Source organism: Chanodichthys erythropterus, chromosome 12 (genome assembly GCF_024489055.1).
Source record: "Chanodichthys erythropterus isolate Z2021 chromosome 12, ASM2448905v1, whole genome shotgun sequence".
NCBI lineage: Eukaryota > Metazoa > Chordata > Actinopteri > Cypriniformes > Xenocyprididae > Chanodichthys > Chanodichthys erythropterus.
The window spans coordinates 40489040-40556348 of record NC_090232.1 but is presented as its reverse complement, the minus strand read 5'-3'; the positions used below and the strand labels follow the sequence as shown (position 1 = coordinate 40556348).

At 37.8% G+C, this 67309-nt stretch overlaps 3 protein-coding genes across 4 annotated transcripts in view; 1 reads left to right on the top strand and 2 right to left on the bottom strand.

Moving 5' to 3' along the window:
* Positions 1 to 25107: 25107 nt before the first annotated feature.
* On the bottom strand, positions 25108 to 46968 carry papss1 (3'-phosphoadenosine 5'-phosphosulfate synthase 1). The gene is made up of 12 exons (XM_067404976.1): positions 46780 to 46968; positions 44953 to 45067; positions 44620 to 44855; positions 43742 to 43880; positions 41907 to 42025; positions 40346 to 40459; positions 40049 to 40160; positions 38103 to 38308; positions 32626 to 32761; positions 32086 to 32354; positions 30120 to 30349; positions 25108 to 26994 (listed from the first exon to the last, which is right to left on the bottom strand). Exons 1-12 carry the CDS (start codon positions 46837 to 46839, stop codon positions 26856 to 26858), a joined length of 1875 nt encoding a protein of 624 aa, XP_067261077.1. The 5' UTR covers positions 46840 to 46968; the 3' UTR covers positions 25108 to 26855.
* Positions 46969 to 52357: 5389 nt separating this feature from the next.
* pkd2 (polycystic kidney disease 2) lies at positions 52358 to 64623 on the top strand. Of its 2 annotated transcripts, none has more exons than XM_067402825.1 (14): positions 52358 to 53174; positions 54321 to 54434; positions 56571 to 56704; positions 56799 to 57049; positions 57138 to 57362; positions 58261 to 58489; positions 58585 to 58755; positions 58843 to 59024; positions 59684 to 59804; positions 60430 to 60650; positions 60748 to 60865; positions 61124 to 61284; positions 61380 to 61527; positions 62738 to 64623. In XM_067402825.1, the coding sequence occupies exons 1-14, from the start codon at positions 52760 to 52762 to the stop codon at positions 62963 to 62965; spliced, it is 2718 nt and encodes a 905-aa protein (XP_067258926.1). In that variant the 5' UTR covers positions 52358 to 52759; the 3' UTR covers positions 62966 to 64623. The 2 variants fall into 2 exon arrangements, with proteins under 2 accessions (XP_067258926.1, XP_067258925.1); XM_067402824.1 differs by having other exon boundaries at positions 61121 to 61284; positions 62738 to 64622.
* A 2145-nt stretch (positions 64624 to 66768) lies between these two features.
* The window catches only part of abcg2d (ATP binding cassette subfamily G member 2 (JR blood group)), a 13555-nt gene continuing 13014 nt past the window's right edge, over positions 66769 to 67309 (bottom strand). The window contains exon 15 of the mRNA XM_067403695.1: positions 66769 to 67289. Coding sequence (XP_067259796.1) covers positions 67142 to 67289 — 148 coding nt within the window. The 3' untranslated portion in view covers positions 66769 to 67141. The remainder of the gene's footprint in view (positions 67290 to 67309) is intronic.

Sequence of the window (67309 nt, the reverse complement as noted above, 5' to 3'; positions counted from 1 at the left end):
GGGCCTTTGAGTATTGTCTTGGACAAAGGGGAATCATGGAGTCATAAAGGTTGAGAACCACTGATCTTCTTAAGCCATAGCTTTGTGTGAGAAACAGACCAAAATCTTTACTGTTATTCACTGAAAACCATGCTATCCACTTTAGATGGTGTGCATTGCAGTCACTCATTAGACAAGGAATGATGGTATCAATGCCATTAAACCTAACCCAACATGAATATTGATTTCATTATTTTCAGTGATTATGGTGCTTTTTTGTTCTTTCATCAGAAAAGAGCACAATTTGCTAAACAGTCACAAGGGTTGTAAGTACTGCAAATGAGACAATTTTTGGGTGAACTATCCCTTTAAAACAGTGTATTCAGTCCTCATATACGTTTAGAAAGTGAGAGTCAACCCTACCAGCTGGGCCTTTGTGTATTTATTAGCTCTATACCTATGGTTTAGGCCTTTCAGCTCAACCAAGAAAGTAACTTTTGCCTTCTCTCACTCAATGGGCAACTTAAAAAGGATTTGATAAGAAAGGAAACAGACAAGATCAAATGTAATTTGTCTGAATAGTGAGGAAACACTTCTTTATTTTCAGTTCAAAAGGCCTCATAGAACTCTGTAATACCTTAAGCAAAACCAAAGTACATTGAAAGTCTATTCAACAGCCACTTCCTCAAGGCATTAAAAGAAAACCTATACTGGCACGAGTCCAGAGCCCATTGTATTATGCGTTTTAGATGGAGTAAAATTATATTTTGCAGACTAATTGCACATTTATCCAAATATAGATCTTTTTATTAACCTACCTGTGTATTATCTTAAAGCTTCCGCTGAGAACTAAAGAGTCAATTACAATGTCTAAATCTCATGAGAGAAAGTAGCGATGTTTCAGTTATTCAAATTAGCAAACCGCTGGATTCAGTGATTGACCAATTAGAATCCACTATTTACAGATTGCGTATAATATATTATATATATAAAATATATTAAACTGCCCAATATTCTTCAGAAAATTCCTCCAGGTCCCAAAAATTCTTCAGATTTCCAACATCTTTTTGCATATTTGAATTTGAGATCCATCTTTTCACACTGAGGACAACTGAGGGACTCAAACACAGCTATTAAAAAAGGTTCAAACATTCACTGATGCTCAAGAAGGAAAAACAATGCATTAAGAGTCAGGGGTGAAAACTTTTGAACAGGATAAAGATGTCCAAATTTTTCATACTTTTATTTATTTTTTTTATTTTTTCATTTAGTAATGCCCTTCAGAAGCAACATAAGACACTTAAATGTTTGCCAGAAGAAAAATTAAGTACAATATTCTTTGATCTTCAAATTCAAAAGCTTTCACCCCCGGCTCTTAATGCATCATGTTTCCTTCTGGAGCATCAGGGAATGTTTGAAACTTTTTTTAATAGTTGTGTTTGAGTCCCTCAGTTGGTTCAAATACACAAAAGATGCTGGAAAACCGAAGAATTTTGGGATTTTTCTGAAGAATATTGGGCAGTTTAACTGCTCAGAACAAACAAGGGACTCATGAACAACATCACAAAACATAAAAACAGTCGTAGATCATCCAGGTAACCACACACAGTATTAAGACTCAAGGGTTCATAAACTTTTGAATTGGGTCATATTTATAAATTCAGCTATTTTTTGGTCTTGTGGATTATATGTAAACATATTTTACAGTACTAAATAAAAAAAAATGACATACATTTTGTATGATCCCTCTTATTTTGTTAAAATTATTCACATTTTCACAGATTCTGCAAGGTTCACAAACTTTCAAGCAGCACTATATATACATATATATATATATATATTACACACACAGTGGTCAACACTCTGATCTTTGGTTTTAAAAGGTGGGCCATAAAATCTTTCCAAGTCAGAGGGCCCAAGTCTGAATCAAGTCGCAAGTCATTTTTGTCAAAGTCTATGTCAAGTCGCAAGTCTTCCTTGATTATGTCGAGTTGAATCACAAGCCATCAAATTTGGGACTCGGGGTCCAAGTCAAGCCCAAGTCATGCTACTCGAGTCACCAACCCTGATTTACACTATTAGTTATGTTGATAAGGATTTAATACACAATGACATTTAATTAACAGCAATTCATACAAGACTTAATCTATTAATTACTCTTTATTAGTTGCTGATGCGGTATTCATTAATGAATGGTTTAGTTCTTCATGAGTTATACATTAACATAAACTGTGCACTGGTTAAGCATGGATGTTACTAAATACTAAGTGCTCAAATTTTCCTCAAAATAAGCATTTATTTATTTATCCACCCATCCATCCTTCAGCTAAAATATACAGTCCCTCACAAGTAAACTATGGCTAATATTTGATCCATATGAGCGCAATACTATTACATAGTACACCGTATACAGTGTTTCTCATCATCACTATATTGTGTACTGTACCCTTTTTTCACATACCTTGACTACCTGAAATTTTGTTGGGACGGTCCTTGAAAGTGTAGCAGGGAAAATTAGATGCCACTTGACGCCCTAATTCACTGGCATGACCACAAAATGGAAGTTTTAAAGGAATCAAAAAATCATGTAGAAATCTGTTGACTCTAAGCTTCACAAATGAAATCCATGTGCATGGAGAATGCCCACTGTCATTCTGACAAGCATTAGCTATGTGTGTGTGCGGACATATATATACTTTTAATATGTTCCATCTGCCTTTCCATCTTGCCTGATTTTCACACTAAAGAATGATTAGGTGTAAATGAGCAGAGGTGTAATCCAGACTCCCACAAATACACACAAGGGGATAGTGTCAGTAATACCACAGCAATTTCTCACATAAATAACCCACTCCAACAGTAACAGAGTGCTTACAAATGGCAGGATGGCAATGTCCCCTTATAATAAGTGTGATTGAATGGGACAGAGTGTTTACATCACATATGTTTCACTTCGTGGAGGTCCGAAACACCATTTAATTGTGTTGTCCCACTCTACCAAAAACATGACGCAAATAAAACATTGATTTGCATGCATTTGGCAGAGAACCATAGTCGTGATACAGAACCACATTTGTTACCTTGAATCGGGATGTCAGATGCTTTGAAAATGCCTCTGGGGAGCCATTGAGGGCTGATGCATCAAGCATGCTGGACGTGTTTCTGTTCATATTCATACTGCTGAGAGCTCTTGGCCACTTAGCTGGAATTTTGTCTTCAGAAAGTGAATAAATGAACATTCCAATCTAGAGTCATAGAAAAAACATCTGTCACTGAGTTGAACACACTTTCCAGTAAAATTCCCTTCTTCTGTCTGTCCTCTGGCATGTGAAATGAAACTTCAAATGAAACATTTTATCTTAATGCATGTTGATAAACTGACACTATGCTATGAGTACACGTGTGTGTTTTCTTTATCACTAAATTGAATAAAATTACTCATGTTGCAGCATTTCACAATCAATTAAACACAGACCTGACCACAGTAATGCAAAATGCATTACATAAATTTGTTTTAAACTTCTATTTATTAAAAGATCACCAAGCAGAACAGCAATGAGGGTCTGTAAAGGCATAATACTCAGAGTTGCTGGTGGTTTGAATTATTCAAAGTCAAGGAGTTGTACAAAATAATATAATATGACAACTGAATTCAACTGAGAGCCAGTTGCAGAATTTCGCCAAGTTTCTTGGCAGGCGGCATCGATCCAATCCCATGCAGAAGCTAGTCGATGCATACAACTATGAATTATGAATATTAGAACTATAAAGTTCACAAAAACATTGGAACAAATCGATATTAGATTTACTAGGTATAACAGCACAGGCTCAAAAGATAAACATAGAGGGTTTTCTCCAATTTCTCATCATATCCATCCAAGCTTTTTATCCCATTTTTATTTCTCGTGAAGGATTTTAGGAGAAATATCTTAGATAAAAGTGATAGTTCACCCAAAAATGAATATTCTGTCATCATTTACCCACCTTCATGCCATTTGAAACCTGCATGGCTTTCTTTCTTCTGTGAAATACAAAAAAAGATATTATGAATAATCCGTTTTTGTCCATAAAACGAAAGTCGATGGGGTCCAAAACAACACTGGACCCCTTTGACTTTAATTGTATGGACAAAAAAAAAAAAAAAAAATGTTTTGAGAAAGGCATACAAATAAACCTTCCCTTTGAGTATGACATTCACTGAAGGAACATGCTTCTTCAAAAAAGCTGGAAAGACGAGAGTTGAGTTTATAATTACAAAGAATAAAATTGCAATAATAAACATTTATGGATGCTATACCAAATAATATCTACACACAATGAACTCGGGTCATCCAGACCATATTATTGAGGTCTGAATATATCTCTTCCCTTGGCTAGTCAGCATGTGGCCGAGAGAAATTAAAATGTCAGGGGGCGACACAAGGAGGGGGAAGTAATGGTTTCTGACTGTCCTCCAAGAGCGTGATTATCACGAAGTGAGATTCCAAAGCTAAATGTGTCTTTGTCTTTTCCATAGTCATTGCTAATTAAATCTGTCTGATATAAAGCGAGTTTGCATTCCACTAAACTCTGAAAACTGGCTCAGGATAAAACTAGTAGGGCAGCAACAATACTGCTTGGGGATCCGTTGTGCCTGATTTATGGAGATGTGTGTTTTGTTGGAATTTCTGGACAATGGAAAATGGAAACATGCGATACTACTTATAACTCATAAAAGGTTATAAAAAAACTTGTGTAAAAAAACAACAACAAAAAAACACATTTGGCTTTGGCTCTGAGGACAGAGGAATCGCAGTGAGCTATATAAATCAGGATATCAGCTATAGGCCAGTCTAGCTGCCGCTGGAGCTCCCTGGGGAACTCATGGATTACCTGAACTTCAGGGTGGGCTGCTGTCTACCAAACACAGATAAAACGTCTTTGGTAACTCCTGAAGCACTAAAAGATAAGAAATCAACTGCAAGGCTCCAAAAGGGTATACAGAACTCTGCTGCGCCATTGTTGGGATGCATGCTAGAGTTAAGTCTATGTTTTGCTGTTTATGCTGTTTTGCTAATACAAAATGTTTACTTAGAAGTTATAATATCCGAATATTATTTTAGGCTTATTTCCAAGCTTAAAACACAAAAATCACAGATTTTCTCTGCAGTCTCAAACTCCACTGTATAGGAAGTCCATATTTTAGTGTTACTGAGAATATAGACCTGTAATTAGCCATAGAGAAAATGTTAAAAGCAGGAAAAGGACAGAAAATACAAATTGTGTACAAAAAACAAAAAAATAAATAAATAAATAATTAAATAAATAAAGCCCTAGAAAAGTGGGGGTTTGGACAATATTGGCATGAATCCTTTTCAATTTGTGACAATTTTGCACTGATAAGGGACAACACAAACTACGAAAACATATTTTATTATATAAACAGTTTATACATAGAAAAAAAACTTAAATTTCAATTCATCAGAATATCCACCATTTGCAGCTATCTGACCTAAACTGGGTTCTAATTGGTTCATTGTATTCTAACTTAATTGGCAATCAAATGCTATTAAGGTAAAAAAAAATCTTTTACAAACCTGGGCCAAGTTTAAACCAGTAACCACAGCTGGCAAAGAGGCATATCTGACTTTGACATGTGCTGTATATAATGGCATTATTATGTAATGGCAATATATACAAAATGAAAATTCAAAATGAAAATTATTATTGCTGGTCTTCAATGATAATGTCAAGTTACTATAATGTATTTGCACCAAAAAATGATAAGGATTTATGCTGGTATCGTCCAAAACCACACTTTGTGTCTGTATATATGTGTATATATGTGTATATATATATATATATATATATATATATATATATATATATATATATATATTATATATTATATATATATATATAATATATAATATATAATATATATATATATATATATATATATATATATATATATATATATATATATATATATATATATATATATATATATATATATATATATATATATTATATATATATATATATATATATATATATATTAGTGGGTACGGAAAGTATTCAGACCCCCTTACATTTTTTACTCTTTGTTATATTGCAGCCATTTGCTAAAATCATTTAAGTTCATTTTCCCCCCTCATTAATGTACACACAGCGCCCCATATTGACAGAAAAACACAGAATTTTTGACATTTTTTCAGATTTATTAAAAAAGAAAAACTGAAATATCACATGGTCCTAAGTATTCAGACCCTTTGCTGTGACACTCATATATTTAACTGTCCATTTCTTCTGATCATCCTTGAGATGGTTCTACACCTTCATTTGAGTCCAGCTGTGTTTGATTATACTGATTGGACTTGATTAGGAAAGCCACACACCTGTCTATATAAGACCTTACAGCTCACAGTGCATGTCAGAGCAAATGAGAATCATGAGGTCAAAGGAACTGCCTGAAGAGCTCAGAGACAGAATTGTACCAAGGCACAGATCTGGCCAAGGTTACAAAAAAAATTCTGCTGCACTTAAGGTTCCTAAGAGCACAGTGGCCTCCATAATACTTAAATGGAAGACGTTTGGGACGACCAGAACCCTTCCTAGAGCTGGCCGTCCAGCCAAACTGAGCTATCGGGGGAGAAGAGCCTTGGTGAGAGAGGTAAAGACCAAGATAGAACTTTTTGGCCTTAATTCTAAGCGGTGTGGAGAAAACCAGGCACTGCTCATCACCTGTCCAATACAGTCCCAACAGTGAAGCATGGTGGTGGCAGCATCATGCTGTGGGGGTGTTTTTCAGCTGCAGGGACAGAACGACTGGTTGCAATCGAGGGAAAGATGAATGCGGCCAAGTACAGTGATATCCTGGACGAAAACCTTCTCCAGAGTGCTCAGGACCTCAGACTGGGCCGAAGGTTTACCTTCCAACAAGACAATGACCCTAAGCACACAGCTAAAATAATGAAGGAGTGGCTTCACAACAACTCTGTGACTGTTCTTGAATGGCCCAGCCAGAGCCCTGACTTAAACCCAATTGAGCATCTCTGGAGAGACCTAAAAATGGCTGTACATCAACGTTTACCATCCAACCTGACAGAACCGGAGAGGATCTGCAAGGAGGAATGACAGAGGATCCCCAAATCCAGGTGTGAAAAACTTGTTGCATCTTTCCCAAAAAGACTCATGGCTGTATTAGATCAAAAGAGTGCTTTTACTACATACTGAGCAAAGGGTCTGAATACTTAGGACCATGTGATATTTCATTTTTAATAAATCTGCAAAAATGTCAACAATTCTGTGTTTTTCTGTCAATATGGGGTGCTGTGTGTACATTAATGAGGAAAAAAAATGAAACTTAAATGATTTTAGCAAATGGCTCCAATATAACAAAGAGTAAAAAAATTAAGGGGGTCTGAATACTTTCCGTACCCACTGTATATTATTATACAATGTTATATGTTAATTATTATATAATGTGTGTGTGAGTGTATACCGTGCTGCTTGAAAGTTAGTGAACCACTTGCAAAATCTGTGAAAATGTGAATAATTTTAACAAAATAAGAGGAATCATACAATATGCATGTTATATTTTTATTTATATATATGAGCTGACCCACAATTTTTTTTGCATGAGCAACTCTTTTTAATCTAAAGACATTAATAAAAACTTTAGTATAGTATATAGGACTTAAAAAAACAAAACAAAGAACAATGTTTGTCTGTTTTATCTCTGTATATTTATTTAAAATGTTGATGTTTAGTACAGTGAAAAAAATATATAAAAAAATTGCATACAAAAAGCTCCATTGTTTGCTCCTTACAATAGTTGAGCTGTAGGGAGGGGTCAAATGTGCGGTTTTTGGAGTTTAATGAAATCACCCTTGTTTTCAGTCCCGATTGCTCCTGTTTTTCCGGAATCCATAAATGAACAATTCCCTCTCATTCACCTCTCAGGTTTAATTCATGTGTTTATTTTTGTTTCGGGACCTGAGGATGAAAGCCTGGCTGGGGGAGGGTGGGCCTGCTTCAATTTCCACTGATTCATTTACGTATCCGCCTTCATTCACAGACTTAAAGAGTGTTGCACAATACCAGCCAACTGTATTGTTGATGAAAACCATAAAGGAGGCATTTAATTGGGCTATTTATCCTCTACTTAAGTCCTGCACTGTACCCAGTCTGTTTGGGATTGTGTTCACACATACACACACACTCACACACACGGCCTTCTCCTGTTGCACCGGCTGTCTCCTGCGGAAAGTGCGGGGCCAAATAATTACAGCTGCTCATGATCAAAGCTAGAACAATGTCCAAGACAAATACAATCGCGGCATCGAATAGCACCACAGCATATGATATATGGGAAATCAAGTTTGCCAACCAGGTGCTCAGCCAACAAGCCCTGGCTGAAACAGAGCCACTATGTATTACTAATAAAAACACATGGCTAAAGGCCAAGCAGATGTAACTACACGCTCATGCTTCCTTTATCAGTTATTAATTATGCGAATAAAGCTCAAGGAAACTGCCATGCCCTAAACGAGAGAGTTTGTTCACGCAGGGCTTTAGGAAACCATACAAACAAACACAACTTGTTGTCAAGATGAGCACATTGTTGATGATATGTTTATGACCTCACAAAGCTCCCGCTCTATTTGCATGCTGTCAGGATAGTATCTTCAATTTGAATGCAAATGCCAGTTTGGTCATATATCATCAGATTGTGTTTATTTATGGCCCAATACCGTGAGACAGAGCACATACGCCAACACAAATGACCTCACAACCTCTATTTTAGAAAGGCTAAACCTCACAGGGCATGAAACTGACAACACATACCACTATATTATAAAGAAGCAAATACATTTAGATGTTTATATACATTGGTAGACAGTAAGCCATATTGCTGATATATGCTTTCTCATAAGTGATTTTTCAATGCTAAACTGTTTTTTATTACATATATGCAGTTGCAGAGACAACTTACAAGTCAGTCATTCAAAAAGAAAACATTGTGACTCTGTGACGCTATCAAAGCATTGCTCTGTTTGTTGAACATCTCAACTGGGACGACTCACAAACATTGGTTCAACCAATGGCGTACATTTGGGATGTTTGTTTCTCCAACCAATGGCAGAGCGTTTAAAGGTCCAGTGAGTAAATTTAGTGGCATCTAGCGGTGAGGTTGCGAATTGCAATATAGAGAAGCTACGGTGGCCAACACAGGACAAAGATGTCGTTGTCTGAGACAGCAGAGAGTAGCTAGTCAAGCAAACGCACTCCGTAGAGCAGTTTGCCCATTTAGGGCTACTGTAGAAACATGTCGGCGCAAAATGACGACTTGACATGTAAGGGGACCCGCAGTGTATGTACATTAGAAATGGCTCATTCTAAGGTAATAAATACGGTTCATTATGTAAGGTCTTTATATATCACTGGAAACTGTTATGTATATTATATTGCATTTCTGTTAGTAGATCCTCCTAAAATTTAAACATTGCACCTTTAAGAAACCTGTCTGAAAACAATGGTTTATTCGTATTTATACTAAAATCCCTTTAAGACAAGTCATTTCACTCGGCGGCCATCTTTGAAATGCCTCTCGGACATCCTGGGCATCATGCAATCTCTTTGAATGGGGAAACATCAAATTCTCCAAAACTGTTCGCCAACCTTACGATTAAATTTCATATTTGAAATCACCAATGAAATCTAACAACAACCGGCTCATAAATTTAGTTTCTAAATGCTCGAATCATGACAAAAAAAAACTGTATTTTTCAGTCTGGATCAAGCTAATGCGCATGCGCAGACCTAAATGTGTGTCTCTTCTGAGGCGCGCGTCTGACTGCTTCTATAGAAAACAGTGATTCTAACGGCCGCTGAAGTGATGCGATGACTTTACCAGTCGGCGATTGGCTCTTATTTAGAAGGCGGGACTTATTCCGCCATATTGCGCGTTACACTTTCTCCCATTCAAAACAATATGAGTGACACGTCTTGTATTATTCTATAGTCTTTGTTTATACGCACAGGAGAACTTTCCACAAACATTTTCTGGCTAATTCACAACACGTGTATGCACATAAATAATATACATAACACTGTAAAAAATTATTTTCATGATTTCATGAACATATTTCTTTTGTCAAATAAACTTCAAAAATTAATGTGGTTCAGATAACATAATATTTTGAGTTTCTATTGATTAAACCAAAAGCCTTCGTTGAATAAATTCAAATTTTTAATTTCAATTAACTCAACCTTTTTATTTTTTCTTATTTAGAATATACACACTTAGAAATTGCACACTTTAACATGTGAACGTCAATGACATTGACAAAAACAGATGCAGTCCACAATTATCTAACTAAAAAACTAGCCAATTAGAAATTGTTTCTGCTTGTGAGTCATTAAAGGGATAGTTTACCCAAAAATGAAATTTTTGTCATAATTTTCTCACCCCCAAGTGGTTCAAAACCTGTTTAGTTTCCTTGTTCTGTTCTTTTGTGTTCAACAGAAGAAAGAAATTCATACAGGTTTGGAACAACATAAGGGTGAGTAAATGATGGCAGAATTTTCATTTTTGGGTGAACTATTCCTGTAACCCTTGTGCTGTGTTAAAAACCCTATCAAACTCTTGGTGATCCCGATCAAAAATGACCGGCCTGCAAAAAATTGCTTATAAATTGCTTGTTATGCTACCTTATCACCAAATATTGGATTCAATCTTTTTGCCAGCTTGTTTTCTTTCAATTAGGACAGGTTGTGTGTTTTTTTTTGGAATGGATCGATCGTAGGCCTTACTTATCTGAGCTTATGTACCTCAGTTTTTGAGTGAAAAAGGTGTTTTTTGTTGATAATTATGTCAATTTTGCACAAATTTGCACTGTTTATCACACTATTGTGCTTTAGTGTTTAAATAGGACATTTGTTTTGATATGGTTTTATTTTGGGGGGGGGGGGGGTTTATTACAAAATGGCACAAAATCACACTTGTGTTCCCAGTCAAAAATGACCGGTCTGCAGAAAAATAACTTAGAAATCAGTTATTACGCTATTTTATTACCAAATATTGGATTCAATCTTTTTGTCAGCTTGTTTTCTTTAATATAAATTTTGAATCTGAATGATCGTAGGCCTCATTGATCTGAGCCTCACTGATTTGAGGATAAAGTTCATCTCTGTGCAAAAAAAAGCCTGTAATACTGAAAATGGTTTGTTTGTGTACATGAACGTGTATGAATGTGCACTGATTCACGAGTATGCATGTATCCACACATGCAGAGGTCTGAGGCCTTTATTTTTGCTCGCCCACATGTACATATGCTAACATGAACATGATGTACATGCTCCTGAACACTAACTGTTTCTCTGATTTTTGACTCCCCAATTCATTTTCAATGGGCAGTCATTTTTGACCAATATCAGCTCAGATCAATGAGGCCTATGACCAATCAATTTCAAAAATAAATACAAAACCTGTCCTAATTTAAAGAAAACAAATTGACAAAAAGATTGAATCGAATATTTGGTAATAAAATAGCGTAACAAGTGATTTAAGCGATTTTTATGCCTTTTTGTAATAAATAAAAACCAAAATAAAAACATTTTAAAGGTGCCATCGAACGTTTTTTTTACAAGATGTAATATAAGTCTAAGGTGTCCCCTGAATGTGTCTGTGAAGTTTCAGCTCAAAATACCCCCTAGATTTTTTTTAATTGATTTTTTTAACAGCCTATTTTGGGGCATCATTAGAAATGTGCCGATTCATGTTGCAGCCCCTTTAATTCTCGTGCTCCACGCCCCAAGAGCTCACGCTTGCCTTAAACAGTGCATAAACAAAGTTTACACAGCTAATATAACCCTCAAAATGGATCTTTACAAAGTGTTCATCATGCATACTGCATGCATGCGTCGGATCATGTGAGTATAGTATTTATTTGGATGTTTACATTTGATTCTGTGAATGAGTTTGATAGTGCTCCGTGGCTAACGGCTAATGCTACTGTCACAGACACGCCAGGCTCCACCTCACCACAGTACCCACGCACTCAATCACCAGCTTATTAATCACCGCCACCTGCACCTCATTCACTCTGCAATCACCAGCACTACAAAGCCACCACTCTCACACACACTCACTGTCCGGTCTCGTTTGCACTACGCCATGTATATGCTTACCTTAAGGACTCCCCTTCAACATACTTACCTGCTCCAGCGATCTCCTTCATCTCCTTCGTCTCCTGGTCCCTTCGTGTGCTTACCCATCTGTGTGTGTGAGTGTCTCCAACGTCTCCCTCCATCTCAGCTCAACTCCTGGATCCACAAACCACACAAGGACAGTATTACTTTATATTCATCTCTCAAGAACCTGATAACAGCCATTACCACTCTGTGTTCCACATATTGTTCCAATAAACTCACCTGGATTGCTTTTATCTCTGCCTCCGTGTCTATATCATAACAGAAGACCGGACCATAACAACTAACGGCATGAGTACAAACGATCCATTCCAGGAACTCGTGGACGTGCTGCGTCGAGCACTCACACCACAGCCCTCAACATCGTCATCCCACAACACGGCTGTCTCCGCACCCACCAGCACCACTCCTTCACCTGCATTCACCGCCAGTCCCATGGCCAAACCGGCGCCCTACTCTGGATCGGCGGAGGAATGCAGCGGATTTCTTCTCCAATGTGAGCTGGTCCTGGAGATGCAGCCGCACCTCTACACCACAGACACGGCTAAAATAGCGTTCATTATTTCACAACTGCAAGGGAAGGCTCTGCAATGGGCAGATTCGTTGTGGACCCAGAAAGGCCCAGTCGTCCAATCCTATTCGGCGTTCGTCTCCCACTTCCGGGAAGTATTCGGGAAACCTCTGACTGATTCCTCGACTGGTGAGAAACTTTATAATCTAAAGCAAAGAAACCTATCTGTTAACGAATATGCCTTGCAGTTTCGAACGCTAGCCGCCACCAGCGGATGGAACGAGCAAGCCCTCATCACCACGTTCCGTCAGGGGCTGGAACCCTCCGTGCGGCTGCATCTCGCTGCATACGAGGACTCCATGGGATTAGAACGCTTCATCCAACTCGCCATCCGCGTGGGGTCCCGTATGCAGTCGTGCATTCAAGAACACCAGGGCCAGTCATCCACCACTAACCTCCTCCGTCGGTCCGAACCCGTCAGCTCCCCAGAACCAGCCAACGAACCCATGCAAATTGATCACTCTCGTCTCACCCCTAACGAAAGACAAAGAAGGCTGGCCCTGAATCTCTGTCTCTATTGCGGAACAATGGGGCATAATCTCTCCACATGCCCAATCCGTCCTCCTCGACCCGTGGTGAGTGCAATATTTCCCTCCATTCAGAAAATGAAACCACTCACTACTACTGTAACTCTTACTGCTGCTAACATCTCTGTTCCAGTGGTGGCGCTCCTTGATTCAGGGTCAGCCGGAAACTTCATCTCAGGCACCCTCTGTAGACAACTCAACCTTAAGATCTCTCCTTCACCGACGAGCTATCAAATCCACTCCATCACGGGCAAACCCCTAAGCCGCAGACACATCCGTCACTGCGTGGGCCCACTACAACTCAGCATCGGTATCCTGCACACTGAACACATCCATTTGCTGGTTCTGGAGGAATCCACCGCTGACGTGGTTCTAGGGCGCCCGTGGCTGGAACAACACAACCCCAACATCTCCTGGCGCACGGGCGAAGTCCTGAAGTGGGGCGATCACTGCTTCCCAGACTGCTTCCCAGCGCTTCCTGTTCCAAAACCTCCACTCTCCAAGTCTCTTCTCGTGAATGCCACGTCCATCGAGAGCCCTGTTGAGAAGCGCTCCGTGGATGTTCCCCCTGACTACGCCCCCTTCAGCGACGTCTTCTGCCCGCAACGCGCCTCCAAGCTTCCTCCACACCGGCCATGGGACTGCGCCATCGATCTGCTGCCGGGTGAACCAGTGCCCAGGGGACGCATATACCCCCTGTCCATACCGGAGGAGAAGGCCATGGAGGAATACATCAAGGAGGCACTCGAACAAGGTTACATCCGCCCGTCTACTTCCCCTGCTGCTTCAAGCTTCTTCTTCGTGGCAAGAAGGACGGAGGCTTGAGGCCATGCATCGATTACCGTGCACTCAACAAGATCACCATCAAGTTCCGATACCCACTTCCCCTCGTCCCAGCGGCCCTGGAACATCTCCCGCGGTGCCACTGTGTTCACCAAGTTGGACCTCCGCAGCGTATAACCTCATCCGGAGACGTGAGGGGGACGAGTGGAAGACCGCCTTCGTCACGCCCACTGGACACTACGAGTACCTCGTGATGCCGTATGGCCTGGTCAACGCCCCCTCCGTATTCCAGGATTTCATCCACGAGGTGCTCCGGGAGTTTCTCCATAAGTCCGTTCTGGTTTATATAGATGACATCCTCATCTACTCCCGGAGCTTGGCCGAACATCGCCACCACGTTGCGGAGGTCCTCCAGCGCTACGGCAGTTCCATCTCTTCCTCAAGGCTGAAAAATGCTCATTCCACCAACCCTCCGTCCAGTTCCTGGGGTACGTGATTGATCACAGTGGCATCCGGATGGACGAGGGGAAGGTCTCCGCCATACAGTCCTGGCCCACTCCTACCACCATCAAAGAACTCCAAAGATTCCTAGGTTTCTCCAATTTCTATCGCCGGTTCATCAAAAACTACAGCACAATCGTCAGTCCACTCACCAACCTCCTCCGTCACCAGCCCAAGTCTCTGTCCTGGTCTCCATTAGCCACCGACGCCTTTGAGACCCTGAAGAAGGCCTTCACCACCGCTCCCCTCCTCGTCCACCCTAACCCGGACCTCCCGTTCATAGTAGAGGTGGACGCATCTACCACCGGAGTGGGAGCGGTCCTTTCACAGCAGCAGGGGACACCAAGTAGACTCCATCCATGCGCCTTCTTCTCCCGCAAGCTCAACCCGGCGGAGGTCAACTACGACATCGGTGACCGCGAACTCCTGGCCGTCAAGCTTGCCCTTGAGGAGTGGAGGCATTGGTTGGAGGGAGCTACTCACCCATTTCAAGTCCTCACTGATCACAAGAATCTCGAATATCTGAAGGCCGCAAAGAGACTCAATCCTCGCCAAGCTCGCTGGGCTATGTTCTTCTCTAGATTCAACTTCTCCATCTCCTACCGTCCTGGTTCAAAGAATACGAAGGCTGACGCCTTATCTCGCCTCTATGCTCCTGAGGAAAAGCCCGAAAAACCTGATACTATTCTGCCGGAGTCCATCTTCATGAGCCCCATCCAGTGGTCCGAAGAAACCATTCCCTCCGCCAATGCCTCCACACGCACTCCGCCGGGTTGCCCACCGGGCTTGCAGTACATCACACGGACACGTCGCACTCCACTCCTGCACAACGTTCACTCTTCACTTGGCACTGGTCACCCGGGGGTCAAGGAGACCCTCTCGTTGCTCAAACAACGCTTCTGGTGGCCCAACATGGCCAACGACGTCAGGAGGTACGTGCAGGGCTGCAGGGAGTGTGCCATCTCCAAGAGCCCACGCCATCTTCCCACCGGCAAGCTCTTTCCTCTGCCCGTTCCTGAGAGACCCTGGTCACACCTGGGAGTGGACTTCGTCACCGATCTCCCCGAATCTGACGGTCACACATGCATCCTGGTGGTGGTGGACCGCTTCTCAAAGTCCTGCCGTCTGATACCCCTGGAGGGTCTACCTACCGCCATGGCCACCGCAGAACTAATGTTTAATCATGTTTTTCGCTATTATGGATTACCTGAAGACATCGTCTCCGACAGAGGACCCCAGTTTGTCTCACACGTCTGGAAAGCCTTCTTCTCCCTCCTGGGTGTGACCGTCAGCCTATCGTCTGGATACCATCCTCAGTCGAACGGGCAGACGGAACGGAAGATCCAGGAGATCGGCCGCTTCCTGCGTACCTTCTGTCACGGCCACCAGAACTCCTGGAACCAGTACCTGGGTTGGGCCGAGTACGCACAAAACTCTCTCCGCCAAGCCTCAACGGGACTAACACCCTTCCAGTGCGTACTCGGCTACCAACCCCCGATGTTCCCCTGGGACGGGGAACCCTCCAACGTTCCGGCAGTCGACTACTGGTTCCGGGAGAGCGAGAGGGTGTGGGACTCAGCTCACCACCAGCTGCAGAGGGCCCTGCGCAGACGCAAGATGGCAGCCGACCTTCGACGCTCCGAGGCTCCTGTCTACCAGCCGGGGCAGAAGGTCTGGCTGTCCACCCGGGACATCAGGATGCGTCTGCCCTGCAAAAAAGCTGAGTCCCCGCTTCATTGGCCCGTTCACCATCCTTCGGCAGATCAACCCCGTCACCTATCGTCTCCAACTCCCGGCACAGTATAGTAGAATCCATCCTACATTTCACGTGTCTCTACTTAAACCTCACCACCCTTCTGTTGTTCCCTCCACAGAGCCTGACGTGGCAGCCGCCGAGCCCCCTTCCACTTCTCCTAGAGGACGGCACAGCCTACGTGGTCCACGAGATCTTGGATTCCCGGCGCCGTGGTGGTAAACTCGAATACCTCGTGGACTGGGAGGACTATGGTCCCGAGGAACGCTCATGGATTCCCAGGAACGATATCCTTGATCCTCTTCTGTTACAGAACTTCCATACCAACCATCCAGACAGACCTGCCCCACGACCCAGGGGAAGACCACCACGACGTCGGGGTCCGCGGCCCCTCAGGAAGCGGGCCGTGGGAGGGGGGTACTGTCACAGACACGCCAGGCTCCACCTCACCACAGTACCCACGCACTCAATCACCAGCTTATTAATCACCGCCACCTGCACCTCATTCACTCTGCAATCACCAGCACTACAAAGCCACCACTCTCACACACACTCACTGTCCGGTCTCGTTTGCACTACGCCATGTATATGCTTACCTTAAGGACTCCCCTTCAACATACTTACCTGCTCCAGCGATCTCCTTCATCTCCTTCGTCTCCTGGTCCCTTCGTGTGCTTACCCATCTGTGTGTGTGAGTGTCTCCAACGTCTCCCTCCATCTCAGCTCAACTCCTGGATCCACAAACCACACAAGGACAGTATTACTTTATATTCATCTCTCAAGAACCTGATAACAGCCATTACCACTCTGTGTTCCACATATTGTTCCAATAAACTCACCTGGATTGCTTTTATCTCTGCCTCCGTGTCTATATCATAACAGCTACACTGTTGGAGAGATTTATAAAGAATGAAGTTGTGTTTATGAATTATACAGACTGCAAGTGTTTAAAAATGAAAAGAGCGACGGCTCTCTTGTCTCCGTGAATACAGTAAGAAACGATGGTAACTTTAACCACATTTAACAGTACATTAGCAACATGCTAGCGAAACATTTAGAAAGAATGTACAAATATCACTAAAATATCATGTAATCATGGATCATGTCAGTTATTATTGCTCCATCTGCCATTTTTCGCTATTGTTCTTGCTTGCTTACCTAGTCTGATGATTCAGCTGTGCACATCCAGACGTTCTGCCCTTGTCTAATGCTTTGAACATGAGCTGGCATATGCAAATATTGGGGGCGTACACCCCAACTGTTACGTAACAGTCGGTGTTATGTTGAGATTCTTTTAAACAAATGAGATTTATATAAGAAGGAGGAAACAATGGAGTTTGAGACTCACTGTATGTCATTTCCATGTACCGAACCCTTGTTATTTGACTATGCCAAGATAAATTCAATTTTTAATTCTAGGGCACCTTTGAACACATTTCCTGTGAAAACATTAAAGCACACTAGTGTAATAAACCATGCAATTTTTTTTTCATATTCTTTTTCAAAATTGACAAAATTATCCTCAAAAAAACACTTTTTTCACTCAAAAACAGAGGTGCCTACTCTCAGATCAATGAGGCCTATGATTAATCAGCTGCAAAAAGAAATACAAAACCAGTCCTAAATGAAAGAAAAGAAGTTGACAAAAAGATTGAATCCAATATTTGGTGATAATATAGCATAATGACACAAGTGTGACAAAGTGAAAAAAAATTAGAAGTAGTTATACCCTGTGTGAACAAAGTCACGAAGTTTAAGTCCAATGCAATAACATTAACTAGTATTTTCAGGAAAAAGAAAATCTCTGGGTCAAAGTGGCCCGAACACCACATGAGGGTTAAGTGTGGTGCTTCCTTGGAAGTCTGTGTTTATCGCATTTTTGCTTTTTGTGTTTTTACTCCATCTAGGGAACTTGGGGCTTAAAGAAAATCCTGACATTCCCACTCCTAATTACGATTCTGTGGTGTGGTTCATGTGGGTTCAAATCTTTTAATGATTTGACATGACTTGAAAGTACCAAACGGGCATGTGCCTGAAATTGCTTTAATACTCTTACAGTTTAATTCTTATAGTTAATTATCCAAGGTTTTATTCCTAAGAACTAAATTCAACTTTATTTCATTAACATTTTAAAAATGGCTCTTTAGCTATGATTAAATACATTTATGAAGGCAAAATTAAAGAGTGACTTGAATCTGCTCAATTTATACCACCAAACTGTTAAAATGGTGCCAGATTAGTAAAGCGACAATCACTAGAAATTATCCTGCAGTACGGACGCTGTGTGTTTACTTTGAGAGATACCCCCTCAAGGGTGGTCTGTAACTAGTGACGAACAAATAAACTGAAGGATTAGAGCATGTTTCTCTTCTCACAGATAATATCTTAGTCTCCTGATTGAGGAAGAACAGATAAAAGGAGCACAGTGTAGCATCAGCATTCAGATGGCACTGACGCAAGAGACAGCTCCATACAAGCCATTACATTTGAATACAGTAGCGTGTCAGTGAATGGCAATGACTTATTATTGCACCGTTATGACTTACAAAACATGCAGTGGACGATAGCATCAACATTACCTTCGTCATTGTGGCCAAAAGGCATTAAGAAGCGCTGACAGCTTTCAATCTGCTGGACAGATTCACCTCAACTTCCCTGTCGCAAATAACATGACTGGTTGCAGGGCATTACCTGAAAAAGACACATGCAGATGCATACACAAAAAAACTTAACTTTAAGCATAAAGTTTGGTGTATGTTGTTGCTATTTCAGGTCATGAAACCATTTCAGTGACTTCTAATATGGGTAAAGCTGAAGTGAGTGCTATAAAAAATGTTTTCACACAGTGATTTGAAGCAGAAAATTATGTGGAAGTCAATTTCAATGATGATTAGCTATTTGAGTTGATGTGGCTGACAGTTATGCAAACTCCTGACAGAGTTGAATACTGTTGCGTAGGAGAGCCTAACAGTGACCAATAGTATGACAATTTGAAGCAAATTAGTAACTCAATGGCAAAATAGGCTACAAAACTGAAAAAAAAAACAAATAGGGAAATTAATACTTTTATTCAGCAAGTGTCTTGGTTGGTGGCTGCATATGAAGCGCACAATGATGAAGATACTCAAGCATATCTTTAATCTAATAAACAAACCAACAAACAAGAGAATAAATAGGAGAATATACAACCACGTTACACATAGACAATAAACACTAAGGGCTTAAATACACAGAGCAAACAAAGAGAAACTAACTAGACACACCTGAACAGAATACTCAATCAATTAATAACCAGGGAAACAAATGGGCAGGGAACAGAACTAAGGGGCTGGTTACACGACACCGTTTTCAACTAAAAACATAAAACTTTTTGTGTTTTGGCTGTTCATTTACACGACAACAGCGTTTTGGGTACCTGAAAACGGGTTTCAACGTTCAAGTTTTTGAAAACGGTCTCCATGTAAACAACAAAAGCGCAAATCTCTGAAAACGATGAAGTCATGCACATGCATATTACATGTTCAGTCTACAGAGTTTCATCGCCATCTAATGGCCTGGCAGCATAATACAGCATTTTTGGTCGTTTTCGCGGATCCGTGTGAATAGGGATCGTTTTGACAACGGTGTCGTCTGTTCGCGGAAAACTGAAAAGGAAAAGCTTCTCCATTTTAAGTATATCGTTGTAATGTAACGTACCTTAAACTAACAGCAAATCTAGAACAGAACAGGAAAGCTAAATAAAACGATAAAAAATTTGAAAAACATTTCTCTTTCAATTTTCTCGTTTTAGACTTATAATTTGTGACCGGTGTATTGTTTTGCTCTCTCCTCTGCGCCTCTGCGTTCGTCATTGCGTTTGGGTCAAAGGTTGCGCTTCCACCCAAATCGACTTGCGCATTCTGCGCACGGTCGTCCACTGGAAGCAAATTATTTTAATTTATAAAAGTTTTAAATATGGATATTTGTCTTACACAAACGCATCGCATCTAGTCAGAAGGCCTTTATTAACCACCTAGAGTCATATGAATTACCTTTTTTTTTTTACTTCAAAATGTGGTCCCTCATTTACAACCATTATAAACCTTGGAGAACTAAAAATATTTTTAAATATATCTCCGATTGTGTTCATCTAAAAAAGGATACATTTCCAGGATGGCTTGAGGGTGAGTAAATCATGGGATAATTTTCATTTCGGGGTGAACTATCCCTTTAAATTGATCAAAATTAACAGTAAATGCATTTAAAATGTTACAAAATATTTATATTTCAGTTATATATTCTAAATATTTTTCATTTTGCTTATGGTTCCTCCTGTGACTCCTGGAAATGGCAGATTTCAGAGGTTCCTGCCATTTAAACATACAATATGCATCATATGGTTTGTGAACAGCCTTTAGGTGTGCCGTCTGATACTGAGATGACAGAGTTTGAATCTTTTGGCAATGACAAAAAATTACTTTCACTTACCCAGGAAGGTGGCATGAGGCTGGAGCGTTGCCATAGTTTGAAGACACACAAGACGGTGAACAAAGTGCAAGAGGGTTGACTGTCAAGTCCTCCTCCTCATGCCTCATGGGACTACAAATCCTCATCATGTCATGAAACAGATGCGTCTCTTTGATGTGAACATGCCATGCTGTAGTATTTGATGTATGATACCCCTCTATCCATGTGATCTCTTTATATCAAACCCCTCACATCTGAGGTAATGCCCTATATCTCAGATTTTAATATATCTGTAGATATAGGATGAAAGCAGTTTAAAAGGAAAAGGATGTAGTCACTGAAAACCATGAATGTTTGTGACTGACGTCTCAAGTATCAGACAAAAGACATGTGGAAGGAGGCAAATATTTAAATAAGCCATGAAAATCACATGGGAACATCAGCATTCTCATTTCATCACAAATGTTAAGTGCCTGAGAAAAATACAGGTAGTATTCAGCAGGACTTTAAAGAGAAGACTTTTAACTAACAGCTATTATAGAACCTGTAATACATGTCTGGTAAAGCTCCGGGAACAGAGTTTGGGTCTCCTGCCCACTTCATTGTCCTTCTATAGGAGGCAGATTTTGTCATGGATGGCTTTGAATGCAAGTAAAAGCAGATGCAGGGGAAATGGAAGGGAAAACATGGCTGGGCTTCATGTAACAGTTTAATCTACCGGTACAGCTGATGATATCACATGATGGAGTGGTGACACTAAAGGGGTGCATAATCTTCAGAAAATGTTCAACCACATCTGGAGGTCAAAGTAGTTGTGTGTTTTACTCAGGCTTTCATTTTATATGAGACCAAAAATGTAATTATTGTTTCCAAAATCTTTTACATACATACTGTAAATGCAGGTGTAAAATAAAATAAATCTGATGACTTTTTTAAGTGACTTACATTAAATTGAAGGTATACATTTAATAAAAAAATAAAAATAAAAAATCAGTAATGCATTCCCTGGGATAAGAACCTATGACCATGGCATTGTTAACATGAATACTATAGCTGCACTCTAAAAAATGCTGGGTTAAAAACAACCCAAGTTGGCTTGAAAATGGACAAACCCAGCGATTGGGTTGTTTTAACCCAGCGGTTGGGTTAAATGTTTGCCCAACCTGCTGGGTAGTTTTATTTAAACCAACTATTATTTAACTATTATGCGAAATTACTTGCTATGTATGTTCGGAGACCAGCAATATTAATTTCTCACCCATTTTGTTTCTGTTTGTTGATGTCGCTGTACAGCAAGAATGTGACAGTTGGTCGGAGTTGTATTTGTCCCTCGAGGGGACCAGTAAAAAACGCCCAGCTCTCAGTGCTTGAGCGTGAAAAACACGCTTAGCACCTCGTTACGCTCTCGGCGTTTAAAAAACGCGGCGCTCCCATTGAAAACAATTGAAAAAATACGCTTGCAGCTGGAAAAAACGCTCTGGTGGACACACGGCCTTAATGTTGGGGTTTGGTTTAGGGGTAGTTAACCCCGACTTTATTCAACAAATTCGTCTCTTCCCTGTCATTCTCCTGCACTGTAGCGCTTCCGTGTTTACGTCAGAACGCAGACTCATTATTAGTCACATGAACAGCTTTGGCCAATAATGAGCCAGCATTCTGACATAAACATGGAAGCGCTGCAACAAACAGCGCAGGAGAATAGACAAATTCGTTGAATAAACTGATTATTTTTGTTAGTTTTTGCACACAAAAAGTATTCTCGTTACTTCATAAAATTAAGGTTGAACCACTGTAGTCACATGGACTATTTTAACAATGTTTTTACTACTTTTCCGGACCTTGAACGAGGCAATTAAATTGCCGTCTATGGAGGGGTCAGATACTTCTCGGATTTCATTAAAATATCTTAATTTGTGTTCTAAAGATGAACAATGGTCTTATGGGTGTGGAACGACATGAGGGCGAGTAATTAATGACAGAATTTTCATTTTTGGGTGAACTAACCCTTTAAAATAAAGTGTTACCAATTATTTTAGTACTCTAATGAACTTGATATCATTTCAAGAGATAATGTAAAATTTATGACTCTGTATAATTTAAATTGTCCGATACACATATGAAGGTAAAGATATATGAGCTGGAATACGTCAAAATTTTTGTTTTACAGTAAAGTACCTATTTGTGGAAAGATAACAGGTATTTAAGCTAGTTATACTTATTCAAAGACATGAAAGGTCTCAGAAACACTTTATGCTGTACGGTCCAAGAGTCTGGAGTCTGTATATTTGGAAATAAACTATTATGTATATTTATTTGTGAGGAGAACACATAATGTCCTGACAAAGACATCTCTACAACAACAACAGCAACAACAACAACAAACAATAATTCTTTCCCCATCACCTTTCAAAACAACTTCACCAACTCATCTTTATGTGTTAAGAATACTGTAATGATTTCCACATGACTTGATGCATTTACCTTTATGGTGGTTTGCATTTTCAGCACTGGAGGGGGAGGTCAAACGGGCCGAGGCTTTTACTGCAGAGCGGCAAAGACAAGAACCAGGTGCTACCGAGAGTCTGTCACTATCAATAAAGCCTGTGTTAAAAGACACTGCTGAAAGAAAAAAGCAGTTGGCAGAAACATTTACAAACACCATTTAATATGTTATGAGACTGATTGAATGTTATAGAACTTGGGCACCCTTGTATTGAATTAGTTCAGGCACATTTATTCAAGATACGCAAAATATAACGATCATATTGTTTCATGACTGAAATAATTCAATCAAGTCATCTTATAAGAATATAGGTAAACCAATGAAGAGGGGGGAAAAGTAACTTTATACCCGAGGACAAGTTCACATCGTGTTCATATCGAAGTGCCTTCCAGTAATGTTGAAAGCCCTACTCAATGCAGTTCAGAGATTGAACAAGATCTGGCAGAGGACATGCAGAGAAAAACATGACGGCTGGCACATTTGGACGTTTCATCTCTGAGCTGGAATCAAAGGAGCGGGCAGGGTATTCCTGAAAGAGTCTGGATTAACCCTAGGTATCCCATTGTAACAGGGGCATGACTGCATCTGGAGGCCAGCTGGTCTTGTGTGTATTTTCTGATATATTTCATTGACCTTGTACAGCAGTTGCACACGGCACTGTTTAACTGCGGGAACTGGGGAAAATGTACATTATGATCAGGAATGTTTTCATGTCTTTGGCTACGTCTACACTAATCCAGATACATCTGAAAAAGCATCTTTTTCTCAAAGTTTTGGCCTTTCGTCCACACTGAGATGAAAAATGGAAAACTGAGTTTTTTTGGAATACGCTCTCCAAAGTGGATGAATTTAAAAATGCTGTTTTGGAGTTGCAGTGTGGACTGTGAAAACGGAGGTATTCGAAAACCATGATGCATGTTTAGTCATGTGATGCATACTGTACCAATAGGCATCTACGTTTATACTAGTTCACAGCAAAATCCCCAGAGTTAAATCAACTCTGCTCAGAGTACATACAGTATGGTCCCTCTCTACAGAGAGTTAAAGTAATACTAAAGCAAAGCTAAAGTTAATGAAATAACTGACTAAGTGATGACTGAGCAGTAGTGATGAACACCTGCTGTTAACAGGCAGAATCACTGAAGCCACAGCCTTAAGCCGCGATCACACTAGACTTTGAACGTGCAAAATTTTTTCGGATGCTGTACTGGTCATGATATGACGTCACGGTTTACAGCGTCTTTTTTATAAACATGAATTCAACACATAACTTAAAGTAATACATTTAAAATTTAAAAATATAGGACCTACTCAACTTTACTGCAAAAATATAATTCTTTTAATTCATCCAAGAGGTCATGCCGTGACAAATCGATCTTCTACTGGTCGCACGTCTTCACGTGATGCGAATTCGCAGGTCAGAGTTCACCAGACTTGAACTTTGGAACGCAGCGAAATGCGAAATTTTTCGCATGAGCTTGCGTTTCCGTTCTAACGCATTTGCATGCGTTTAAATGGAAGTCAATGGAACGAAAAGTGCAGTGTGACCGCACCTTTAGATGAAATCAGTTGATGATAAAAACACATTAAATCTCTCAAGATCTCATCAGAGGATTAAACACTCCACAAACAGCATTACTAGCATCACTCACTATGATCAAATGCTTTCTTAACTGATGTTTTCTCACCTCTGTCATTTTTGTTTTGTGTTTATTTTGTTTAAATATTTACATATTCATCTAAACACCACTCTCAGCAGTGTGGGCGGCGTCAGGATGTTCACTTACAGTATATTGCTGGTCACATATTTCAAACTTCTTTCGAAAGTTTGGAGTTTGCCGAGAGTATATCAGGGCCTTTACAGTGTTGCTAAAGATCCATTTTACTTTGTAATATGAAGATTGTACAGTCATGTAAAGATGGCAGAAAATTTACTCGCAATTGCTGTCCTCTGGCAAAACATGAGGGAAATTGCATTTTAGACCAAACAGGGAATGGCAATTGAGTGTCCGGTCTCTGTATCATCTCAGTTATCCCTTTTTTCGCATGTGCAGTAAAGTTGATTTAAGCATTTTTCGACATTTCAGTGTGGATGAAGAACTTTTGGAAAATGCTTGAAATGCTAGTGTGGACGGAGAGCATTTTGAAACGAAAATTACATTTGGGTTAATGTAGTCTTTGATGTGCATTTTGTGTGAGAGTGCAGACTTTTAATTTTTTAATTAATAAGGCTTTTAATCACAATTAGGTTGATTTTTTTTTTTTTTTTTGGGTGGAATGCTTTATTAAAAACACTGAGTAAAGAAGGACAATACTGTTAAAAAATAAATCAAGACAACTATGAATTGTAAACTGAAGACTATGATCCTTTCTATTCTAATACAATTAAACACACAACAAAAAGGTTTCAAAATAAATACTACAAAAAAAAAAAAGCACCAATACCAAAGACAAAAGCTAAATCATTTTAACAAAAAAAACAAACAAAAAAACTACATTCAAACAAAGAAATATCAAAACACAATGGTTAGAAATGTTACAGACTAAAGAAATTCTATTAAAGTTATGCCAGTAACTTCAAAAGGACAAATCTCACAGATTTAAATATGTGGATTTTATGTTTAACCGCTTTGCAAGCAAGAAACAATTGTCCAGATTGTGTGTCAGAACAAAATGTTGCCAAAATGTACACGGAGAATATACTGTTGTCACCACAAATATATTCAGACCATTGAATAAACGACAGATTTTTCTAAAAACAATGCCTAAAAGAGGGACGCGCACAACCAACTGTATACGTCACATCCAGGCACACATTTTGGCTTAAAGGATTGTCCCTTGCTCAATACACCAAGCTCTTTTGACAGCATTTGTAGCATAATGTTGATTAAAATAATTTCAACTTGTTTTATTTTTAAAAGCAAAAAACAGGTTTACATTAGCATACTTGTATTTTTGCACTTATATATTTATATGTACATTAATTGCACTGTAAATTTATTAAATTGTCACTTTTTTATATATTAGAACATATTGTGCAGAACTTATTAGCTTTACTGACTTTGCAACCTCTATTTATGCTGTTAAAAAACACACAAGGAAATGATTTTCTGCTGTACTTGACAATATGCCATAAATGCTGTTGATAGAGTTTAATGTGAATTAAAGCCAGAACAATGCAGTAAATGTAACAGTTTCAATAAAAGCTTATGATCTTTAAGGCAAGTAGGGCAATTTTCAAATTACATGTCATCTTTCATCCAATTGTAACAGCGATTATGAATTCTAGGGAGTGTACAAGAACATAGATGGCATAGTTTACTAATAAAACAGTTTTCTATATTTACAGTATTGTGTACCTTTCACAAGCTAACTCGCATTCTTTTTTTTAAACCGAACATATAAAAACGCTGCCATAAGACTCAGAACCATGAAACAGTGATTTAATGAGGAACAACATCCAAAACAGTTCAAGAAGTCCTTTGGGTGGTCCCAATGTTTGTGTTTTTGTTTTTGCTTTTACAAACCATGTTCACCTCCTCTTCCCTCTGTAACCGAATTGCTTCCTCCTCTCTCTCTGCGCACCTGGAAAACGGCTTAGGCCTTCTCCAAAGACTGGTAGTATTCCTTGAGAACGTTCCAGGCTTTGGGTGCCATGAAGCCTTCCGGGGGGTTCTGGCCCTCTCGAGCCATCCTCCTCATGCGGGTTCCTGAGATGAAGTCATAGTCCTGGTGTCTGGGTAAAACGAGACGGCGGAGGGGATTTTAAGATGTGCACGGAAAAGGGACAGTGTGGTACCCAATGTGATAAGAACAAGAAAAAGAAACATAATCTCGGGGTTTGCGTCAGAGATAATAACTAGGTGTTGTACACTGCTCCTTTGTTCGGGACATTTCGCTCTGGAGGGAACGATGTATTACACTCTGAAAAGAGCTCTATGATAAAATATGTTCTCTCAAGTGGCTCTTCAAGCCACATAATTCCTTTCAGCGGTGCAAAGACGACGAGGTAAACAGGCTGACTTTTCTTCTAGACAAAAATAAATTAGCAAGAAACAGAAATCTAAACTTCAGACCAATGTCATTAAATCCAAACTCTCGGCTACACTTTTTCATTTAAACAAATGCTTCGAAAATAAACAGTGTGCAAAATGTCTGATAAATAGAGCTAATTAGTCTCCAACAGCACGAATAAAACTCGAATGCTAGTCTAAATACAATCCTGAACGGCTCCTAAGGATAGGGTTTATTTGTTACGGATTAGTTGTTCTTCAATTAAGACGCAGACCTTATGAAAACAAATTCACACAGCACAATGAATTTATAAACATGCACCGTTGCACTGCGCTTTCCCTGCTGTAATCACGTTCATTTAATGGTGTCATTCAGGCTTTCTTTATCTAGACAAGTGAAGCATTTCATATGGGCTTATAATATGAAATGCTGAATTGTGGAAACGAACAGCAGCAACTTGGAATTGAAGCAGCTGTTTTTTAAAATGGGATCAGCTTTGCCATCACAGGAATAAATTACATTTTAAAATATATTAGTTTATAGGACTTTAATGCGCACTTCTTGTACTGTGTATTCAGCTCTCACAGTGATTTTCTGGAGTGAAAACAGACGCTTCATCTTTTGTGTGAAGTACAATAAACTTCATAAAACTCATCAGAAAAGTTTTGGCCATCATTTGGACAGGGTCTGCTACAACAGGCTTGTACTAATAGTGGATAAATAAATTAATAAATTATAACCGTAATTAAACTAAATTATACCTGCTCTATCTCCATGCAGCATATATTCTATGGCTCTGTAGGCATCATTGTCTGACTACGGTTCGAACTGAACACCATTACTGACAGTGCATGAGATTGTTCTGTTTTGTTGTTGCATGCACTCTTTAAGCTCCGTCCTATTCTTGAAAGGGGACCAGGAGCAGCAGCTCAATTGCATTTAAAGGGACACGCACAAAAATGGTCCCTTTTTTGCTCTCCCCCCAAAAAGTTGCGATTTTAACATCCTATAAAAATGATCTGTGGGGTATTTTGAGCTAAAACTTCACATACACATTCTGGAGACATCAGAGACTTATTTTACATCGTAAAACGGGGCATAATAGTTCCCCTTTAAAAAAAAAAATGCTCAGTCATCTATAAACATCCCAGAACACTAGCAACCAGCATCCCAACAAACATCCAGAACACCCTGGCAACCTCTTAGGAACATCCTAGTCACCACCCAGAACACCCTAGCAACTGGCTAGCAAAAACTTAGCAAGTATTCAGTATATAAAGCCACATAGAAACGCACTAGTGACCACCTAAAACACCCTAGCAATGCCCTAACAAGCATCCAGAACACCCTAGCAACACACTAGTAACGACACAAAATTCCATAGCAACTGCCTAGCAAGAATCCAGAACACCTTAGCAATCCCCCAATAGTAAGATGCAAATCTGATGCATCCTACCATTGGATGGAGCCACGAGTGATGGTTTATGGAATATTATCACCATTCCACCTGGTAGTCACTTCAATGGGGTGAAGGGGTGGAACACATAAACCCTGACTCCATAGAGAACCGTTAATATGCATTTAAATGAGAAACAGCTTGGACTGATTTGAGCCATTTTAGATGAGGACTTTAAGGGGGATGGCTGGCAATTAGGCTCAGCATCCATATTCGACTCAAATTTGGCCAGGCCCAACACCCTGCTCAAGGAGCAGACGGAACGCCATAAATTTACTAAGGCGCCAAGCGGGGCTCTTTGAAACTCAGATGGAGTGTGAGTCTGCCACCCCAACCCCCTCCAAACGCTTGCTGGGATGGAGGAGGGAAGTGATGCTAGTAACCTCCAGCCTCACTATGACACTTGACTTTACATATCTGAATACTTAATCATAATAAGGATAATTATAATTACGGCACGTGATGTATAGACAGCGAAACAGCCCAAAAAAATTGTCATTCCAAACCCGTATGACTTTATTTCTTGTATGAAAGATGATGTTTTACAGAATATCCAAACTGCTCTTTCCATAGATTGAATAATGAATTATAAATGTTAATATTTTTTATATTTTTTAGCATTCCAGTTGAATATTCAGTACCATCTGTATGGAATACTTTTACTTTTTTTTTTGATGTTTATGGAACTTGACAGATGAAAGATCTATTTAAAGATCTTTTTTTTTTGTTGCTGTTGTTTTTCCATGGAAAAAATAGTCACATATGGTTTTGGAATGACCTGAGGGTGAGTAACTGATACAATTTTCATTTATTTGGTTTAGCTACTCCTCTCCTTGTGAGATGTGCATATGCATAAAGATCATTCAACATTAAAGTCCCCAGTTCTTCCAGTCTGTTTTGCTGCATGTTGACATGCTGCATGTTCTTCATCAGCGACGACTGAAAGGGCTGTTAACTCGATAGCGGTGGGCACTATTAATTGCAAGACGAGACGCCGTGAAAATGCATGATTTTCGTTAGTCATCTTCCACAGCATTTGCACAGCGCCAGAGGAATAATGGCAGATCTCCACTTCTAAATGACTTCAAAGAACAGAGCAAAGCCATAGAATTTGGTAAAAGCACACAACAACAAAACATTTCCTGTTATTCTTGGCAACACAGTTAAGAATTGAGTAAGCCTGACATGGAGGGAACTTTAACTCAAGATATGCAATGATAGACTGTTTAAACATGTATTTAAAGCAAATTCCTAGTTTCAGTTTACAGCCACTGTCAATATGTCCAAGTCTCGAATTTGGTAAAATTTGATCCTTAAGGACACTTAGATATGTTACTTTGATATTACAAAAAGGAAAGCAAAATAAAAGGGGGAAAAAGATATAAACTTACTTTTTGGGATCATAAAAATCCATGGCCTTCTTGACTTTATTGTAGGCTGCCACTTTGAAAGGCACAATTTCCAGCGATATGAGTCCAGGGGCCATGGTGAGAACTTTAGCTCCGTGGGAGGGCTCATAGAGGTCTTTACCTGTGTCTGGGTGAGGCATTCCTGCGGGGTCACGGCCCACTATGTAAAAGTTAGCCCCGGCCACCATTCGGGCCCTGCAGTGCCACTGGACCTGTTGGAAACAGTTCAAATTTATTCTATTTTCACTTTAAAACTAATCAATTACGGTGTTAGTTCAAGCAGTTTACGCTACTGCTTCTGTGGAACACAAAATAAGTGAGAATGTTTGGAAAAGAGCAGTGTGAACAATGAAAGTGAATGGGGACTGGGGTTGTTGATATACAAAAAGACAAAACAAGCATCATAAAATATCATAAAAACACTCCATACAACTTGTACACCATGTTCTAAGTCTTCTGAAACCATACAATATTTTTTTTTGAGAAAGAGGTCGAAATTTAAATAATTAACTTATAAATCTTCCCCTCTGCCATAGCTCTCAAATGTCATTCACATTTGTGTACATTTAAATATGCCGCAACAAAACAGGTTTGACGTCAACTGATTCTTGCATGTCTTGCAGCCAAATGCATGTGAATGAGATTTGAGAGTGCCCACAACAGGAAGATTTTCAGCATCTAATTTCAATTTTGGTCTTTTACAAAACCTCTGTATGTTTTTAGAAAACTTGGAATATAACACAAGTCAAACAGATAGCTACAGAAAAAAACATCTGGGACAATCTGTGCTAAACTTCTTTTATGTTGTACATGAAAGAACAAAGGTTTGGAACAACATGAGGGTGAGTAAATGATGAAACATTTCATTTTTTGATGAACAATCCAATGTTTAAATTTGGGAGTGCAATGATAATGTAAACCAAATGCAAATTCTGTTCAATGACACAGAGATAGGGACAATTTAAAAATCTGTCAAAACATAATTTTGAGACAAATGAAAACATCTCTTATTATAGACACATGATTAGAATTGGCCTACACCACCTAAGCTAATTCTTTTCTATTGAGCCAGCATGTCCCCTACTTCCTCCTCATAACTCAACGAGGCGAACGACTGCTTCCTGTGGGCTGCTTTAGTCTTACAGACTCTGTCTGCTCCCAATAAAAGTTTTAATGTCCCCAGCCACATGATTAAAGAACAACAGACTTCAAAATAGCCATGGAACACTACACCAGCAACATTTTTTGTCAGAAAAAAGCTCCCTGTTTGTCCTCGTTAAGTGTGTGTGTGTGAGTGTATGTGTATGTATGGATCGCAGAGGGACACTACTGTCCTCTAAACAGTTTGGTTCTGTTTAGAGCCACATAAGGAGACACAAATCAATTCCTACTGGAAAGTCCAGAGACACGTGATGCCCACAAGATGAGACTGTCCCTGCTGTCTTCAGCCTCCAGCACAGGTTAGGTGGAACTGATCAGAAATCCAGTGTACGCCCGACTATTCGAGATGGAATGTGCCTTGCGCAAGTTTCCTCGCCACTAACTTTCCATACAACAGTTCATTGGCTTCAAATGCCATTTTATTTATCATTCTTGCACAAAGCACATTTGATAGAGTGTCTTTCTCTAAAACCCCGCACATGTCAAGCAATTCCTAAAGTATCCAAGATTTTCATATTGAGGAAGATCTCAAAGGCTACCAGGTAAAAATCTAATTGGGGTCTCAAATCAAGAAGCTACCAACTGTAGTAAAAATCATCTTGGGGGATTTCAGTATATAGTAATATATATGCTGAGCATAAAATCTTTGATAGAAGACTAGATGATCAAGAGTCTCCATTTAAGGCAAGAAAACTGAAAAAATTATAACGACCAGCTGACCGTACATTATTGTTTTAATGTTAAGCCTCAGGTGTCTTTTCTTGGTCCTTTTTCATTTCACACTAACCTCTGTGGGGCCGGCGTACATCATCGGTGAGGGGAAAATGGCCACAATGGTGGATTTGGGGTCAAGCAGCCCCTCCTCAAGCACAGCTGCATGCTGTTTCATACGCCAGGCCAGAGGTACGTCATCATCTTTGGTCCAGCCTCCCAGCGGGTGTAGCAGAAGCACTGGTCGGCGGTAGCCACGTTCAATTAGACGTCGCTGTGTGTCCTGCATGAGCAGCGCATGGCCATTATGCACTGGGTTTCGCAGTTGGAAGGCAAAGACAGCATCTAAAAATGAGAGAAGAGTGTTAATGTCTCTAAATATTCTCATAAATATCAATGTAATGCAGCAAAATTAATATACAGAGCAATGCAAGTCTATGACAATACAATTAAACTCCATAAAGACTTGTTTATTCGTAAGAGTTGTTTACATTAAAACTATTGTAATCGATTTAAGAAAATGAATGCGTGTGTTTGAGGGCAAGGCGACTCGCGACACCCAACAGACTAGTCAAAATTAGCTCAAAAGAACCAACTCCTGAGCGTTGTTCCATACCTGCGTTCATCTCTTTAAACTTCTGCTTGAGTTCAGTTGGTGTGAGCCTGTAACTATCCAGCCCGTCGTTCCAGTAGATCCGATCCAGCACCTGGAGATCACCTCCGACCAGCCAATCTCCACTCTCCATCACCATCTGCCATAGGAAAGACCACCAGGAATGAACTTCCAACCACATCTGTACAATGTTGTTGGACAAACAGCCACAATTGTACTCTCTTTGTTTCTTTGTGAAGTTTGAGGAACATAAGAATCCCTCCAGATTCTGAAAGCTAAATGATCCATGCAAGAACATGACTATTGTTTAAACTCTGGTCCACATTGTAGCATATTCTGGTCACAAAATGCCCACTAAGAAGAAGAATCTGTTTGAAATTGGCAACCACAGTTGGGGACACTTGGTTCTGAAAATAGGAAAATATACAAAATCAAACAAAACTATTCATTTAAAAGATTTCATGGTATGAACCTTGCAAATGTTGTTAACCCAACTAGGTCTAATGCTAATTGTAGCAACCTGGAAACTTAAGGAAACTTTGTTTCCCATGCACAAGATTGACAATCTTAGTTATTCCCAAATTTGGGACTCAACAGACCCTGGTTGATTAGCTTGAATTTCCAAACAATAATTGACTCTATATAGGGACCACCATATCAAATCAGACTAGAACTCTTGGCTGCTTTTACTAATATTTTACCTTCAGGAGGTCTTCGCTGGCATTGGTTGAGCTGCTAACTTGGCCAGAGTTAAAAAGCAGTAAAGTATGCTGAGGATATCACAGCTTGCAGCAGATTCGGCCCGCTAGGATGGAGAATACCATTTCACAACCCCACAGACTTTCATCTATTGATTTGACTTGACAGCAGCACTGGTGGCTCGAGAGCTTCATGTGAAAGTATGTGATCATATTAAGCAAACTTGGAGAGGTCTGAAAGCGGTGAATGTTAATAAAATGCTTCATAAGCTGTACTGCGTTTGCATTTGAAGACTGAATGCATGTGCAGCTGTCATTTCCTGGCCGCAGTATAGCAACAGTAGCAGCCGTTTATTTAATTTATGTTGCAAAGGCTGGCGATGGAAAAACTCAGTGAGCGATCTGTTGCCACTACATCACATCTATATAGTAAATCAACTCTATTAGATGTCATAGAAAATAATTGAGCACTTGTTGAGCACTGCACCCCGTTCAATGAGGGGAAAAACATAGATAATGTAATTAAGTTAATGCTCTCAAGTCTGGTTAACATCCCCCCATTCCAAATCTCCCAATGTGGACTCAGCTGTCAGACTGACAGGCGAAATAAACAGGAAAAGAGTATTTACCATACATAATGAAGGCCGGTTTTACAGCCACGCTGATTGACACGCTTCAGCAGAGGGAGTTTAACATACACACCAGACATGGGTAAGTAATGAAATGAACTATTCCGTAAACTTATCATATTTTATCACAGTTTCACTTACTTTCCACATATTCCACATTCTTAAGACCAAATGTTCTTATTTTGGGCACTCTGGTACAATATTAATCAAACAGAAGTTCAGACTCGTTTGTTTTAGGGGTTTTTTTCAGCTTAAGTGATATTAATGATCATGTAAAATGAAAACAGGCATGGTGGTAGTTATAACTTGAGCTTTAACAGAACTTCTGAAAGGAACTGAAGTGTAAATACTTTTCTAGGGATGCATCAATATTAAAATTCAGGATGATATGGTTATATGAAATACAATACTGAAATTCTAAGCTATAAAAATGTAAAATAAACTAAACTAGAAATAAAATAAAGTTTAAAATGCTACACATGAATTTAGGCATGAGAGCATCATAAACTATAGAACAAAAAAAAATGGAAATTCAATTATTGAATGATTACCATTTTTAAAAGATTATTAAATACTACATGTAAAAATAGATATAAACGAGCATCCACACATACATACATTATATATATTTATATATTTTTCATGGACTGCGATAAGTTTAAAATTCATTAAGAGAATGCCATTGAGCGAAGATTACAGTAAATAAAAAGAAAGCTGATTGCTAGAAACTTCACTGTGTACAATTTCTTTCTTTGGTCTAGGGATGGGTTTATTTGTGACCGTAGGCAAGCAGACAGACGGGGCCATTCCAGAGTCCGAAAGCTCTCCGTTGGCGCCCATTAGTGCGAGCTGGAGCAGAGCGGAGCCATTAAAGTCCACCTAAGCCCACAATCCCTACTTACAGATGGAAACAATTGTTCAGTATTTACTCTGCGAGATTTGTAAGAGGAAGGTGAGGGGAAAGGAGGGGAGGAGAGCGCCACTTGCCTAAACACTGTTTGGATAGAACGCAGGGCGAGAAATCCAACTAAAACACATGTGTGAAATGAAGGAGGTCAAGGAATAAAGAGATTACTAAAGCGAGGACTGAACAAAGATGAGAGAGAGAGTGAGACCCTGTTTCCACAGACCTACTGAGAGGGCACCGTGGCCCTGTCTTCTGTCAGAGTGCAGTCCAAGGAAAGCTTGGCAATACGACCGCACAGGGGCCAATTAAACATCAGGTCAGCTGTTTCTTGCTAGATATAGGGATAGTTCGCCATAAAATGAAAATTACCTATGATTTAAGCCATCCTAGGTGTATATGGCTTTCTTTCTTTTAGATGAACACAATCGGAGATCTATTTAAAAATATCCTGCCTCTCCCAAGCTTTATAATGGTAGTTAATGGGGGGCATGTTTTGAAGCCCCCCCAAAAAATGCTTCTATCCACCATAAAAATAATCCATACGGCTCCGGGGGGTAAATACAGGCCTTCTGAAGCGAAGCAATGGATTTTTGTAAGAAAAATATACATATTTAAAACTTTTTAAACTTCTGCCGGACATCCATCATGATATACACCTAGGATGGCTTGAGGATGAGTAAATCATGGGGTAATTTTCATTTTTGGGTGAACTATCCCTTTAAGTGGAAAATCTGCTCTTTTAAATACAATTGCAGAACAAAACGAAATTTTATTTCAGACAAAACAGCCCTGAAAAACTCTTCTCTTCTTAAATGCCCATTTTTTTACTAATTTTATCACTAATCAGGAGGAAACTTTAGTCTTGAGCTCTAATTTCAGTAAAGCAACAGTTAAGAGTGAGTTTCTGATCAAATTTAGATCTGTGCCCAAGCAAGAGCAACGATATTTGCTCATGAACATTACTAAATAGCAAAGAACCAATAGTGACAAAGTGTTCCCATAAAGGGTGCCCAGTGCCAGACAGCTGAGAAAGTGATGCGTTAATGGATCATGCTGCTGAATCACTGTGATTCTGCTTTCATATTAACATGTATGTAGTCTAAACAGTGCTTTCATTCACAATCGGGACTTTCCAGGTGGTTTGTGAGTCAGAAAAGAAAGAATAGGGAGGGAGCTGACAACAAAAATAAGATACAGGGGAATGTTAATCATTTCCAACTGCTTACATAAGATGATAGAAATATTTTATCAACAACTTTATCCTAAACCATCATCTAAGCTGTGGTTAGGTTTACATTTTGTGGTGTCACACAGAAAAGCCCCGCCTAGTGATCTCATTGGTCCAAAATTCAGCTCCAGATAACAACCATAACCAAATAACAACTATTAAATTATTTGAAGCAACTACTTGCGTAACTACTTTTGTAATTTGCAATAATGAATTTTTTTACTCCTCCAACTTAGTAGCTAGCAGAGTTACAATAACCATCTAATGTCCCGCTAAATAAAATATACATTTATTAATAAGCATTTGCATAATGTGTTGGATTGTGGCTCTGTCTACTTATTACTCAAATTACCAGTACATTTTGGCAATTATAGTGTTACCACAGACATACATAACTCTAAGGATGCGAAGAGCTCTGAGGTGAACAACCGTGTTTTCATCTAGTAATTACAGTAATTATGACATAGCATGAACAAAGAATACATTTAAAGTCCCCCTGTAGTCAATTATTTTATCCCTTAAAACTCATCTTTGATCACCAAAATGACATTTAAAAAAAAATTCAAGTGAAAAAAATTTCTTCATGCCTTAAAATAGCTTGAATGTAACTCTACACCCTTGCCTCATTTAATATACACGGATCAATGAATATGCAAATTAGCCCCGCCTTCACTCGCTCACGCCAGCTCGGAGAGTCTGCTGTTGCTGTAGTGACGAGCAATTTGTTGTTTGTGTAGTAGTGTATATTTAAGAAAAAAGCTTGCTTCGCTTCGTAAATTCAGTTTTACAGCTGCGCAACTGAACTGCTCATTTTTCGATGCTTAAATTGTGTTTTAAATTATGAATTGGTAAAACTCCTTTGAAAAACGGTCTGAATACACTTGCATTCATTTGGACTGCTCTCACTGAATCACCTGAAGCAATTTCTCAGGAAAACAGACAGTATCGAGAGAACAAGCAGCTGTTTTCCTCTGTGAACATGTGCTAAATGGATGTTTGACAATTTCGTTGCTTTCTGGAGTTTTCAGATTTAAAAAAACATTCAGATGAAATCCTGCAGGCGCCCGTGCCTTCTCTGCACATGAAATAAATGCATATCTTTGAATAAGCGTGGATTTCCAGCGTATTTACTTGAACTTATCAAGTAGGCTAATATCTATGGTTTGATCCATTCCAGAGGCGGCCAAAATCAGAATTTATAATCGACTGAATAGCTCTCTCAGAACTTAACGTCCAAGGACACACTGACTGAATATACACACGAATCACAGTCAAACGCTCAGAGCAATATTGTTTAGCTATGTTTTATAGTATTACAATTTTTAGAAGGACAAAAACATGAACTTCATTGGCTTTACTTCAAGTCAGCTGTCACTTTACTTTGTGTGCGAGCCCCTATGCGCTTGCACACTTGGCACAGCCCTTGCGACGGTTCTGTCATTAATTAATATTAATATTTAGCCTTTTGCTTGACTACGTTATCAAACAGCTAATAATGTGTTGCTAATGTTACACAAACCATGTTCCTGTTCTTAATCTGAGAGTCAGACAGCTGACAGACAGCTTCTAACAATCAATATCCTCACAAACGCTTTGAACAACTCAGAATATCAGAGGAGAAAGACATATAGTTCATCATAACATCGTAACAGACTCACTATATTGCTAAATCTACACAATTTTTCATATCAACAGAAAATATACCGTGAAAACCTGGCTTCTCTCGAGACTTTCCTGCTTCAGAGCAGTCATAGTTAACCATATGCTAAAGCCTGCAATGGTGCTGACTTATGAATTTGCACATGGTTTGTCTTAAGGCATATTAAAAACACCACACAGTCATATAAACAACATTAAAAACTTGATTTTCACCACAGGGGGTCTTTAAAATCAAATGTTCTCTAACTGGTTGTTACTGTGTTGGATCACGCAGATCTTCCACTTTCTTGTTTAGTTAGGACACTGTGTTCACTACATCTACTAAACATGCAGGTTTTTCTCCATATTTGACCCCTGACCTTGATGTATGGATGGTCCTTGCAGGTGGTGCCCCACTGCCGGGCACAACGCTCTTCCTTGCGGTGCTCGTAGAACTCTGGGTTTCGCAGGATCGCGACTCTCCGACCACCGTAGGCCAGCGCGAATGCAGTGCTGCCGTCCAGACGCTCCTTGTCGGAGCTTGAGACGGGAAGGACCACCGGCACCGACAGGTTAATAACCCCGCCTACGAACAGAGGTCAGACACACGGCACATACATCAAACACACCGAGACTTTGAGAAATTGACAGCTTTGAAAGGGCTGAAGGGGAACAGTTAAGGATCTATGGGGCTAGATAAGGGAAAGAACTCTGAATGTCAAAGTGCTGAGTTTTCTAAGAAAGTAAGAGGTCCTACACCTTGATTAAAGCAATATGAGCGGGAAGCTTTTAAAATCTATTTTCAGAATAAAACACACACACACACACACACACACACACACATACACCATAGCAATAACAGCTGTTTTCCATAAGAAAGAGCTTTGTGAATGTCACATTTCAGCTCAATCCAAATTAAACTAGTATCAGGCAGTGAGATGTCCATTGTATTCATAAAGACGCCAGCCCGGTCCAACAAGAGTCCAATTGGGCGTATTGTAAGGATCAAAACAATAACACAAGGTGTGATGTTCTGTAACCCTGTCTAATGACGCTGGTGATGTAATGCATGGACAAATAATGACTTTCTCTTGCCGTGTTTCTGTCACATCCAAAGTCAAACGTTTACTAGGCCCATTTTTTATCTTAATAATAGGTGTGTGAGTGTGAATGCATACCTTGAACACAAATTTGAATACTAGGCAAGAAAACACACAGCAGAGCATTACGAGGCCGTAAAACTAAATTGACACTTTTTGGAAACTCAAACTTGATGTGGGAAATTGCTGTAATTACCCAGTTCTATAAATGTGAGAACCACATCATGGTTAAAAAACCATTCACACATTTGTCGTTCTCGTAATCAAAGAGGTGCCGACTTTTTATTTCGGACGATCATGTTTCTTAAAAGCCCAAACTGCCTTGAAAGCATGTGATCAACATAACACAAGCCTCCATTAAAATTATAATAACTCTTTATTTCTACCACTAATTAATATTTAAAATCCATTTGCTGAGCCTTCAGATTGCTTCACTTAAATTCAATTTATTTTGTGGAAGGTCACCTATTCCAGGAGGTTTGCCTGTCTTGACCTAGAAACACTGAAATATTTGTAGGTTTCTTGTTCACCTGATGTTGGTGGTCCATCAAGTTCAGCCAAAAACTAAAATTCTGTAAATACCAAATCCATAAGTTTCCTGAGGAGTTTCTGTCTCTCCATTGAAAGTCCAAGTAACCAAAACTTGAAAATCCAAAAATGTTGTGAAAACGAATCCATATGAATCATGGTCTCATTAAAAATATTGGTTGCACTTTATTTTACAGTACATGTACTTGCATGTACTTACCTAAGAAAGTGCTGGGTAATGTAAGGTAACTACATGGGTTACAGTTAAGTTTAGGGTTAGGTTCAGGATTAGAACCTAGTTATTACCCAGTTATTGCAATTACTATAATAAGTACATGGTATGTACATGAACCGGAACCAGACTGTAAAAAAGTGCTACCAAAATATCTAAAATTGTGTTTCAAAGATTAACCAAAGTCTTATTGGTTTGGAATGGCATGAGGGTGTGTAAATAATGACAGACTTTTATATCCAAACTATCCAACTATATGTCAATTAAATGTGTATTACAATGAAATGAAGGGAATGATTTCTAAAATCACTTCTGAACTTAATAGTGGCCAGAAGAAAAAAAAGTGCATTGCGCTGTCTAAAGTCGCCATCTGGTGTTGCATTCAGAAAACACAGTGTATGAAAAAAAATCCATGCCTGAAAGTATGCCATGAGAAGACGGTGTTAGTGTTAAATTCTGTGTTTACCATCAAGCAGACAGTTGAAGTGAAGACACTGTAGGAACTCTCTCTCCCTCATGAAGCCGTTCAGAGGAGTGGCCCAGCCCTCAGCCAGCACCTGAACCCACTGCATGTCCACCTAACCCACCAACAGAGAACAGACATTAGGTTTTAGATCGAAAAAATGTTTTAGATCGTTTAACACCAATATTGATCAGACAATGTTTCAAGTTCATACGGTCTGCTGACAGCCATTTGTCAAAATAGATTTGCAGACAGTCTGAAGAAGTTTCTGACTGAATTTGAGTGACGGAGTGAAGATACCTTTGTGATCTCCACTGATGGAAGACTCTCTGCATCAGCCTTGGCCAAGTCCAGCTTGTTCTCAGGCACGTAGAGCTCCTTGACCTCATAGGACGCATCCACAGGCACTATGTCCTATAGAAGATGAAGACATTATCACAGAGACATCACTGTCATTTAAATCATAGTACAGTACCTGTCAAAACTTTGGAAACATTACATTTGTTAATGTTTTTGAAAGAAGTCTCTTCTGCTCACCAAGGCTGCATTTATTTCATGCATATTTTTCATACAGTAAAAACAGTAATATTGTGAAATATTATTACAGTTTAAACTAATTGTTTTCTACGGAAGAGGATTAGGGCCAAGCAATAATAAAAAAATAAAACCATCTTGAGATTAAAGTTGTTACATTTTGAGAAAAAAGTCAAGATAAAATGTTAGGAATAAAGTCATTAAATTATGAGAACAAACTTATTAAATTATGAGAATAAAGTTATTAAATTATGAGAATAAAGTCATTAAATTATGAGAAAAAAGTCATTAAATTAACAACTTTTTTCTCATAATTTAATGACTTTATTCTCAACATTTTATCTCGACTTTTTCTCGAAATTTAACGACTTTTTCTCATAATTTAACGAATTTGTTCTCATAATTTAACGACTTTTTTTCTCGTAATTTAATGAGTTTATTCTCAACATTTTATCTCGACTTTCTTTCTCGAAATTTAACAACTTTAATCTAGAGATGGTTTTATTTTTTTTATTATTGCTTGGCCCTAATCCTCTTCCGTAGAGTTTTTTATTTTAATAAATTAAAAAAAAAAATTAAATTTATCCCAGTGATACAAAGCTGAATTTTCAGCATCATTACTTCATTCTACAGTGTCACACTTTATTCTAATATGATGATTTGCTGATCAAGAATGTTGAAAACAGTTGTGCTGCTTAATATTTAAGGTTTTTTTTTTTTTTTTTTTTTTTTTTTTTTAAAAAGAGAAATATTTTTATTCATCAAGGAAGCATTAAATTACTCAAAAGTGACAGTGATAAGACGTACAGAACTTTCTATTCATCAAAGAATCTTTATCATAATTTCCACCAAAAATATTAAGCAGCACAAATGTTTTCAACAATTTTAAGGATAATAAAAATAATAAATGTTTCTTAAAACAGCAAATCAACATATTAGAATGATTTCTGAAGGATCATGTGACACTGAAGACTGGAGTAATGATGCTAAAAAGCAGCTCTGCGTCACATGAATAAAATAAATTTTTAAAATACAAAAATGTTCATTTCAGTGGCTTTTGTGAATAAGGTGTATACATGCAACAGATTTCCCAATAAAACAGGCAATAAATCAGCCAAATCAGACTGTGGCACTAATATTGTAATATTGCCTTATTCCAATCGATATCAGAATATAGATGTGCATGTGCACTCATTGATGTGCCAAACACTTCTGATGTTTTACTCCTTGCAACAATCAGTTTGTAACCAAGACGTTTAGATTACAAACTCTCAAACAGAGTTTCAAATAGAATTCACTTTAACATGAATGAATCGAGTGAACTTACCCTCTCCTGCAGGAGATCCAGGAGCTGCTGGATGCACTCATTCACACTGCAAGAATCTGTCTTTAGTACCAGTTCAGGGGCCTCTGGCTTCTCATACTCTGAGTCTATTCCTGTGAACCCTGAGGACAACAACAGGAGTAACCCCAATCCATTCATCAGCAGAAACTGACATGCTTGCAATGAACTTCAATAGGGCTGATAACAGTGAAGTCTGTTATGCATACGAGAATAAGACCCTGCCTGCTATAAACATCAATCATTTTCATCATGAGATGTTAGCAATTTTCAGATTTGCATCAGTCCAGAAGGTCACAGGAGTGTTTCCTGTATCACTCTCATATGGTTTGCTGTTACTGAGTCTGCAGGTCCACAGCAATAAAAATTTAACTGAACAAAAACAGGAAACACTGAGTCACAGAGTTACAGTCAAGAGCGAGTCAAGTGTCTCCTGTACATTTCCTACCAGAAACCTGATTTCTAAGATTCATCTGAAGCTGATTTCTAGCCTCTTCAGGAAACCAAGAGGGTTGTGATGTATCACCACTGCCGATATCACAACTGTGTTTCTGAGATGAAGTGTTACACACACCAAAAAGACCAACAAGCTCCACTTTTTAATCATTCTGCAAAAATCCAGCAACTGCTTTTCTGCTGTTTTTCTTCTCAGACAAAACATTTTGTACTCCTTCAGTGCCTCCGAACATCCCAGCGCCCTTGTTTTGTCTAAATCAATCATTTCGTAGGTTGCCTGATTTTTGCACAATTGACCACAATTTTGCATATTTATGCAAAAACAGGTTGCAAGATCTTTGCACAATTAACCGCAAATTATTGGTCAGGAAATTAGCCAATAAGTGAACTACTTAAAAAGCCTTTGCTGTTTCAGAAAAACATCAAAGACAGAATGTCGTTTTTTGGCAGAATATGAGAAGTTTGATTCAGAGTTGTTCAGCAGAGTTGTGTGGAGTGATGAATCACAAGTTGCACAGTGATGCTCCAGAGCAAGTTTTCGAAAACTGCTGAGAAATAACACAATAAATGCGTCTCTAGTGAATCATGTCTGGGGAGCCTTTTTTGCTGCTGGTATTGTTGAGCTGCTTCATTGTGAAAAGTCATTTAATGCTTTGTAGTACATGAGAATATTGCAGAATGGCTTGCTTCCCACAAATGAAAAGTTGTTATCTAACAAGGAATCATCAGATGTTATTTTTGCAACTGCTTGCAAAGACACTCAAGAAGTGGCTTGAGAACAAGTCCATCAAGCTCATATTTTGGCCTGACAGAGTTCAGATTTGAACCCTATAGTGAAAATTTGGTCTCACATTAAACACAAACGATCTGGGAGACATTTTTCAACTACTCATGAACTGTTTCCAGCCATTAACACTGACTCTTTTTCCTGTAAAAAGCTGTCTGCAGGTTGGGAAATCTATGCCATGCTAAGTTACTTTATCTACAGTTTTTCTGCAATTCTTGCTCATTTCCTGACCAGTGATTTGTGATTAAAATGGTTAAGACCATTAAAAGACCATGAATAGTTTGCCATTTTTTGTACAGCAAAAAAGTTAGTGAAAATATGTGTATTTGGACACACATATTTTGTACAACATTATATATTTAAAAATAGATAAAAATACATTTAATACAGTCTGACAGCAACTGAGATGAAGTCCAAACAAAATTGAAATATGTATGTGCTTTGAATCAGAATAGTAACCATTGAATTTCATGTGAAGATTTGCAGAAAACTACCAAAAAAGTAGTTTGAGTGATTGATTTGAGTGATTGAATGATTTGAGTTGGATATGCCAAAAAAAAAAACATTACTGTCTTACCTGTGATTTCTCCAGCTCTAGCCCTCTTATAGAGCCCCTTCACATCTCTCTGCTCACACACATCCAGAGGAGCATCTACAAACACCTCAAAGAATGGAAGGCCAGCAGCTTCATGGATCTTCCTTGCATTCAGGCGGTCCTAGGGATATACCAGAAAAACCCAAAAATTTCTCATTTCTAAGGCCTCTAAATTACCAAAATGATCCAAACTTTGCTGAAAAAACTGTTTTAGATTTACACAATCTACTACATGCCTTCTGCTGTCTGATTGATTGATAGTTTATATATTTTTGTAAGTAAAAGGCATTTAGTATCATTCTAAAAACATCCCCTTCCAGGTCGTGATAAATGTGACTTTTTGCTGTGAAATCTTTAAAGATTTTAAAGAGTAAATGTAAGAATAACTTTTATATCAAGAAGAACATTTACTGGACTAAAGCAACTTAGGTTTACTTGATCATCCATACATAACCTTTTAGAAAAAACATGTTAAAATGTATGAAAGATGATACAACAGGTTTTATGAGAAAATCTCTCAATTATCATTGTATTGCTTTGCATTATATATTTCACCATCCACAATTAAAACTACAGAGCTTTGATCATAAAATTAAGATTTATCATCTTAAATATCATCTTACTGAGATACACCAGAAAATTTCAAGTGACAACTGATATTTATATGCATTTTATGCAAGTTATGCTGCTACAAAAATCTCATTGATTTACATTACAAGCTTTGCAAATAACTTTTGCACCAAATTGTAGCCTTAAACAAAACATAAAACAGGTTCAATAAACTGTTCAATTTTTTTTTTTTTTTTAACAATTCTATATTATTTCATATTACTATACACACAGCTCTGTAAGTTTCTCACCCTGCTGTATGGGGAAATGAAGCTGGCGATACACACGAGCCCAGCATCAGCAAACAGTTTTGCCACTTCCGCGATACGGCGAATGTTCTCCTCGCGGTCTTCAGGGCTGAAGCCCAGATTCTTATTGAGGCCCTGCCTGATGTTATCTCCATCCATAGTGTAGCAGGGGATGCCATGACACACCAGGTACTCCTCCAGAGCCATGCTGACCGTCGTTTTACCTGCACCAGACAAACCTGAGGATGCAGAACAGAGAGGTCTTGAATATATTTGATATTTACTGAACATTTTGGACACAACAATGAAGATAAAATCACATCATTCATGTTATACCTGTAAGCCACACTGTGCATCCTCGAAATCCTCCTCTAGTGCCGACTACTTGTCCACGCTTGTTTCGGCTCACATGATGGGCTTGATATGTCACATTGGTGGCTCTTTGCATCCCCTGTACAGATTGCATTATCAGATTAATTTCATCGGTCTCATCTGTAACAAAGGCCTCCTGTTTGATTGACTTAAGTGAAACACTTCAAGAACGACATTGGCTGTATCATATGGTATTTACATGGTATGTTGATATATACCTTAGTACTGGAGCACTTAAATTTGGTTACACTGTATTCTTTATTCATTGTGTCATTGTTTATTTGTGCATTGTTGTTCATTGTATATAATCAGAGGTGTAAAGTACTTGAGTAAATGTAATTAGTTACTGTACTTAAGTATCTTTTTGGCTACTTTATAGTTGTACTGAGTATCAAAGATATTGGCAACTTTTACTCTGTACTTGACTACATTTTTGAGCAAGTAAATTTACTTTTTACTCCATTATATTTGTCATGAGTAATGCAATTACAAATTACATTTTTTCATGGCAGCTAACTTTTTCTGCAGCAGTTTGTTTCTGATATAAAGAAGCGATATCGCCATCTAAAAGACATTGAAGGTACTGTAACTTGTGCATTTTGCCTTTATTCCCCCAAAACTTGTCAACAAAGCTACTTTACGTGAATGTGAGTGCATTAGCAGGTAGTTGCTGATCGCAGGTGTTTGATTTATTAGATGAGGAAACGACTGCATCTGGTGATGAGGCTCAAACCAGCACATACAGTAGAATTTGACTATTTAATTTTACTTAACATTGTTTTATTTATCCGCTATATTGAAAAGACCGTTTTGAAGGATTTTGGTTTACTGTGCACTTGAGCTCAACTCAGACTTGAGAGTTTGTAGATGTTTAAAAGGTTGTTGTGTCGACCTTGATTTGTTGCAACATTGAGGTGTTCAGTTTTATTGCGATTTTAGAAAATAAACTTGATTTCACATCTTACAAATCAATTGTTTCTTATTTTCACTGACATGTCTCTCAGGACTAGTGCATCTCTGAGCCTACATTCAGCATGAGTAAAATACTTCAGTACTGTTAAAATCAGATACTTTAAGACTTTTACTTGAGTTGTATTGGAATTGGTGACTTGTAATTGTAGTGGAGTCATTTTCAATGTAAAGTATCTGTACTTTTAATCAAGTATGGTTTTTAGGTACTCTGGTTTTTACACCTCTGTATATAATGAATGAACATGTCTCTTGGTGTTGTGTTAATATTATAAAATATGTAAATTTGTAGTATTATGGTACCATGTCAAAAAAAAGGCAATTTTTTACCAATGACCGATGATATTTATACATATTGCACATGCTTATGATGCATAAATTCTTAAAAAAATAATATAATTGACATATAACGTGGTACTGCATCATGTAAATACCTGTGTACCATGGTATTTACATGATACTCTAAAGACTACTATGGTACATGTCTAAGAGACCATGTTACTATTATAGTACATGTCCAAAAAGTTATGATACCCGTGCTTGTGATTCCCAGAAATGTTGTATAAAGCTCACTAGGTTTTAAGATACACTATATGCACAAATAAAATGAATAAATGAATCTTTTTCGTGCATTTATCACAGACGAGGACCTCCATTACGAGCACGATTATTCTGGATTTCGTTATATAATGAATTAAAGCAGTGTGATCATATTCATCATATACAAAAACACCATATTCATAGCACGAGGTGTGGTACTGTAACTGTACTATATTAGCAATGTAAAATATCTCTTAATATACAGTCGCTAAGGTTACTCACCCAGCTCTCAGGCGCGTTACTCAGTTTCTGCTTCTTACTCGAGTTCCCAGATGTCTCCATTCTGAGCTGCTGAGTTCACACTTGATAAACAAATAAATAGTGTGATATAAATATATTCGCAGAAGTTAATTTAATGAAGTGCCGGGTCCTCTGTGTGTAATGAACTCCAGAAGGAAGCGTAGAGGTTTACAGGCTGCGGTACAGGAAGTGATGGAGGCTCCGACAAGTCCCGCCTCTAACGCGACAAGTCTCCATCTACTAACCAATCGGATTGGTCGGAATGGCATCAAAGCCAATCGTGATTGGACAGTTAAGAAGTCGTTCATATAGCCGTGGCAACCAAAGCAAACAAGCTTCAGGTCAAGGGCGGGACTTGTCAGAAAACATGCTGAGGAAAAAATAACGAGGCCAATTATGTCCTGTTTTATATTTTGCTGTGTATAGAGAAAGTCCCTTTAGGCTACATGACCTAATATCATATATGAATATATGAATGAACATATATTTTGGTGTTACGCTAATACTATATAAAGTATATGAGTATATGAATCTTTTACAGTCTATGATATGAATACAAAACAAGTATATAGTTCACCCAAAAATTAAAATTCAGTCATCATTTATTCACCCTCATGTTGTTCCAAACCTGTATGAATTTCTTTCTTCTGCTGAACACAAACAAAGATATTTTAAATGATATTGATAGTAGTTGAATAGTAATACTATTAAGGCTGTCAAAAGATTAATCGCGATTAATCGCATACAAAATAAAAGTTTGAGTTTGCCTAATATATGTGGGTATACTGTGTAATTATATATATATATATATATATATATATATATATATATATATATATATATATATATATATATATATATATATATATAAATACAAACAGATTCATGTATATATTTGAGAAATATTTACAAATATATATTTAGTTATATTTTTATATAATTTATATTATATATAAATATTTTGTACAGCCTAAATAACATATTTCTCTTAAATATATATATATATATATATATATATATATATATATATATATATATATATATATATATATATATTATTTTGTGTGTATTTATATATACATATTAATTACACACAGTACTCACACATATATTATGCAAACTCAAACTTTTATTTTGTATGCAATTAATCGCGATTAATCGTTTGACAGCCCTAAATACTATGGAAGTCAACGGAGCCAAAATCAACTGTTTGGTTACCGACATTTCTCCAAAATATCTTCTTTTGTGTTCGGCAGAAGAAAGAAATTCATACCGGTTTGGAACAATATGAGTTAATGATGACAGAATTTTTATTTTTGGGTGAATTGAAAGTTTATACATTTTAGATAAATCCAGCATTAGCATCAGTTCTGGCAAGTCACGTCGGTCAAGCTAACATCAGCTGACTCCCAGGTGACTCACGTCTACCTATAGCGATACGACGCCTATCACAGCATCCATATATAAGCTATATAAGTATTATCAGCAGCCATTGCTTTTCTCAGGAGCAAATTACCCTCCTCCATCCCCAGCTCCTCCTCTCTTCAGTCAGGATTGGCCTTATGATTCCCCTGAATCAGACTAATTCTTGAAATATGTGTACAATTATGACATGATTTCTGCATACGTTGGTCCTGTTCAGTTTACCCTATAGGGGCTTTATTGTTGTTTTCCCTGCTCTTATCCATGCTAAGCTGCATGGATGCGCAGGGAGTTCTTTCCCAGAACAGAACCATGCCGGATGCCGCCAATACAAACTCTATGCATTATCAATCATATTTGACGATAGTGGTCCTGACAGAACCGGTCATTTTTTTCACAATTTTACTTAAACTCTTTTATTAGAGAAATGCTGCAAGTTGGTACAATACAACTATACACCAAAATGAAGAAAAGATTAAACAAAACATTGATAATTTGCATACATTCACTGTAAAAATCACCACCACATCAATGCCAATCGCACAGGATTTATCAGATAAATTGAATGAAGCCCATGTTAAGCATGCTGTTGCCCATATACATGAACATTTAAAATAGCATATCAATAACATCAATTTAGTTCTCTGCCCTGCACCCTAAACACAGCGAGAGGAAACTGAACTTCCCCTGGGCCTCTGAACAGCTAACAGTCTCTGATAAGATCTGAGTAAGTTGTAAAAAGAGGAGCTTCCACTGCTAGACACCTGAATTGCCGTTGCAGGCCTGACCACTATTGGCTTAACTGATCCTGATCCTTTAATATCTTGTTTTCTGCCATTAGTGTAATCCTGAAGTACCTTAGGGAAGCTTCTTATAGGCCATTGCAGTTTCCCACACACTACCCTAGGTTGAGTATTAACAGAACCCTTCATTCCCCCTGTATACAGTCCAGAGATCTGCTTATTCCCTTGAGGATTGGGAAGTGTGGGCAGATTCCTCATGGGTAGATACAGCTTCACAGGCTTACCATAGTACACCCAGCACAACTGTTTTTTGGATGTTTTTTGGGGGGTTGGGACTGGATTAACTATGTATGGCACTTTATTCCTTATGGTTGTTTGTGCAGCAGGGGTGGGAACAGGACTGGTTGCCTCATATTCCACACAGCCACTGTCCCGCTCCTCATCCTTCGGTGAAACTTCATAACCTTCTAGAAGAACAACATCCTCACCTGAACGCTTCTGAAGCTCTGAGAGGACAAACAAGGGCGGTCACAGTCAAACCGAGACCTAATATATGACACCTTTTACATAAACACTGAAACAAATTTGGTGTAGAAACAATTTTCATTCTGAAATTGCGAAATTTCACAAACAATGAAATGGCAAGAAACAAACTGTGTTACAAATGAAATTTTGAAGCAGAAAAATGTACTTAAAAATAGTGTTTTCTGTAAACTTACTCAAATAATCTTACAACTGCATTGTCACAGTGTACAGTGATACAACAGAATTTGGAATAAAATTCAGAATGGGACTAACCCAGCTAACATGGAACATTTTTGCCAAGGTTTTCTCAAAGTTATGAACAAACCTGCATTAACGTTAACAGAACGTCCATTCAAAGTTATCTGGTCTTTAATAATGTTCTCAAAATGTTAGCACAAAAACATTATTTATACACTGTTCATGAAACTTTTTTTTTTTTAATTTTTAGTTGGACTTTCATCATTTTAAAAACTATTTTACTATTGCTTATTTCAGAATGTTTAGAGAATGATCAAAAGTAATGTTTTAGAAAAAAAAAACATTAAAAATCTGGATGTTTTGAACATTCTAACATTCAGAAATAATGTTTTCATAACGTGTTTTAATGCAAAACATTCATATCATATGTAATGTACTTACTGCGCAGATCTTTGCTGCAAATATTTCTACCTATAAAAAGGCACAAATGAATTTTAGCTTGCAACCCCTTCAGAACAGAATGTTATAGCATTTTATCATTCAGGTTCAAAATAAAGACTAAAGGTGATCATTTATAAAATTAAGCATTAAAATGCTTGAATGTGAAAACATAAAACAATAGTTTTCATAAACATACCTTCAGTATTATATGGCTGTGAGGTGAGAACAACGATTGCAGCAAGCAGTCTGAGAGCAGTGTTAACATCCATGGCTGCAAATGAAGCAAAGATCCTATCAACAAGACTTTTATTTATTTTTAAACCAGCCCTTGTGGAGCCCAACAAATTGTGAAATTACCTGAGGCGTTGACTAAATGACTTTATTAGTCAGAGAAACCTTTTAATTATGTCTGAATATCTTCTGAGGCTTTTTTTTAATATGTGGTTGGAGTGTTCACTGTTCAAACAGGCGTTGGGAATTGATTCCACTGCTGAGGAACGAAGATAAATAAGTTGGTGATCTGGATCTGGAGAAGCAAGAAAAGGGGAAGGTAACCAAATGTTTTTTCTACACAAACACCCAGGGTGGTCTTTGAATCTAACAGGAACTGGAAGAAAATGAAGAGACTTGGAAAGGTGTGAAAATGCCAAAAAGTTGATTCAGATGAAAAACATCTGATCATTATCAGTGAGATTTAGGCATAGGACTTGTCTGAGGCTGCAAATGACTCACTGAATATCCCTTATGGCAGAATGTTGTAGACTTGCAAATACCAGAAAAACAATAGATTTAATTGCATAGCGAACAACTGATTGAGTCTTGTCCCAAAATTGTATATATATGATGCTTTATGCATGCATTTTCTGTATCAAAGTCAAAATCGTTAAAGTTGAAGGCCTAATTGCCAAAAGTAAAAGCAAAGCAATTGTTTTTAGAATTAAATTAATACTAATACTAAAAATATTAGAATAATTAGTAAAGCATAATATTAATGACCAAATTAACATTTTTCGTAGTTTCTGTATGTAAAATACACGAATAGCAGATAATTTGATTTAATTAGCCTAAAAAAAAACAATCTTAAATATAAAGGTTCCAAAAATGGGGGTTGCCATACGATGCCATAAGAACAATTTTGGGGTCCCCAAACAAACTCTCAGTTATCAGTTCTTAAAAGAAACCATTTTGTCCCTCAGTGTAAAGAACAACAAAGAACCTTCAGTGCAATAAAAAGTTTCCATGGTTATTAAAGGATAGTTAACCCATCATTTACACACACAGAGAGAGAAAAAAGGTGTTAAAATTGTACCTTTAGGAGTACAACAGCTTGTCGCTGGGGCAGTACCCTTAAAAGATCTTAAGGTAGGTGCTAATATATACCTTTTAGGAGTAAAAAGGTACAACGATGTCCATTAAAGGGTACTGGCCTAGCGACAAGCTGCTGTACCCCTAAAGGTACAATTTTAACACCTTTTTTTTCTGTATGACTCACTCACTGAGTTTTTTGTGCTGAACACAAAAGAGAAAGAAATTCATTCAGGCTTGGGTCAACTTTAGGGTGAGTAAATGATGACAGAATTTTCATTTTTTGGTGAACTATCCCTTTAAAGGTACTTCATGGAACCACAGATGCCAAATAAACACTATTTAGCCTAGTATCGCTGTAGCAGGGTTTCCCCTTATTCTCCTTATTGCATGCTTTACGGTGCAAAGGCTAAAGCAACGTTTTGGTAGTCATTATTTTAACCTGAATTATTGTGGTAATTTACTACATCGCCTGTAGAAGAACGTCTCATATATGAAGTGGTCGCAACTGGTTTTGATTTGATCTTTTGATTGGTTCATCAAACGTCACTCAACCTTCCAGATCCAATCCTGGAGGGGGGCGGCATCTTGTTGCCTGGCAACTTATTCCCCTTATACGCAAACAACAACAAAGTGTGAATTCGAGTAGTTTTAAACAAATTGAAACAAATGTAGTCACTGTTTTAGACTGAATGATATGTATGGCCATTGTTTTAAAACTTTTTTTTTTCTACAAAAAAAATGTTTTTCCTCTTTACAATGTAATTTAAAGAACTTTAAACCATTTATTTTTTTTTATCTTTATATTAAACGAACGTTTAAGTGAGTTTGTGAGTGTCAGTGAGGTGGACAGAAAGGGAGGAGCTGCACTAAATAAGGGAAATGTTGAAGTTTCCAGAGGTTGATGTCAGTGTAACTGGATTCCTCTAGTCTGGAACAACTGGGAACAAAGATGGCTGAGTGTGGACTGGAAAACTGCTTTTCCCCACTCTCACAAAAGCTGGACTGAAGCCACTCAAAATGATTTCAGAGTGAAACATGCAAGTATAAACTAGCGTTATTTTTATTTTTCAAAGCGTCTGTTCTTTAAAAAAAAAGTTTTTTTCTCAGTTTTCTTAAGTATTTCTGTTGCATAACATAGTAATCGTGAATTTAGAGTTTTAAAACGCTGAAACAATAACTATTCAACAACTTTGACTTGATGGAGTTCGAGTTTTCAGTTCGTGGCATCACTTTGCGCGTTTCATAATCAACTTCGCAATCATCCAGCGTTAAACAGCGACTGAAATGAAGACGTTTGTTTATGTTCAGTTACTGTAAATGACACAATGAGCTCCAGTCGCGTCCGTCCTCAAGCACCGCAGACCCAGGCGGCATCTGCAGCAGCTGCCCCCGCAACATCTCCGCGTTATGATGAAGGGATCGAGATGGAAAAAATGCATCATGAAGAAGTGGGCCTCGGAGTGCCCGAAGAGACTCCCTCTCCGCCCACATCCAGCTCCAGACAGGCATGGAGCCGGGATAACCCAGGCTTCGAACCGGAGGAGGGGATGATGGAAGCGGACTGGCCTCCGGCGAGCCCGGGGCGGAGGTCAGTGTCCACGGCGTCCAGCAGCAGCAGCAGCAGCAGTGGACCCGGGAGCTTCTCTGGCATCAGTGCGCGGATCAACAGAGGATTGTATCCAACTCCACCAGCACAAGAACACCGCAGCTGTGGGAAGAGGATACTGGAGAAAATGAGAGGTGAAACTTTTGATTGGAATTTCTGATATAGTTATGTATATTTCACTATACTGGAAATATAATAAAACTTCTACCCCCGGTTTCACAGACAATGCTTAAGCCAGTCCCAGACTAAAATGCTTGTTTGAGTTGTTTTAACTGAAAGTAACTTGCACTGACATATCTTAAAATATGTCAGAGCTGTTGTTTTGTCTCAAAATGCACACCAGAATTGTTTTTTTTTTTTTTCTTGGGTATGTTTATAAAAGCTACTTAAATACTTTAATTGAAATAAAGCCAAATCCTGGCTTAGCTTAAACCCTGTCTGTGAAACCGGGCCCTAATAGCCTTACGAGGCCGGGTCACACTTTTTTATATAAATAAAGTTCATACAAAGGGCAAAATAATGTCTTAAAATCTAAATATGACAAAGTGTCTGTTTCTTAATTTGTGCTATTTGTAATTTGCTATTTTTGTAAGTAAAAATTGAGTTAAATTTGAAAATAAATTAAGCAAAGTGCATTTATTGATTCATCATTAAAGAATCCTGAAAAAAAAGTTTCATGTTTTCCACAAAAATATTAAGCATCACAACTGTTTTCAACATTGATAATCAGAAATGTATCTTGAGCATCAAATCAGCAGATTAGAATGATTTCTGAAGGATCATGTGACACTGAAGACTGCAATAATTATGCTGAAAATGTAGCTTTGATCACAGGAATACATGACATTTTAAATTATATTTAAATAGAAAACAGTTATATGAAATTGCAATAATTTTTCACAATAATACTGTTTTACTGTATAGCTAATGGAATAAATGCAGACTTGGTGAGCAGAAGAGACTGAAAAAAGAACAAATGAAAAAAAGAAAAGAAAAGACATTCAAATATCAAGAACTACCTGCCCCATGGATTACAAACACAAAACATAAAATAAATATATAAACTAATAACACTAAGACCATAAATAGGATAACTAAGTAATATTACTAAATAAATAGCCTAACAACCCCTTGTTACATAGCATACTTAGGCTTAGTCATAGATCATTTATTTAACAAAGTAATAGCAGATGGTGTGATAGATTTCTTGAAAATATTTCTTGTTGCTGTGTGTACCCTATATCCTTATATCGTCTGCCTAATTTAATTCTCTATTTCAGTGCTGTGGGATACCCGTCTTTTGGGTGAGAGCAACAGTAACAGAGAGATGTACCTGAAAACCGTCCTACGAGAAATGATCACATACATCCTCTTTCTGGTCACCCTCTGCATATGTAAGTGTAATACTGGACAGTTTCATGCTTGAGTATGTTAATACATACCATGTTACATTAATGTTTTCAATGCTTTTACACTGCCTTTCCTTACATGCTGGAGTAACAGGCCTGGGAAATATTTCTTAGATGAAGATTCTGTTTAATAGAGCATAAAAAAAAGAAGTATAAAGACTTATATATTTTGAATGGTACAAAATGTATTGCCATTCAGCACAGAGAATGAGATGTAATAATGGAAAAAATATTTCTCAAATTGTCAGTTTCCCTGGTCTGCTCCAGCTCCGGTAGTCTGGAAAAACCGGTGCTTTAAAGTCCTCAAAACGTCCACAGCAGCAGTTCTCTTTTTGACTATTTATAGTCAGCTCAAATGCATTTAAATTTATGCATTTATCAGATGCTTTTATCCAAAATGACTTACATTGTATATACGGTTTACATTTTAGCAGTTCATGCATTAATTGGGAATTGAAGCCATGTATTTAACTAGTATCATGTTTTACAGTTTGACCTACAGGAACATAAGGAAATGCTGCAGAAAATGCATCCATAGTGCAAGTGCACTACATTTTATAAAGTGAGCAAACTGAAATTTAGGATTTAAAGGTGAAGTTTGTAGTTTCTGCGACACTAGTGGCACCTTCCGGAATTACAAAAATAAACATATTTTCAAACAATCTTGCAAATAATAATAATAATAATTTGTTACATTTATATAGCGCTTTGCAATGCCCCATTCACTTTGATTCTTCGCTTTTTTCATGACCTGTTTAATCTTTGAAGGTATAAATGTAGTGAATTTTGGCTCCCACACCAGGGCTGCGTTCAGCCCCGACAAAACGTTGCAAAACGTTTTTTAAATGGAAACGGTGGTGCATTGAACACCCCGTTCTGATGACGCAAGAGATGCAACTATGGCAGCTGAGAAGGTCATTCTTTGTGTTCTTTTGGTCGAATTTTCGGAGCCTGATGAAGTCGGTAAATACGTGTTTAATACTGCAAAATATGTGCAATGTTACAGTCACTGCCCCTTGCCGTCCAGAATAAAACATCTCAAAAGAGTGAAGGGATTTGTGAAAACCGTTTCTAATTATTGTGATCCAACATTTGTCTTTATGTTTATAAAAGTTTATGAAAGTATCACTCCACAGTACAATAACAAAATATATAAGTATAGAATTGTTTATGTTTATCACATTAATCAGTGTCTATATGGACCAGAAGACAATGCAATTACTAAATGATATTTAGATTTAAAGAAGTTCCAGATCTATACTTGTGCTCTTATTATTTAAGTTATTTTTCCATTAATGTAAATAAACATGTGCAAACAATATACTTGCTCTTGTGAATTTTGATGTTAATTACATTTAAGAGCTGTTTCTTTAATACCGCATGGTTTATATGCATGTTGATGCTGATTGGGCTAACTTTTTTGACACACCCACCAAACAAGAGAAAACGTATCTCAAACCTGTTGCTCACCGTTGCACACCGTTTCCAGGAAACATGTCGTTCAACACGGAAACCGTAGCAAAACGTTGCGCACCGGTTTGAGCTTGAACGTGCCCCAGCTAAACACCCTCTGGCTCCACATGCTACAGTAGCCACGCCCCAAACTTTTGCTATAGGTTGAACTGGAAAATGATTGATGGATCAGAGCTACTATTAGTATCCCATGAATGGCATACTAATTGTAGTCAATGAACAATACACTGGGTTAAGAGAATTAATTTTTAACATAAAAAATCTTACATACTTCACCTTTAAACTTAATTTGTCAATTCTTTTGCGTTCACTCGTAAATATTTTGCATTCCCCCGAGAAACTTTGCATTCGAAGAAAAGCAAAGTTTCTCACAGGAACAAACGTTTCTCAAAAGTTTCTCAAAGGTTTCTCAAAAGAAAACAAAAGTTTCTCGGGGGAACGCAAAAACATTTGCGTGCGAATGCAAAGTTTATCGGGGGAACGCAAACATTTTGCGACAGAATTCAAAGTTTCTCGGGGAACGCAAACATTTTGCAAGAGTGCAAAAGCATTGACTTATTTTTCCTCCCATTATTTTTTTCCACCACCATGTCCCTTTAGGGGCTTCATATTAAACAAATTATCGATATGTCTTTAAATTTGTTTTAGTAACCTACGGAATGGTGAGTACCAACATGTACTACTACACCAAAGTCATGTCCCAACTTTTCGTGGATACACCGCTGAGAAGTGGAGAACCAACAACCTTCAAGTCTCTTTCTACCATGGAGGACTTCTGGAAAGTAATTATTCTACTGACTTTAATGCTCTTTTACAGTACAAAATGCAGGTTAGTTCCAACTGCATCACAGACCTTAATGAAAACATTATCTGTAGTTCACAGAAGGCCCCTTTCTTAATGGCATGTACTGGGAGTTTTGGTACAACAACAAGAGTCTCCCAGAAAACCAGAGTCTGATCTACTACGAGAACCTCCTGTTGGGCGTCCCACGTCTCCGCCAACTCAAAGTACGCAACGAGTCCTGTTCTGTCCACGAGGACCTGCGGGACGAGGTTTACGACTGCTACAACGTCTATTCTCCTGCCAATGAGGACAAGGCACCATTCGGACCTAAGAATGGCACAGCGTATGTACAAATACACGGATAGCTTATTTTAAATATTTTTTTTAACATAGTGGTCTTGAACAGGTTTATAATGCTGTTTATCTGTCAGGTGGAGGTACTCAGAGGAGAGCAGTCTGGGTGAGAGCAGCTACTGGGGTCAAGTGTCGACTTATGGTGGTGGAGGTTACTTCCAGGACCTTTCACGCACTCGAGAGAAGACGGCCAATCAGCTGCAAGAGTTAAAAAACAACCTCTGGTTGGACCGTGGCACTAGAGCAGTGTTCCTGGACTTCTCCATCTACAATGGCAACGTTAACCTGTTTTGTATAGTCAGGTAATAGACTGAAGCTGTGTTGTATGTGCATGGGATTAACACTCATTTTACTCTAAACCTCAAATTACATTTTTGCAATTTATTCTGCCCAAATTATTAACATACATGCTCCATTTAAACTATCAAGTTTTTTGTTAACTGTTCCAATACTTGTTCTTTTTTTAAAAAGAAGTGAATGAAATCTTGAAAATCATCTAATACTTAGATTAATAGTTAAGCATTCGTGATGGTGTAATTTGCATACTGAATTGTAATTGGTCTTCTTGCTTGCATTTACTTAAGTTTAATATATACTAAAATTAATAAAATTTATATTTAAATTATTTAAATAAAAAAATTAAATAGCTCAATTTAAATAGTTATTTTATGCAATAAAATATTGCATATATTTTAATAAAATATAGCAAATATAATTTATTTCATAAAATATAGCATAGTTTTAGCTACAAGCTTTTATTTTAAACTTTTATTTAAAAAAATAAAGATTCAAGTTTGAAAATAATCCATTGATTTAATGATTAAAAGGTGATTAAAAGGTGTAATTTGCATACTAAACTGTGATCGGTCTTCTGTCTTGCATTTGTTTTAAAACATATATAATTTAAATGACTTGAATTCGTTCATATGACTTATTAATTGGTTCCCTCATTTTTGTTAAATTGTGGCCACGTTGAACTACTTTTTTCACTCGTTTTAATTTAAATTCTGGCCAGGATTTAACTAAAACGAAGGAATAAATTCTTAATCCGTGGCCACGATTTCATTTTTTTTTTTTTTTATGTCATGTGATGTATGATGTATAATAAAATATAGCATAGCTTTTGCATCCTTGCTCTACTTTTCTTAACTCATTATGCCACATTACCTCAAAGTTCTGTCACTTGCTGCTTTGCTGTAGGTTGCTAGTAGAGTTTCCGGCCACAGGGGGCGCCGTGACCTCCTGGCAGTTCCAGACGGTGCGTCTTATCCGGTACATGTCCAGCTGGGACTACTTTGTGGGCATGTGTGAAGTGGCCTTCTGCCTCTTTGTGCTGTATTACCTGGTGGAAGAAGTTCTAGAGATCCGCCTGCATCGTTTGCGTTACTTCAAGAGCCTGTGGAACTGCTTGGATGTTCTCATTGTTACAGTAGGCCACGTGTTTTAGACGCTGCATATGTATAGTTTACTCTAGACAGTGTATTTTTTGCTTTTGAATATGACACTTTGGTTCATCTTCTTCAGCTCAGTGTTCCAGCCATCATTATGAACATCTGCAGAACATCAGCGGTCAGTCACAGACTTCACTTCCTGCTGGAGAACCACAGCACATACCCCAACTTTGAGCCTCTCGCTCGCCTTCAAGTTCATTTCAACAACCTGGCTGCTGTCATTGTCTTCCTTTCATGGGTGAAGGTGAGGTGTCTTCTCAAACTTTGACATGCTAAAATGATTGTGTTGTTGTTGTTTCCTCAAAATACAACCATCTTGATTCTCCCACAGCTTTTTAAGTTTATTAATTTCAACAAGACCATGAATCAGCTGTCCACCACCATGTCACGCTGCGCCAAGGACCTGATGGGCTTTGCTATCATGTTTTTCATCGTGTTCCTGGCCTACGCGCAGCTGGCATATTTAGTTTTTGGAACTCAAGTCAACGACTTCAGCACCTTTCAGGCCTGCATGTGAGTTTTGGACATATCTAAATAACCAAGAATATACTCTTATTATATAAACAATAATATGCAATAATTCACAAAACATGACAACAATTAGTCGTCAGCTATTTAGAAAAATGTCATGCATGTTTTAAGTCGGCATGAAATATAAATGCATGTTATAGATCTCATTGTGGACAATTCATCCTTCGTAATCTTTAATCAAAATATCATCTTTCGGTAAAAAAGTCCGAAAAAAAAGTCTCTCTGGTGATATATGCAGGACTTCTCCAATCATTTAGTCTGCTTAAACCCCGCCCCTGCAAGCTCACATTCATCTGCCTTCATTTTTTGAGTGCCACGCCCACAATCAACATCCAATCAACAAGTGATGCATAGAACCAAGTCCCCACCCCACTTTTTTTTTTCGTTTCGATAATCCATTAAAACACAGATGCATATCACATTACAGAAGAAAATATCTTCACTACTTCTGTTTCATTGTGACTTTAAATATGCATGACATAAAACTGTTTTATGTAACATATGAGGCGCTTTTCTGTTTTTATTTCAAAACTAATATTAATTTAATAATAAATGTATCTATTTATTTAGTTTTAAGACACTTATATATATTGTGATACATTATGAATATTGTTAATCTTGGTGGTTTCTGTTGCTCTCAGTTTCACGCAGTTCCGGATCATTCTGGGTGATTTTGACTTCTCGGAAATTGAGGAGGCCGACAGCGTGTTGGGACCCATATACTTCACCACCTTTGTTTTCTTCATCTTCATGATTTTGCTGGTAAACACCACATGAGGAATATGACATAAATGACATGAATCCTAATTTATTTTAAGGTATACTTCAAGTCATTTGAAGGTTTAGTTCACTCAAAAATGAAAATATTGTTATTAATTACTCACCCTCATGTTGTTCCAAACCTGTAAGACTTTCATTCATCTTCGGAACACAAATGAAGATCTTTTTCATGAAATCTGAGAGATTTCTGTCCCTCCATAGACAGCCTTTGCAACTGAAACGCTTCAAAAAGTTCATACCATTCAAGTCAGGTCAAGTTTATTTATATATTTTACTTTATCCAGACTCCAGATGAACTTCATTTTGGCCTGATATTTTTGGAAATGATATCACACCAGTTCATTCTTCCATTTAGCTTAAAGTATATCGAGGCCTTTATATTTTATTAGCACTTGCTTTCCCTGGAAATCAATCCCATGACCTTGACATTGCAAGCACCGCGTTCTACCGGTTGTGCTACAGGAAGATTTCCTGTCCCCTACTGTCCTATTTAAATAAAGGCAACAAAAAAAAAACATAATATAACTTTAGAAAATAAAAAAGAAAAGAAATATATATATTAAAAAAAGGAATGCTTATGTTTTACTGATCATTGTGCTTTGTTCAGAATATGTTCTTGGCCATCATCAATGACACTTACTCTGAGGTGAAAGCTGACATGGCCCAGCAGAGGTCAGAGATGGAGATCACAGACCTTATCAAGAAGGGCTATAACAGGGCAATGGTAAAACTCAAGCTGAAGAAGACCTCCATCAATGACATCCCAGACAGCTTACACCAGGCTGGTGGCAAACTCAGCTTTGATGAACTCCGGCAAGACCTCAGAGGGTGAGAAACGCTTATCTCCACTAAATTATACAAGTGAAACCCCTTGCAAGATGGATGTTTTTTGGATGCAATTTGTTTTTTGTGTGCTTGTACACAGAAAGGGCCATTCAGATGCTGAGATTGAAGCGATTTTTGCCAAGTATGACCTTGACGGAGATCAGGAACTGACCGAACACGAGCACCAGCAGATGAGAGATGACCTGGAGAAAGAGCGAGTGAGTGAAAAACGAATGCTTTAAACATTTACATTTATGCATTTGTTAGTCGCATACATTACATTCATCTTATTAGTTCCTGCATTCCCTGGGAATCAAACCCATGACCTTGGCGTTGCTAGTGCCATCCTCTACTGTTTGAGCTACAGAAATGCTCAAAAACATTCAAGAACACTATTAACATTTTTTAAATAAAGAATCAATTCATTACATGACACTGGAGCAGATGTTTAGTATCTCTTGAACACTCGCCAGGAGGACTTGGATCTGGAGCACAGTTCGCTGCCCAGGCCAGTGAGTGGGCGGAGCTTCTCTCGTAGCCAGGAGGACTCCGAGGAGGACGACGACGAGGACAGTGGACACAGCTCCCGTCGCCGTGGCAGCAGCTCAGGAGGCGTGTCATACGAGGAGTTCCAAGTGTAAACATCACCTGTCACTGGTATTACGTTTTCACAATATATCAAATGATTGATCTCTAAGTAAAAAGTATTTTGTGCTCGATGTGGCCCATCAGGCTTGTGCGTCGGGTGGACCGCATGGAGCACTCGATCGGCAGCATTGTGTCAAAGATAGACGCCGTTATCGTGAAGCTAGAGGCCATGGAGAGGGCCAAGATGAAGAGGAGAGATGTCCTTGGACGGATCCTGGATGGAGTCATTGAGGTGATGATAAAAATGTTTAAAACCTTTTTTTAAAAACTTTTGCACATTAGCATTATGACAACTTTACCATTGCGATAGCATTGTGATAAAACGTTCTAGTGATTTTTACTGTGTCTGAAAACCTAGTGAAAACCACACACAAATATAAAACGCATTTATTAAATAAACAGTACATTTTGTATATTTTATATTTTATATATATATATATATGATTTTCTGCTCAATTATTATAACTTTTTGTTGTTGCTTCTTATTTGCTGCTTATTCTTTGTGGAAAATCATGATTTTCAGGATTATTTAATGAATAGAAAGTAAAATGAACAGCATGTTTTTGAAATATAAATCTGTAATATTATATATGTCTTTACTGTCACTTTTGATTCTTTTAATACATCTCTGTTGAATAAAAGTATTAATTTTAAAAAAAAGACTGGAATTCAGAAAATTCAGCTCTACCATCCCAGGGATAAATTACATTGTAAAATATATTAAAACATTCAAATATATTAAATATTAATACAATTTACTGTATTTTTGATCAAATAAATGCATTAAAAATCATAATTATTTCAAACTTTTTAAATAATAAAAAAAAAACTATTTCTTATACTTTTCAACATAATTTAGTACTAAATAGAAATACTCAATACATTATATACAATATGCATGTGTGATGTCGGGCAGCATTTTTGCTTTTAGACTTTTTCGAAACTTTTGCATGCTTACAACTCCTAAAAATGATTTTTAAAGGCATAGTTCACCCAAAAATGAAAATTACCCCATGATTTACCCACACTCAAGCCATCCTAGGTGTATAATGACTATCTTCTTTCAGACGAACACAATCAGAGTTATTTATATTAAAATATATCTTGGCTCTTCCAATCTTTATAATGGTAGTGAATGGTGCTCCTGAATTTGAAGCCCAAAAAAAGTGCATCCATCCATCATAAAACTAATCCATATGGCTCCAGGGGGTTAATAAAGGCCTATATATCCATATTTAAAACTTTATAAGCTATAATAACTAGCTTCCAGCAGATGGCCTTACACATCGAAAGAGAAAATCATGGGATAATTGTCATTTTTAGGTGTACTATCCCTTTAAGACAGTAGGTTTTGAGAGGCAGCTTTTGACATTTTTAATGTTTAACTGTGGATTAGAGCAAATTATTTGAGCACACATTCAGATATAATCTTGTGCTCACAGGACGAAAGAATGGGCCGAGATCCAGAGCTGCACAGAGAGCACATGGACCGGCTGGTGAGAGAAGAGCTGGAGCGCTGGGAGTCTGATGACACGATGTCACAGGTGAGCCACCATCAGGGCACTCCCATCATCCCATCTGCTCAGCTCCGCCCACGCAGTTCCCGCTCACCCTCCTCGCTGTCCAACGAAGGCCCTGATGGTGCGGCCAGTGCTGCCGCCCACGTTTGAACGGTTTTGGTTGTAAAAAAAATTCCTACATTTCATGAATTTCATTGTTCCACAATTTGTTCTCCATTGCCACGTCTGGTGCAGTGCACTGGGCAAAATCTACTTACAAAGTATTAAAGCCACATATAGTACGTTAAATAGTCCTGCACTAAGCTATTTATTTGTTTCTTTATATTAAAGTAAATTTGGGGTTTTACAGTGCTTTATAATGCAAAAAATGAAGATAAATTTGAAGTTCTAAAACACAGTTTCACCATTACTTATTGAAAAGATTTTTTTGTGGATATTCTAATAAAGCAAATTAGATTTTAAGGTCAGTCAGCTGCAGCTTAGCTTTAGTTTACTCATATTAATGTATTAATCAGGTATTTGAAATTTGAGGTGCTTTTTTTTTTTTTTCTAACAGCCAATCCTAGCTATAATTATACTACTTCTACTGATGCAATCATTTCATCAAGCTCCTAATTTACAGTAAGCATTCGTCCCAAAACATTTTCAAGTGTCAAATGATAAAACATTCATAATACAATAGATACACTGTTCAAAAATGAAGACAAATAGTATTAGTGGGTCATGTTAAACTTGAGAACTTAATAAAGTCACTAAAAACACATAGAAGTCATTGTAGAAATGGCTCAGAAAAGTATATTGTATATCACATTTTTTTATACTGTATCCTGCTATGATTGAATGCGCTGCTTACAAATAAATGCAGTATATACTTAGTTATGCATTAAGCTTTCACTAACCTACAGTATTTTAAGTCCTGTTTCAACAGTAATGAAGAAGCCAGTTGGAAAGCTTACAATGATGAATGTAATAATGAAGGAAATAATGACCAATATCATTCTGTATATAATTTCTTAAACACAAAAATCTACCTTATAAAGCATCTCTGATATGAAAAGTAAACATTCAGATTTTCCAGACAATGAAGGTGGTCACACATTGCTTTATATATCAACTTTGGTGCAATTTCCACTCAAGATTATGATTTGCTTTGCATATTTTCTAGTTTGTCTTGATTTAATACAAGTGTGGCATGTTCTGTTAATCATTTTTAATAATTATGACTCTTAAATCATTTTGATACTTTTTGTAATTTGAAACAAACTTCAATTTGGAGTGCATCTGATTTCATGGGAAACCCATGTGTATTTGTCGAAGGTAGGATTTACAAAGCTTTTCACAGTTCCCTAAAGGTAAAATATATAGTTTCTGCACAACTAGCTGTTTTCAAACAGGTTTTTTAAACATACAGCCAAATTTGTTATGTTGGGCCGCTCAAACAATTCACCGTTTGGTGCCGCTAAAGCAGAAATCACTTCTCCTTTAAGCCTAAGAAAAATGTATTTTTTCTTTTCTTCATTTTTCAATTTGTGCAATGACCTCTGTAACTCTTTATGGTACTGTTTATACATTATTTACAGTTTAATATGACAGTCGTTTGAAATAAAATCCATTGAAACTCATCTTGTGCTCATTATTTGGTCACAAAACACGTGTAGCTTGATCCCAGTCATAATGCCCTCAAACAGAGCGACTGTAGGATAAAGGGAATATTGTGTAGTTATTAACCAAAGAGTTTGCTAGCTTTCATCTGTGGTTTTAGCTGCTGGCTGTGGGGTGTGGATTATAACACATTAAGACCAATTAAACGGATTATGAAGGAGCGAGCCGTACCAGGCCTGTGCACAGCCCTGGTCCTGTCTGTAACATCGGGGTTCAAATTATTCATTATTCCAAGGAAATGTACGCCACATCAATTGACTTGTAATTTGTGTAATATGCTTACATTTTGGGGGAAAAACAATGAAAGGTAGATGACAAAATATTTACATTTAAGTTCATTATAGTGAATCATTTCAATAAACTTAATATAGCTTCATAAAAGATTATATACTATACCTATGCTAATTTTAACTATAATTTTATAATAATGTTAAGATATACAGATAGTATTATACTAACAAGTCAGCATGAAACATTCATTTGACTTCTCTAAATGCCGTTCACACCAATGACAATAACTGTGATGATATGGTTCTAAAAATCACTCTAAATATAAAAGAATAGCAGAGTTCACACCACAACTTTAACGATAACGGCACCTTAATGAAACAATATTGTTGGAATCATGTTTTTTTTCCATCTAATGAACGATAAAAACATTGACAGCCAATCAGAATCCATTCTGATTTTAAGAATTATTCCACTTTCAAATTAAAATTTCCTGATAACTTACTCACCCCCATGTACGCAAGAGGATTAGGGCTAAGCAATAATAAAAAAATAAAACCATCTCGAGATTAAAGTTTTTACATTTCGAGAAAAAATTTGAGATAAAATGTTGAGAATAAAGTCATTAAATTACAAGAAAAAAGTAATTTAACAACTTTTTTTCTCATAATTTAATGACTTTATTAAAGTTGAAAGTTTTTTTCTCGTAATTTAACAAGTTTATTCTCAACATTTTATCTCAACTTTTTTCTTGAAATTTAACGATTTTTTTTCTTGTAATTTAACGAGTTTATTCTCAACATTTTATTTAGACTTTTTTCTTGAAATTTAACGATTTTTTTCTCGTAATTTAACGAGTTTATTCTCAACATTTTATCTCGACCATTTTCTCTAAATTTAAAGATTTTTTTCTCGTAATTTAACGAGTTTATTCTCAACATTTTATTTAGACTTTTTTCTTGAAATTTAACGATTTTTTTCTTGTAATTTAACGAGTTTATTCTCAACATTTTATCTCGACCATTTTCTCTAAATTTAAAGATTTTTTTCTCGTAATTTAACGAGTTTATTCTCAACATTTTATTTAGACTTTTTTCTTGAAATTTAACGTTTTTTTCTCGTAATTTAAAGAGTTTATTCTCAACATTTTATCTCGACTTTTTTCTTGAAATTTAACGATTTTTTTTCTCGTAATTTAAAGAGTTTATTCTCAACATTTTTCTCGACTTTTTTCTTGAAATTTAACAACTTTAATCTCAAGATGGTTTTATTTTTTTATTATTGCTTGGCCCTAATCCTCTTCCATACCCATGTCATCCAAGATGTTCATGTCTTTCTTTCTTCAGTCGAAAATAAATTAAGGTTTTTGAGGAAAACATTCCAGGATTTTTCTCCTTATAGTGGACTTTAACAGCTACCAATGGGTTGAAGGTCCAGATTGCAAAAATTAGATTTTTAACCACAAATGCTCGTCTTGCACTGCTCTGTGATACGCCACACATTACGTAATCATGTTGGAAAGGTCACGTGTGACGTAGGCGGAAGAATCGAGAAAGTGTTTACAAAGCAAACGTGCAAATGGCTTTTACAAAAAAAGGTAAAACAGTGTCGGACAATTTTGAAGTTGGAGTTTTTCGCCCTACCACGGTACTTCGCCTACGTCACGTGCGACCTTTCTGACATGATTACATAATGCGTGGCACATCGCAGAGCAGTGCAAGATGAGCATTTGTGTTTAAAAAGTATATACATTTTTTACATTGTTTCACTAGACAAGACACATATTTCTCGTCTGGGATCGTGTAGAGTCCTTTGAAGCTGCACTAAAACTGTTTTTGGACGTTCAACCCACTGGTAGCCATTGAAGTCCACTATATGGAGAAAAATCCTGGATTGTTTCCCTGCAAAAACCTTAATTTCTTTTTGACTGAAGAAAGAAAGACATGAATATCTTGGATGACAAGGGGGTGAACTCTGTAGTGAACTAATCTTTTAAAGAGCTCGAGAATTTAAAGCGGCAGGCGACAAAACTGAAGAGCATGCTTATAATAAACAAAATATCATCAAGCATTGGTGTGGATGCTAATACAGATATCATTCTTGGTGTGAACGGCCCTTCAATTGTTTGTTACAAAGTAAGAAAGAAAGAAAATGCAGTAACACTTTGATCAGACTGGAAAAATGTGTATTATAATTGTTCATAGTAAGACCAGTCATGTGTATTTGAAAAGTAAATAGGGCCAGTTTTGATCACATGTTGACTATAAAACCCTGATGATCTTTACAATCTTGAACTTGAAGCATGAAATCAGCATTAAAAGAATCACGTCTACGTCCGTCCTTACTGTAAAGAAGGATAAAATGATATCATATGATCCCAGAATTGTGTGTGCTAATCTGTGTGGTGATTCATAAAGCTAACATTAAACAGAACATTTATGAGAACGTATGAATGTATCTGAGCTTGATATAAGCAATGATGAGAAAGATCAAAGTCATGACTGTAAGTGCAACGTGGTTCTGCCACAAACCCCAGGATGAGTAATCGATCCCTTGGAACGTCAGATGTTGTTCTCCTGTGCACCTGTGAAATATAACGTACAG

Excerpts from the sequence above, each read along its gene's own strand:
- pkd2 (XM_067402824.1), top strand. The coding sequence starts at position 52,760 with ATGAGCTCCAGTCGCGTCCGTCCTCAAGCACCGCAGACCCAGGCGGCA. Across the intron at positions 53,175-54,320 it reads GATACTGGAGAAAATGAGAG|TGCTGTGGGATACCCGTCTT; the intron begins GTGAAACTTTTG and ends TCTCTATTTCAG. Across the intron at positions 56,705-56,798 it reads CCATGGAGGACTTCTGGAAA|TTCACAGAAGGCCCCTTTCT; the intron begins GTAATTATTCTA and ends CATTATCTGTAG.
- papss1 (XM_067404976.1), bottom strand. The coding sequence starts at position 46,839 with ATGGAGACATCTGGGAACTCGAGTAAGAAGCAGAAACTGAGTAACGCG. Across the intron at positions 43,881-44,619 it reads TCATTTCCCCATACAGCAGG|GACCGCCTGAATGCAAGGAA; the intron begins GTGAGAAACTTA and ends GTATATCCCTAG. Across the intron at positions 32,355-32,625 it reads GTTTAAAGAGATGAACGCAG|ATGCTGTCTTTGCCTTCCAA; the intron begins GTATGGAACAAC and ends TCTCATTTTTAG.